Source organism: Aplidium turbinatum, chromosome 3 (assembly GCF_918807975.1).
Source record: "Aplidium turbinatum chromosome 3, kaAplTurb1.1, whole genome shotgun sequence".
Taxonomy (NCBI): domain Eukaryota; kingdom Metazoa; phylum Chordata; class Ascidiacea; order Aplousobranchia; family Polyclinidae; genus Aplidium; species Aplidium turbinatum.
In genome coordinates, this window is record NC_137474.1 from 15,162,407 (window position 1) to 15,234,495 (window position 72,089).

Below are 72,089 nucleotides of genomic sequence, written 5' to 3' on the forward strand. Positions count from 1 at the left end.
TTTGCCAAACGTCTCTGTACTTAAACCTCGCTCATCACCAAAAGTTTATTGTTGAACCTAGCTAATCCTTGGGCGAAAGAACAGCAGCAACACGGATTTATAAGCAACACTTCTCCCTTTGTGACAAAGCAAAGTAACAGCCGAGCTTCGTATATTTTCACATTTATTAGAAACAAGCCACATCAAATCGTATTGACAGATGGAGATTCATTGCACATCAGCAGCTTTTTCTTGTGTATCTTTATCATTGTGAATTCCTGCGAATGAAACAAAAATATTTAAATCAAGAGGGCTGTTTGGCAACAGTGTAGGAATCATAGGCGTAACCAGGGGGGCAAAAGGGGCCATGCCCCCCCAAATTTTCAAACTTTGGATTCCGAAGTTGAGCCCTTTGTTGAAAATGCAATAAAGTTTGTAGAAGTTTATATCGTTTTCCAAGAGATCTGGCTATTAACACCCCCAAGGACTTGTTTTAGACACACAGAAAGACACCAATAAATTTTCCAAATCGTAAATCGCCCAAAATTTACGCGATTTACATTTCTTTGAACTAATTTGTGGAAGCAATTTCAGAATGGCTTACTCTGTTGGGCTTTTGTGTAGTTATTGAGTTTTTGTTTAGCTGTGTTTTTGGTGTTCTCTAATTTAGCCGCAGTTTTTGCCAGTTCGTGTGTAAGAGCTATCTTTAATAAGTTAATAGCTGTTTATCTGCTAATAAATTTCATACAAATATTACCCTAAAAGTGTTTTCAGAAAGCGCTATAATCCATTATTTGAGTGTAATTTTTCAAAAATTTTCCGGGGGAACATGCCCCCGGACCCCCTTAGAATACGCGTGCCTTGGGCACGCTCTAACCCCGCTACCAGTTTTATTGCTTCAACCCACCAGGATACGCCACTGCACATCAAGTGGCGATGGCTTTAAATCAAACACTTTGTTGTTCTCTTCAATTCATCAAATATTTGGCCCCCCCAAAACATTTTTCTGGCTACGCCACTGTGTAGGATTTTGATCAGTTGTCGTTCAGGATACTACGAAGTTAATTGACAATCTGCAATATCAATGTAATATCCCTCTCTCCAACGTGCGTGACAAAGAACTTATCATTCGATTCTGCGCCACGCAGAGCAATAATCAAGTTCCAATACATTCTAATTGCGTGTACAGTAGTTATTCAACAACTAAAGCAACACACGCGCTGTTGTCTTTCAAACATATAACAAGCTCACCAAAAGTTAGTTTTTGCCGTTTTCAGCCACCTTGCCTGTCCTTCCAATTTCGAAATCACTCTGAAACTCTTCATCAATTTGCTGCACGGCAGCAGCTTTTTCGTGCGCCATCACCATGTCTAATCATGAAAGTAAAAAAAGAAGTGTTAAATCAGTATATAAATGCCGACATAGCCTACTAACCACCATGTTCGTTGTTCACATCACTGCGAATACACCACTAAAACATTTTCATACATTACTCAATACTCTTCACAATTACATCATACATTAATCAAAAGAACAAAATGGCATAGTTATGACATAATCATTTAGTCGTAGTAAAAACATTTATCCGTACTCACCAAGAACAATCTTATTCAGATTCTTTTTTAAACAATCAAACGAGTGCTTAGACTTCACGACGTTTTTTTTTTCCTTTCTTTTTTCTCGACATGCTTTGAACTGTGTTGTGTTCGATAATAATAATTGGTAATAAGTCCACTGATACAATCGCTTGCATTTTTGCCAACAGCTTGACTTAAATTTGCTACCTGCAAAATGTAAATCGAATGTAATGACAGGGGTTTCATCCATCATATTAAAAAGCTTCAGCACTTGTTACAGACATTTTCGACTGTTACAAATGACAGCCAACGTTTAAAGTTTATTTTGGGATTCCAGTCGTCTGTTTTGTTGCGTATGTAGGTCGCAGTGTAGGCTACTGTAGGCTATGTTGTCGCAATGGGCGCAAAATAAAACATGTTATTATTATTATTATTCAGTTGACGGCAATGAAAGCTACATTTGCAAATACTCTACAACCATCACAGACCTATCCACACGACATAAAAATACAAACACATTCAAGCAGTCAGGCAAACACTGCCGGAGCAGCAAAATCAAAGATTGAGCAGAACCCTACACATGTTGTGGGACATCACAAGCTCTGCTACTTTGCTGATATCTTCTTAGCACTCATCTAGAAGCACTGGCACTAAATTTGTCACGAGAATATTTCATATGAAAGTTTTCCATTGGTCATTGAGTTTTATAACTTTCTCTAAATTGAGTTTTATAACTTTCTTTAAATTGTGTAAACGTAGCCTAGTGACAAAAACGACTTTACACAATTATTTCAGGTTCAATGAATAAAAGACATTCACTTACCAGGTTTTCATAAACATTGTCGTAAGTCATTCTTATAGTTTCATTTTGATCATTTCTAAAACTTCTTTCGGCCGTAATAGGCCTATCTCAATTGAATTCGATTTTTTATATTTTCGATGCAAGAAGCGAAAATTCCTCTTAGCGCTGTTCACATAAGCATTGTGCTTTCGGCTCTCCACGTAATTGTGTATTGAGCACAACCGCCATGCTTGAACAGTCGAAGTGAATCGAGTGACGTCATAATCCCTTTAGCAAAGGATTAAGTCATGGCCTCTGTCTTCCTTCATCAAAACAAACCAAGTTCTTCTGCTAAATTGCATCTCCTCACGTTGATATAACACATCGCCGCATTCTAAAGCTTTGTTGCCTCTTTCACTTCAACGCGTCATATTGCCCAGTCAAAGTTTAAGTAGTGACGTCATAATGGAGTTTTCACAACAATTATTGTGCCTGCAGTGTTGTTCTATGCACCGCGGGAGTAGAAAAAACGATTTGCCGGATCGTTGAAAGTAAAAGTAGCAATCGTTTTGTGAAATCTCGCTTCAAGAAATTGAGGAGAGATTTCGACGCAACATGACTGCTCCTGAAGCTGGCCTATTGTGCAAGCTTTGCTACATTTAAAGTAAAGACGCCCCTTTGTTGGCGACACGAGAATCTCACCCACGTGGTCAAAATCAGACAGTGAGCGACTGCTCTCAGAACAAAATCAACAAGTGATACTGCATCAATCGATTTTTTTTTACATTGATTCAGCGTCTGCAGACAGGTCAGCAGCGCGGCGGCAGTGCAGCCGCAACTCAATGATTACATGATCACCACAATCATGCTGCTGTGTCGAGCGCTACTAAACATCAACAAGTGAATTCGATTAAGCTTACAAGTTGTTTTAAATTTTCTTGAACTGCACGCAAATTTTGAGGTTAGTCCTGAAAAAATGTTTTCAAAAATATTACAAAACATTTTAGTATAGTTAAACTTGAAAATTAAAAAAGCTTTTGTTGAACATAAGAAAAAAATGAAGACCTGGCAACTTGAATTATATCAACCACGTTTTTAAGTTTATCGCTTGTTAGTTACCTTACCAACGTCTGCAGACGTTGAATCAATGTAAACAGAACGGATTATGCTAGTTGGGTATTGGAGGCACCAAAGCCTAAACTTTCTGGAAGTGTTCTCTGAATCACAAGACATTTATTGCACTAAATTATCTGAAGCAATTGAATATGAACAAACGATTTTTATCATGGCGTTGTTGGTACAAGAATACGGTATGCGAAAGAAACTGTGTTTTTCCACTAAACCACATGAGTCATTTAGTTAAAGAGTCATTTTATTGTTGGCTATTAATATTTTCAAAGAATAAATCCAGTGAAGCTGAAATAAAGTAGCCAACGTTGCAATTGTTTATTTTGTAGAAACGCGTAGGGCGAATGGAAACTTTAAACTGGTTCGGTATCAAGCACGTTATCGCGTTCGCGTTTTGTTGCTCCTACCTTTTTCTAGACCTCTGCTCCGTTTGGCATAAACAAACTTGGCAAACTGTTGGCTACACTTCTGACCAACTCTGGTCTTAAGTATTCATAGTATACTTGTACGGTATCAAAAAATAATAACAGCATTGATAGCCTATTATAAAAATGTAAAATTGTAGCAAAATCATGGTATACATTTGCATAATTTTAAAGAAAACACCGAAATTGTTATGAATTGGCACAACGCTGGCAATGCTTCTGACCGATGTTAGCCAACCACACAACTGTGTTTTGAAGCAATACCACATGAAAAGAGGTTTGTGTTAGTAATTTTAAAGATTAAAACAAATAAACCTGAAATAAAATCTTTGAGACCTTTTTGAACGCATGATAAGAAATAAGTTATTGAAATTGATGGCGTATTGTTGGCAACATGTTGGACATAATTGCCAATCTTGTGCCCTCACCAGTAGCGCACCCAGCATGGGGCTAAGGGGGCTCAAGCCCCCCCCAAACCCGAAACAAAAATGAAGTGTTTGTATATTCCCCATTTATACCTTTTGCTTACAGGTTAAATATGAATAAAACACAACAATACAACAGGGCAGAGAATTTGATCAAATATATTTTACATATTTACAAATAGTTTTAACAGTCGAACGTTTTCAGCTTAACTTTAAGCCCTCAGGAATATGAAAATACTTAAAAAATGCAATTAATTTCAACTTCTTAAAGGTAAATTTACATTAGAAAAAGGCAACTACATACAGTAGCGTATTTAGGGGGGAGGATACAGGGCGATGACCCCCCCCTAATCAGGTAAAAAATACAAATTTTGCAAAAATATAAGTTGTAGCGCAAGACATAATTGCTTGTAGGATTCATCCTATAGCGCGCGGGGGAGAGGGGTGTACTTTTTGCTATGCACCTAGACAACAACATCGACCTAACATTCAAGCTGAAATTCTGAAATTGCGGAGATCGATCTATTTCAAACGAACAGTTTTTCTTCCTTTTCTTGACAATTGCATGGCACAAATTCACGAGAGATTCAATGAGCACTGCTCGCTAGCTTTTAAAGTCAGCACATTTCTGCCTTCATTGATTAATGAAGATGAGGACTGCCCGATCGACGAGGTTTTCGACTTCTACCATAAAATGCTGGATGTTGAAGCAAGCAATTGCTTTGCAGCTACTATTGAATTGCGAAGATTGAGAGCAAATTGGCTTGCAGTTTCTGTGGATAAACGACCTGCGACTCTTGTGGATGCGTGTCAAGCTGCTGAACAACTCGGCACTTATCCGATGCGATTATAAATTACTTCAAATCTTTGCTACCCTTCCAGTTACAACTGCCTCATTGATTGGAACAGTAACTTACTTCTGCAGATTAGCTCTTGATTTTGGACCCCCCTATCTGACGGTATTAGCTAACCCCCTCCCCCCGTACTGACGCATCATATGACATTTTGGTAACCCCTCCCTATTTAAAAGGTCAAACAAGGCTAATTTTAACCCAAGTAGAAAAATTTGAACCAATTAACAGCCATTTTCACCAAATTTGAGCTTTCTGTGTAGGCTACTACCGCTCCAGCAAATAATTGTTTGTTTAAATTTGCGTTGTAGCGTTAACACAGCTTCCTGAATTTTGGTGTCAAATTGGGATTTGCCTTTGCGTAAAAGTTTAAATGAGTCAGCAGAGAATTTTGGATCTGTGCAAAAAGAACACTTCATGATATGGTCTTTGATGGCACCTTTCTTTAACTCCCTGAAGTTCAGATGCTCCCGTAGCCTACTCTTGGGTCAAATGTCTGGTGGATATACCGATGTACTATATACGTCAATGCGAATCACACATTAGTGTTTTGTTTCAAACTGTTTTCGTGCTAGTTGTTGTTTTTGCAATTATTTGTGTTAGCAAACGGAAAGCTAATTCTATTTTGTCATAGATGACGAAAAAGTGGAGATCTATAGAAGATTGCGAGAGTGGACGTAGGGATGGGAGTGCTGATGGTTCTAATAGCATGGGGTTCACTAGGCCAACTTCTAATCTGATTGAAAGAACGAATCCTGATGTATCGGCACCTGTGGGTTGTGGGCCGTGAGTGCCTTTAAATATTAATTAAAGGAATGGGCATTGGCCTACTGTCACTATTGTCGCAAATCACTCGGCCGACATTTCTGAATTAGCCCCCCCCTAAATTTTTTTCTGGGTGCGCTACTGGCCCTCACATCCAGCATATAGCCGACATTGCAATTGTTTATTTTGTGGAAACGTGTAGGGCAAATGGAAACTTAAACTGTTTCAGTATCAAGCACGGAATCACGTTCGCGTTTCTGTTGCTCCTACCTTTTTCTAGACCTCTGCTCCGTTTGGCATAAACAAACTTGGCAAACTGTTGGCTACACTTCTGACCAACGCTGGTCTTAAATATTCATAGTATACTTGTACGGTATCAGAAAATAATAACAGCATTGATAGCCTATTATTAAAATGTAAAATTGTAGCAAAATCATGGTATACATTTGCATAATTTTAAAGAAAACACCGAAATTGTTATAAATTGGCACAACGCTGGCAACGCTTCTGACCGATGTTAGCCAACCACACAACTGTGTTTTGAAGCAATACCACATGAAAAGAAGTTTGTGTTAGTAATTTTAAAGATTAAAACAAATAAACCTGAAATAAAATCTTTGAGACCTTTTTGAACGCATGATAAGAAATAAGTTATTGAAATTGATGGCGTATTGTTGGCAAAATGTTGGACATAATTGCCAATCTTGTGCCCTCACATCCAGCATATAGCCGACATTGCAATTGTTTATTTTGTGGAAACGTGTAGGGCTAATGGAAAGTTTAAACTGTTTGGGTATCAAGCACGTTATCGCGTTCGCGTTTTGTTGCTCCAGCCTTTTTCTAGACCTCTGCTCAGTTTGACATAAACAAACTAAAATGAAACTACTTTGTTGGCAAACTGTTGGCTACCCTTCTGACCAACGCTGGTCTTAAGTATTCATAGTATACTTGTACGGTATCAGAAAATAATAACAGCATTGATAGCCTATTATTAAAATGTAAAATTGTAGCAAAATGATGGTATTACATTTGCATAATTTTGAAGAAAACACCGAAATTGTTATGAATTGGCACAACACTGGCAATGCTTCTGACCGATGTCAGCCAATCACACAACTGTGTTTTGAAGCAATACCACATGAAAAGAGGTTTGTGTTAGTATTTTTACAGTTTAAAACAAATAAACCTGAAACAAAATCTTTAAGACCTTTTTGAACGCATAATAAGAAGTATTGAAATTGTTGGCGTAATGTTGGCAATGTTGGCAAAATGTTGGACAAAATTGCCAGCCTTGTGCCAACATACCCAGCATATAGCCGACGCTGGCCCAGCAATCAATGTTTGCTGGGTAGCGATACCAAAAACACTCCATCCCTCATTGACGCTATAAAAGATGATTCAACTCTTATTAGAAATACCAAAAACACGCTACTATATCATCATGCTTCTTATGCTCTTACATGCGCAGGAAATTAATTTAAAAAAACAAAGCTTTTTTAACTATTTTATCTTGATAATGAGCTGCCATATTATGTATTTGTTCTACAATCTATAGGCTACTTAATATCGTTGCTGCGAACACTTTATTTCTGTATGAAATCTGTAAATTGTCCTTGTTTTGATAGTCCGTTACGTAATTTCAATATGTGTGTGTAACTGTGTATATTAGTTTGTTTTTGTGATGTTGGGTTCAGTCGTTTTCTCATTGCTTTAAGAATTGGCGCTCCAGTTGTTCCAGGAACGAGGAGGCGACTGATTCTTAACTAATTCATCAACTTCTTTTAAAGTATCAGGTTTGGTGGCCGTGCTTAACTATATTTATTGATGCATACCGCAATATTAGATCCATTCGTGCACGTCTTAAACCATTAAGGTTTTGCCACCTTTTCCTTTTGTTGGTTTTGTTACTGTATTTCTTTTTCACAATATCATTTCTTTTGCATTCTGACAAAGAAAAATAAATTGAATTGAATTGAATTTTCATGTTCATTCCGGAAAACGGAAGGACTGACTGGCGAGTGGCGTAAGCGGACTTGCACTTGTATCGAATATCGGAAATTATAGTTATGATCTTGGTTTGGAAATATAATTTTTTATGCTTTTATTGGTGTCTAAGCACCACCGTCATTCTGGCAGAATAATTTTGCGCGATCCGCCTAATAAAATGATCCGTAAAAAATTGCGCGGTAAACAATGCGATGAAAGCAGCAACATTCAGAAGCTGATAAAATCACTTCTCCTTACCACATCAAAGCAAATGTTATATTTTTTCCATAGCCAAATGAACAGTGAACACAGAAATTTAAATAAAAAACTCGACTTGTCAGAGATAAAGCAACTGCAATTGCGAAAAGGTAGACATAAAATCGTATCTATTAAGACTGCTATATGTGATATGGCAAGAAAAGTAAGCATCACAAAAACGTCTATAAAAATACTTTCCCGAAATGTTTTTCGGAATTTTATTTTTGAATTGTGTTCAGAATTAAATTTCCTTTTCAGGGGTGTCAATTTCGTGGTGGGGCAGACAAAGGAAACGCAAGCAGAATGGTTTAAAAATGGGATAAATATCAAACGCATTTAAAAATAAATAGAGATTTTAACGTTTACAGACGCCTTCAATTAAGCGTCTATAAAAATATTTTCCCGAAATAATTTTCGGAATTTTATTTTTAAATCGTGTTCAGAATTAAATTTCCTTTCCAGGGATGGCAAGCTCGTGGTGGGGCAGACGAAGGAAACGCGAGCAGAATGATTTAAAAATGGGGTAAATATCTTACGATTTTAAAATTAAATAAGGATTTTGACGTTTTGACACGCCTTCAATTAAGCGTCTATAAAAATATTTTCCCGAAATAAATTTCGGAATTTATGTTGTATTAAGTGCTATGTGCAATGAGACAAGGTTAGATTATTACAACAGATGCTGGAGAGTAGTTACAGACGAGGCAATAACGTACGACTTAGAAAAAACGTTCGTTCACAATTGTTTGAGTCATGCCATGCGTGCAGCTAAAGTTATGGCAAAAAAACATTACAAACATAAACAACACATATTGACTGCAATGCATTGGATTTCGTTGTTATTTGCATGTACAACCCTGCGTGAACTGGACGAAATGATGGAAAGCATTATTTGGGAAACCAATTGCGAAAGAACGTCTTTTCAAGTGGACTATTATTTTAACAGACTGCATCAAGGCGTTAAACCTTACGAAACTAAATCAAAAGTAACAAATGAAATTGAAGAAACCGATGTAAACGACCTGACTGACCATTTTCATACCAGCATGCGTTAGGATCAAAAACAAGAATTGAAATTTCCATTTTACTTACGCTACCATAACCGACTTGTCGCTTTTTTAGATTCTAATAACTTTTCGTATCACCTTAACCATTGCAATTCAAAGCTAAAGCACGAAAATGTTTATATGGACAAAAACTTTTGTTCCCAACTCATTCGAATTGTTTTAAGTCGAATTAGTACAACTTCGCAGCTAATTCTAGGAGACTTATTCCGGCATTCGTCTCATCATCAACGCCCAAATGATCAAGTCTACTTTCGGTATTCCTCTTGGTTTAAAAATGTTATTTCTTCCGAATTAAGAAATCTTTCTCGGGATAACTTAACTCAAGGAATCATTGAGCAGCATTTTTGGGATTTGAAACAAATTTATTTAAAAAGAAAGCGAGTTGTAAGTATCGATAATTTTGTGGAACAATATGAAAATGAAATCAGAACTAGTGAAAAAATATACTCTGCACATTATATCCACCAAGGTTACAGAAAACCTCACATTTCTTCCAAAAACAAAAGCGACCAAACATTGAAAGATCAGTCAAACCATTGCACTAGTCTGGTAGTTTCTAAATTTAGAAAACCAAAAAAACGTCGTTCAACTGGGATTTACACTAACAATGAATCAAAAAAGCATATTCGATACGGCAATGTCATAAGTGACTCCATGTCCACATCGGCTGTTTATAAAAACACTGCTTTTGCAACCTCTATGTGTGATGACAAACGGATAAATGACTTTTGGACTGCTATAAAAAAAGATTTCGGGTACATGAAGGAATTTTCAACAAAGGTGTGGCACGGTTTGGCAATAAATCGTAACTGTTTATCTGATACCGCTCTCGTAATAGACAAAAACCACGAAGTGTCTTGGCTAGATTTACTTACGGCGTGTAATAACCCCTGTAGGAAAATCAAGAGCGAATTGGAAAAGCACTATACAAATCCATCGGCCGTTGGTTGGCTAAGCAAACGTCTGGTAGACGCTTACATTTTGCTAAAAGTCAATGAACCGAGCAACATTAATGCCATAGGGGATTTAGACTGCGATTGCACAAGCAAGCTTCTTCAAGGGACACCCGTAAAGTCAATAAAATTTTTCAAAACGGCCATGATAGAAAACGAGGACAAACTGCGACCCGTCGTTCTTCTTCCTTTCTTGTGCAATGGTCATTTTTGTTTGTTACATTTTTCCATCCAAAAGAGTTGTTACATTGCTATGATTCATTAAACAATGGCATGTCCAGTGAGGTTTCAAAGTTCTTTCGTGACGGCGTAGATTGTTTATTAAATGTCTTGGTTGATTACGGGCTATGTAAGGACGATTATGCCGTAGACACTAAACACATCTTGATGCAAACAGACAACAATAGGCCTACTTGTGGAGTGGCCGTTTGCATGACAGCGGATATTCTTTGCAACAACAGCAATGAAAAGCTTAACCAAAGAAACTTGGATGTTGATTTTTTCACAACCTATATCGACATTGGATGATATATTACATCGTTACAAACGCTATCAAAGCTCATCCCGATTTAATGATTCTATCTGGAACTCCTAATAGCAATCTTCCTCCTGGCTTAGTAAATGTAAGTAACTCCTGTTGGTTGAACGTTGTATTGCAAGCGCTTAAATTTGTAATTATAACATGTGATGTGCCAATATCGTAGCTGGAAAACGACAAAGGTATTGCAAAACTGGGCAGGAATTTATTTCTTATAATGCATAATCTTATTGTTAACAGAAACGTAGAAGAAAAACTACTTAAAAACACGCTGAATGATATAAGAAGTAAATTTCCACTGGATTTGCAACATGACCCTGCCGAGTTTTTTAGCGAATCGTCATTGCCATTGTTATTAGAGCGGTCTGATATAACATTGGCACTGGAATACGTCACGTATCACCAGTGTATTGAATGCGGTTCAAAAAGTGAGCTTCATAGAAATAACGAAAAAGTATTATTTCTACCAATGTACCACTGGATTTCAGAAAATAATCTTTTATCCTTATATCTAAAGAACTTGCTCGTTGACAACGAAATGTCACCATGTTGTAAATGTACAAGTGTGAACTGCACTACGAGTAAACAAATATTTAGTTTCCCCAAAGTTTTGGTTCTGTCTTTAGGTAGAAATACTGATGTAATCAAATCCAAAAGATGTGTCACAGCAGATGAAACTTTTACTCTTGAGGATGCAAATGGCGTTGAATGTAAATACAAATTCGTAAGTGCTATTGCACATTTTGGTAAAGGGAAGGAAAACGGCCATTACATTTGTTATTGTCTAGAAGGAGCCAATGTAGTTTGGGAATTTAATGACAAAAAAGTTCGATGTATTTCGTTCTGCGAAATGACAAAGGTAATACAGGATCGCGGATACTTGTATTTCTACGTAAAAGCTAAAGACTGAATATAGCAAAAGAATCCGCAGCATCCTACTCGATTTGTTGAACAAATGTTTAGAAGTTTCTGTTATAGCCGAGTGGTGAGGTCGGCTGCATAGCCGAGTGGTGAGAACTTGGAACGGCAATCGAAAGGGCACCGGGTTCGACACCGCTCAAAAGCATGCGGTTGTGTCTTTGGCAGGACACTTAAAGGCATGCCTGAAAGTGGACACGAAGATTGGCTTCATTGCCTTTGTGTCTACTTAATCCAAATCTTCAACCACCAGGTGTAAGCCTGGATACGACAAACAAACCTAGTGATTTCTAAATCAAATCATTGTAGATGCAGTAATCTATTAAAACTTAAAATAATACCCATTCGAAATGTATAGCCTATAATCGCTTTCTAGAGAAATTTAAGTTAAGATCTCTTCAATTTACACATCATTTTGTCAAACTCTGAAAAGTTCAGTATTGATAAGGCATTAACTATTCTGTACAGTTTTTTTGCATTAGCCTACTCAAGATGTGCTGTATAGGCAGGTGTAATATGGCTACTGGCGACAGGTCCTGCGTTAACAAAAAACCTAACGACCGCATAAGGTTGCCTCAAAGGTGCGGTGGGAAAACCTTACAACAATACAGAACTTAATAAACAAATGTAACACAAGGAATTTATTTTTGTACAGGTCTTTTCTATTATTTTCTGTAATTTCCAATTTTTCAACTATCTTTTATAAACGCTTAATTGAATGCATGTCAAAACGTCAAAATCCTTATTTAATTTTAAATACGTAAGATATTTACACGATCTTTAAATCATTCTGCCTGCGTTTCCTTCGTCTGCCCCACCACGAGCTTGCCAACCCTGGAAAGGAAATTCAATTCTGAACACGATTCAAAAATAAAATTCCGAAAACTATTTCGGGAAAATATTTTTATAGACACTTAATTAAATGCGTGTCAAAACGTCAAAATCCTTATTAAATTTTAAATACGTAAGATATTTACCCCATTTTTAAACCATTCTTCTCGCGTTTCCTTCGTCTGCCCCACCACGAGCTTGACACCCCTGGAAAGGAAATTCAATTCTGAACACGATTCAAAAATAAAATTCCAAAAATTATTTCGGAAAAGTATTTTTATAGACGTTTTTGTGATGCTTACGTTTCCTGCCAAATCACATATAGCAGTATGAATATACGATTTTATGTCTCACTTTTCGTAACTGCACTTGCTTTATCTTTGACAAGTTCAATCAATCAATCAATCAATGTTTTATTTGTCAGTAACAGGAACATAGGTACATGTTTGAAATATGCAATATACACAGTACAAAAGTTACACAATTTTGAAAGCTGAATTTCTTATTTAAATTTCTGTGTTGACTGTTTATTTGGCTATGGAAAAAATATAACATTTGCTTTGATGTGGTAAGGAGAAGTGATTTTATCAGCTTCCGAATGTTGCTGCTTTCATCGCATTGTTTACCGCGCAATTTTTTACGGATCATTTTTTGAGGCGGATCGCGCAAAATTATTCTGCCTGATAAATTAAAGTGGGAAAAAGTCAGTGGAGAAATTTACTAAATGTAAACTGGTCTTTCTTGTATGATAAAAAAAAGCAATGAAAGATTGTTGTACTTTTTGTACCAAGGTGTACGAGTTTAGAAATGCTCAGGAGAGTATAAATTTAGAGAGGTTGCTCCATTGGCACTAACAACGTACCCTATAGCATGCCAATCAGCAATGCATTAGTTGAGCGAGTTTTTTTTAAGATTTTCTGCAATCAAAACCAAACTGCAAAATCGTATGGGACTTCAACTTCTGTCAACGATTTTGAGGATCAGAACTTTGCTGCAACAAGTGGAAAAATGCTGTTGGTCATAATCTGGGGGTTTTTTTCGGTCATTTATCGGTCACTGACCAATTTTTTAGCAAAATGTTCGAAAAAAATATAGTCAATTCGGTCAAAATGGCGGAAAAAAAATATAGTCAATTGACTATATATGACCAAAAATGACTAAAAATGACCGAAGTAAATAAAATTGACCAAATTTTTTCAAGTCATTTTGGACAAATGACCGAAAAGTCTCGGCGAACAAAAAAAAACCAGGACTCATAATAATGATCCTTGTCATCAATGCTGAAGTATGACAGCTGTCATCAATGCTACAGTATAGCCAGAGATGGGCAAGATCACCAGTATTGGTGATCTTGAAGATCAAGATCAAGATCACCAACAATAGGTGATCTTGAAGATCAAGATCACCAAACTAAGTGATCTTGAAGATCAAGATCGTGATCTTGAACATCAAGATCACTTTCAAGATCACTTTTTGTGTACTTGAAAAAAAATGAAGTTTTTGGTCAATGATGTTGCAAAAAATAGTTGCTATACTGTATATAAGCAACCCGGGTAAAGGTATATAGTTGGTATTGCTAACTTTTACTTTTAACTACTCGATCGCTGGCCTAAGAATTGTAATGAGTTAGTGACTGTTGCTATTAGGCCTATCAATTGTTGACGTAGTTTGCGTAGAATCGCAACGTCACCCCAAGGCCGAGGTTAATTACAATAGTAGCCTACTGAAAAAGCAATTAGTTTTATGTATTTTATTTATATAAATAATAATAAAGTTTAACTGCATCATTTTTTACCAAATTTTTGTCTGGTTTATGTTGGAGTTTTTATTCGTGTTACTAAGTTGTTTTAACTTTCACTGTGTTATGTCAATGTTTATTGCACCATTTACCCATCTGGCAACCTTGATACTGTTGTCTGCTATCAAAAAAGTTCCAGAGGTTTGCGGTCAAACAAACCGCTCCATACTCAGACCGTAAACAAGTCTTGGTCTGGTTGATTTGCTGCAATAAACCACTTTACATGACCAAAGTCGGCTAGAGTCCAGATTTTTTAACACCGCCATTCTACACTTTTGAAACATCTAAAATTGGGTCAAAGAAAGCAAACATTTCTTTAAAATTCACACATGGAAATTGTGAACAAAGTTAAATCATTTTTTTATTATACGTCAACATAAAGTACACGGAAGTTGACTTCTTTATTATGACCAACACCAAAAACTTTTTCAATTTTGAAATGGCAACACTGACCAGATTAGATGGAGATTTTAAATCGTCTTTTGTTCGACACATACCAGATTAGCAGTGGCTTAATGTTAGTAGTCGCCACTAACTACTTTGTACAGTAAAAGTTTTAAAAAAATGCCTCTATCTAGGAAGTAAACTTTAGTTTTAAAGTGATCTTGATCTTATTGTTCTTCAAGATCAAGATCACACAAAAAAAAGTGATCTTAGATCAAGATCAAGATCACCAAAAAAAAAGTGATCTTGAAGATCAAGATCACTTGTGATCTTCAAGATCAAGATCACGCCCATCTCTGAGTATAGCCTATGATATGAAAATGAAGCTACAGCAGTTGATAGAATTTTATTGGGTCTTGGTTCTTCGTAGTTCAGCTGAGTTGACAGGCATATGCTATGTATTAGCAACTGCTATGGAACCAATTGTATCTTGAATTTGAAAATAGGTATTTATATGAAGTCTGTACAGCATTGTCCCATCTAATTTTTTTCTTATTGAACAATGCTTGATTCCATATTAAACATTCTACTTCTTGTATGTTGTAATAGTGTATGCATTTTGTACTGTATCTACAGTCTACACAATCGGCATGATGGACAAAGATGTTGCTTTGTCTATGCCCCTTGGGGGAGCATCCCCCCAGACCCCTACTCTGTTACAGCATTACAGTATTTAACAAAGTTTCACTATTTATTTAAGCTAAACATACTCTGGGAAAGATGCAACCTAGTTCGTACCCTGAACAGTTCGTACCCTCAGTTCGTACCCTGAAAAGATCGAGAAAAAAAATTAAAAAAAGCGGAAGTCGCTGATCACAGTTTCCGCAAACATTTTAAAATTTTCCCCCTAAAAAGATCGAGAGAAAGATAGCACAAAATCGAAGTCGCTGATCGCAGTTTCCGCTTACCCTAACCGTAACCCTCACCCTAACACTAAACTTTGCTGATCGCAGTTTCCGCAAACATTTTTCTGCATATTCCGCTAACTCTAACTCTAACCATAGACTAATCTATGCTCTAACCCTAACCCTCGCTGATCGCAGTTTTCGCAAACATTTTTCTGTAGTTTCCGCTAACCCATACCCTAACCTTAGAGTAATCTATGCTCTAACCCTCGCTGATCGCAGTTTCCGCAAACATTTTTCCGCAGTTTCCGCTAACCTTTACCCTAACTCTAACCATAAAGTAATCTATGCTCTAACCCTAACCCTCGCTGATCGCAGTTTCCGCTAACTGCAGTTTCCGCTTATCCTAACTCTAACCATTGAGTAATCTATGCTCTCTAACCCTAACCCCATCCATGCCTAACCCTCGCTGATCACAGTTTCCGAAAATATTTTTCCGCAGTTTTCGCTATCCGCAGTTTCCTCTATCCGCAGTTTCCGCTAACCCAAACCCTTGACTTGTTTGCGGAAACACCTGTCAGCGACTTCGGCTTTGTGCTATTAAACTGCAATCAGCGACTTCGGCTTTTTTGAATTTTTTCTCTCGATCTTTTCAGGGTACGAACTGAGGGTACGAACTGTTCAGGGTACGAACTAGGTTGCACCCCTCTGGGAATGCCTAATTTTAAGGGTTTTTTCACCCCTCCCTATGGGTGCTCTACCTTGGTATTTCGCTCGTTGCCGGGTTCGCTTACATGTGCAAAAATACTCATTTGACCACCCTCTGATTTTTTTGCTGGTTACGCCCCTAAACAGACTTGACCAATACAGTGATTCACACTCAATTGTAATCTATTGAACTCTATTTTATTACTTATATCGCATATAAATATTGTTTTTGCTGTTGTTTAAATAGGTCCATTCCGTTAGCTCAGTGGTTACATATACCCATATATCAATTAAAATATGGAATCATCGCAACACATGAGTAGACTTTTTTTTAAATTTCGAAAAAAGAAGAGAAAAAATGTTATGCCCACCTGCAATGTATTTTCTTCAATGTTCATAGCCTATGCCTTATGTTCATAGCTTTCAATGTTCAGAACATGTCTCATTACTTTCTTTGTTGTGTGTTTCACAGACAATTTCATTTTCGTAATAGGTATACAAACATTTAAATGGAGGGAGTTATGATTAAAATCCTGTGGTTTCACATGGCATGTTTGAGGCTGATGCTTTGTTTTTCTCCCCAGTATGGGTATATTTATCCTGATGAGTTTTTTCAATCAAGTGAGATAATGGCAGGTATGTTTATGCATGAATTTGATGGGTTAAAACAAGATAAAAGGCTTCTTTGATTGCTAATATTTATTTGTCATCATTATTGAAATGTTAGAATAATGAATGTAGGTAAATATCATCCAGAAAGTCCAGTTTTATAAAAAGCCACTACTTTTTACTTTTAAAGGCTTAAAAAAGAATATGTATAGTCGAAAACGTTCGTTTTATTTGATTTTTGTGTTATAATGTTAAATGTTGTATTGTTGCTGAGCTATGCCTGTTATGCACATCAATATCATTGGACAATCAGATATTCTGGTTATGCGTCAATTCAAAGCCGATAATTCAAAGCGGTCAATTCAAAGCCGATAATTTATTTATGATAAATACACTAACCCTAACCTTAACCCAGGGATCTCTGAAGAAAAGAGGTTTTTTTCTTCAGATACCCCTGCCTTAAATTTTGTTGTTGAGTGATTGGCTTTGAATTGTCGTGATACCAGATATTATAACTATATCATACAGTAGAACTCGGTTAATCCGGATTCGATTTGACCGGCGATTCCATCCGGATTAGGCGAAGATCCGGATTAACCGATGACGGTTCTATCAAGCCTGACTCATTTGTACTTCCAGTTTCATCCGGTTTAGGCGAAGATCCGGATTAACCGAATCCGGATTAACCGAGTTCTACTGTACATACAAGCTGTAACCACAATCAAGTGATGACATAAATACAAAGATTTGCAGTCTTGCGTGAACCACCACTCATAAGCTTGCGAACTGTTCGAGCCATCTTCGTGGGTTCCTCGCACCTGTGAGCTTTAAAATGTTTATTCTATGAAAATGTTCACCTTACCAAACCCACGCTTTGCGTTTGTTTGAGCTGTTAAAAATGCTGCAGAGACATCATTCGGCATGCAGGCTGCTGAAGCTTGTCCCATAGGCCACTATAACTTTGAATTGATTGTAAAGACTTTGTATTGTTTCGCCTAAAATGAACTAAAACGTTTGAGCGCTCCCAGGCATGAGAAACCCACGAAGATGGCTCGAACAGTTCGCAAGCTTACGACTGGTGGTTCACACAGGACTGCGAATATTTGAATTTATGTCATCACTTGATTGTGGTTACAAAATTTTGTAGTTATAATATTTAATTGTCCAATAATATTGATGTGCATTACTTTTGTTTTGTGTACAACTGTACATGCTCGTCAAGTAAATGCACAATATGGCAATACAGTAGTAGTTTTTTTTGTCCGTTCTTCATGTAAACTTTTTGTGTAATAGGCAATAAACTTATGAAATATTAATACTTTTGTCAAAAACATAACAAATACCACTTTTTGAAACAATCAAGTGAAAACAGCCAGTGCAAAACAAACATTCTCGTACAGTAACACGGCATTGTTCAAATGTTCAATACAATGTAGACAGCATAGTTAGCCCTTCAGTTGGACGGGCAGATTCCGCGTTTCGCATCCTGTAGTGTAAAGATATCCCTGGCAAAAGTCTACCACCTATGCTTCTACCTTGGAAATTCTTCATATGCACCCCCTGTTTTGGAATCACTGTTATAGAAGGCAACAATTCTAATTATATATATATATACATTGGAAAATTTTGTGCTTAGTTGGAAGTGATGACTAAAATGTTTTATGCTTTTTCATGTTTTATGCATGTGGCAAAAAATTAAGTGGAATAAAAAAGTACAACTAATTTTTTACGACTATATATTTACATACCTAGGTATTGTTTACATTATTTTGTTGAGCAATTATCCAAGACTGATTGGCTTTTGTAGGCCTATGCATTATGGACTCTACAGAGTGAACATACTACCGTATCTTTAAACTTATTGCTGATACTGTATAAGCAAACATTATGTTTTGGCATGTAGCCTATCTTTGCTGTAACAGTCAGTGATCTTGCTTTATGCCTCTTAACAAACAACATTGGCTTACATAGAATATCAGCGAGGCAATGAGCGAATGATGCTATTGGCAAAATCAGCCCAAAATGTAATTGGATTATGGAAACTTAGGAAAGCATTCAGAAAAAACGCGAAATTTCTCTAGTTCGGCATTTATAACTCCAATATGGTTTTTTATAGTTCGGCATTTATAACTCCCTAATTGTCAGTTGTTAATGACTGGTGCTGCAACCGATGCACTTAGATCTTTTTTTTTTCTAGATAAATTACTTAGTGATTGGCAATAACATTCAATTCTCCTTTATGTACTGTACTATTATACTGTATTATATATATATATATATATCATAAAATTTAAACTACCAACATATGCTGTTGTAAGGTAAGAAGACAGTGCATAGTATAGAAAATCATGTTTATGTTATTATCTACCACGTAAAGAAAGTGTGTGGAGTGTAAAAAATAAACGCTATCATTAGACTTTTTTATTTCTTGTTTGATTCCAGGTGATGTTTTCAATTACTCTCACCATCGCACATGGGAATGGAACCCTAGTCATCCCACAAGAAGCATTGTTTTTCCAATTATTTCGTCTGGCATCCCTTTTATGATTCTCAAACAAATTGCTTGCTATGCCGATTTTACTGTAACATCACATCTTCTACTAGTTATTCCACGCTTATGGATGACACTTCAAAGCTTTGTTGTCGATTATATGATATACAAAGTGACTGATAAACTTTTTTTTAATAAAGACATTGCCAACACAGCTGCAATCATATTTGCGAGCTCTTATACATGCTGGGTTTATGCGACCAGAACATTTTCGAACTCTACAGAATTGCTACTTCTTGCCATTCTTTTACATTTAGTAACATCATATTATAAATCTGCCATTACTGAAAAGGGAAATAACCAAGATCAAAATTTAGAAGAGGAAACTTCTACGAATGAACATGTCGATGATGATCTGGTTTCTCAAAATGATATTGTGCTGCCTCAATCTAAAGACACTTCAAATGCATATCTGATTTCTGTTGTGCTAGTTGCTGGATTTTTCATTCGAGTTTCATTTTTAGGTTTTGCATTTGCCCCAGTTATTTATTGGTGTTTTAAAGATGTACAGTCTAGTGGATGGTACAATTTAATGCATCAATCATTACGCAGGTCGTTAACTTTATTACCAGGAGCTTGTGTCACTGCTATACTATTGATAATGCTTGACTGTGCATACTTTACCCCTGAAAAGCTTCTTCAACTTCTACCAATGGTTCAAGATATGAATTATAATAAGGTTTTCGAATGCATTAAAACTATACCACTGACTCCATTAAATAGCATGCGTTACAATCTAGATTCCTCAAACCTGAAAAACCATGGTATTCACCCCTGGTATGTGCATATGACAGTAAATATGCCATTACTATTTGGGCCTTTACTATATCCGTTTTTAGCAGTTGTGCGAGGAAGATGCAATTATCTAAACAGTCCTTGTTATAAAGGTAATAGAAGCATTTTTAACCTTCTGACTTGCACATACGCATTCGGTTTAATTTCATTGTCTGTTATTCCACATCAAGAACCAAGGTTTATTCTTCCTATTGTAATACCTCTGGTAGTTTTAAGCTCAAAGCATATATGTCCCATGTCTTCACATAAATTTCTTGTTACTGTGTGGGTAATATTCAACTTTTTTGGGCTATCTATTTTTGGAATTTTTCATCAAGGGGGTGTTGTGCCATCCATGGAGTATGTTAGTTCTCTTGCAAGAATACACAGTGAACAGCGGTTCGGCTCCGATAGCATCACAAAAGTTTTTTTTTATAAAACGTATATGCCACCTCTGCATCTAGCTGCCTTGCGTAAAGACAAATCCGATAATTTCGAAATCATAGATTTAGCTGAAAGTTCACATGAAAAACTCGAAAGTAATCTTTACTCTTCCCTCCAAAACTCTCGTGCTCAAGTTTATCTTGTCCTTCCGGCGTCACTGCCATGCATACAATACAAAAAGCTTCATCAAAATTTCCAACTTCACCTGCAGTTTCAAATCTTTCCTCATTTGAGCATGGAAAATCCCCCATGGGCTGACAAACTTTGTATGACCTCACGCAAAGTAGACTGGAACGTGTTTCTTGAACTTACAGACAAAATGGTGGTGGCCATTTATAAACTGGATGCATTGCCTATTCTAAAGGACAATTCTGTCAAATACGCCGTATATACTTCAAAAGTTGAAACTAGTGCACTGTAACAAAACTTTAATATACTCGAGATGTAGGCTATCAGTTATGTATGTCGTAATAAAACCAGAGCTTTGGAGCCGGAGCTTTGCATTTTCCAAAGGAGTCGGAGCTGTATGTTAAATTCAGATTGGAGCCAGTTGTTAGATAGACAGCTCCAATTAATTTCATGAGATGCTATGGACTGATTTCACATTTATAATCTAACAGCAATCCATTACAAAATTGATACTTGTTGACTGGTATTGTTAATCGTTGTGCGTCATTTCGTAAGACTTTGAATTTGGGGTGATAACTGATTGAGGGTGACTATTAGTGAAGTCGTGTATTATTTGAGAAAATACGGTAATGGAGCTGGACTGCTGGAGCTATGCTCCGATAAAAGAGAGAGCTGGAGCAGTTTCATTTTTATGCAGGCTCCAAAGCCCTGACTAAAACTATAGCAAGATTGGTTTAAAAGATGTGAGACAAACGACCATCAGATTATGGAGTTGTCTCCATCACGACAATCATGCATTATTATTAGTATCAATTTTTTTCTATATTTATTGTAAGATGAGTTTGAATGCTTTTGCCTCATCACATCAAGACTTTAATAAAAATGCAGTAAAATGTCATTCTTGCGTTGTATCCAGGCTTACGCCTGATGGTAGAAGATTTACATTAAGTGGATGAGAAGGCTAGTAAGCCAATCTTCTTGTACACCTTCATGTATGCCTTTAAGTGTCCTACTAAAGCCGCGTGCTCTTGAGCGGTGTCGAACCAGCGCCATTTGAGTCCACCCCGTTAGCTCAGTGGTTGCGCTCCCGGCTCAACCTCGGGGGTGTACGCTTGAGCAACGCATTTCAAGACTGCTCTCCATTCAGCGGCACCTAGTGAATGGAATAATTCCCCGGCAACAACACTTCAACAATCGGAAAACTTCACTCTGCAAATCTCGGTAACCGGACCTGCGTCAAGAGCCTCTACAAGTATGCGAAAGCCGAAACTACCAGGAATAACCTAATCAAGGCTTTGTCAGTCCAAGGATAAGGATTCAAACCGAATGACGTCCCAGGGCTCTCACCACTCGGCTACGCAGCTTGCGTTTCTCTAGTAGTTTTATTAAATCTCGAATGTAATTTGTTTCTTTTTCGATGTTTTCCCGCACTGACCTTTTTCATAATCCTGACTGTGACGTACTAATGATGGCCGCCCTTCATTAAGTATTTAAAGATTTGTAATGTGTTGGCTAATGTCTAAAAATTTCAGGTATAGTAGGCTATTGTTTTTTTCAAGAAATATTCTGTCAAGGCGTAAGTTACAGATGTTTTGTGGAATTAATACTATAATTGGTGCTACCGGTAGTTACATACAGTAGTAGTTTGGTAGTTAGGGGAAGGTTTGGTTAGTTGAGCCGGGTAACGGTTGATCCATCCGGTTTTATCGCAACGTCGTGCATGATTAGTCAACCGTTTCATAACGAAAATATGGAAAAACTTGAAGTCCATCAGCACATGTAGTTTTAGGGATTTTCTACAAGCAGAAAAATTGTGAAGCAGTTAAATGTAAAATGGTAGGTAAAAGTAGTTTTGAGAAAAATAAGAAATGTGTTATTTTTTCCTACGATGTTTCATCGTTGTCTTAATGGAAATACTGGGATAGGTGAGGGTAAACTTACTCTTTGTTTTAGTAGTTCTCGTTGCTTGATTAGCCAGTTGGTTCTTGGCAATTTTTCATGAATTTTGAAAATGGCGGCGATGTTAACAGTTGAGCCACTTGCAATGTTCGCGGTTGAGCCATGCCTTTATCATAAGAAATGTAGTTTATGAGCCGATGGTCCTTACGTACTGCCCTAATTTTGTTGTACCGTACTGTAATTGATGCGTAGAACTGGTGTCCTAGCCGGGGGCGGTCCACTGCCCCCCTTAAACTTCCATAAGAGTAGTTTTTTTCTGTAATGCGCCAGTTTGAGGGTAATTTTTTTAGCACTCCCCCCTTATATTTACTCGATAGCAACGCCACTGGTTGCTAATGTTCGTTTTCTTCACAAACCTCGCGAAATCGTTTCAGAAAGGTAAAAGCACCTTCATGCAAAGTTTCCTATTCAATGATTCTCAGTGTTTTCAGTAGTATAAATTTCTGTTCATTCAATGTTCACTGTTATTTCATTTTAAGACACTAGACACAACACACAGTTTAAACTTTTTTTGATTGTTTATTTGCAAGATGTTCAAGAGAAGAGTTTATTGTGTTTGATGCAGATTGAGCTCTGTTTTGGGATATCTTTTGGAAGTGAAATAATGGTGGATCAACCGTGAACAACGCGGGTGGCTCAACCGTGAAATTTAGGGTATCATTTGAGCCGGCTAAATTTCAATTTTAAAATGCCGATAAATGATATAAATCGGGGTCAGTCGCAAACACAAACATGTTCACAATAACCGCATAAGACTGAAATTTATCATGATGGATTCGGATTTTTGGTAAAGTTTGTCGTTAAATTTTTATTGCAGAAAAATCGATTTCTGGCTCAACTAACTAGACCTTCCCCTATATGCGGGCAAGCATGGCAATGTACGTTTTCACATTTAAGCTTTATCAGCTGTCAGGCCATGACACAGATGTGTTTTCTAGATGATGGAAGTTCTGTTTGTCATCACTTTGAAGTTCTATTGATCAAAGCAATGTCTGAAGTTATTAATTTTTTCGATAACTTTTTATATATTATTATTCACTGTATTTTGTGGGCCCCTTCGACCCTGAGTGTCAGGCAAACACCTTCACCACTTGGCTATACACTTATACACAGAGATGTACGTATACGCCGCAAATTCTACGCCGTAGACTTGCGGCGTTGACTTTTTGTTTACGCTAACGCTTACGGCCACATTTTTTGGATAGTTGTCGCTTGAGGCTACGCCGTAAAGTTTTTCGCGTTTTTTTAGCGTATAGCGTCAACGTATACTTTTTAATGTCTTTTTTTGCTACAACACGCCAATACCTTCCAGCGCTGCAGTTGAAAGAATGTTTTCAATGGACAAAACCATGTTGAAACCAAAACGCAGCAAAGTGTCAGATGAACACTTTCAGATGCTTGTGTTTCTTCGTGGAAATTCAAAATAAAACTTGTTTGTTTCGAGTGGTTTGTACCGTGTGAATGTTTGGCACCGAGCTAACAAAATGAGTTTACGCTAGTGTATAGCCTACGCTGACGACGCCAGCTTTTTTTACAAGTTACTTTGACGCATACGGCGTATGATTTTTTCGAACGTTTACGCTGACGGCGTCAATATTTTCTGTATACGCGTACATCACTGCTTTTACAGCTGACGTAAGTTACATGGCCGCTTGCGCTCCAGGGATGCAGACCCCTTGGTCTATATGTTCATTTGTAAGCTTGATCAGTTGTTTGTTGACATAAAAGCAAAAAAAGGATTCTCAAATTAAAAAACATCGACAGATTTTATCGAAGCAACACCGTGTTTTACTGTTTATAGATTGTGGAGAATCGTTATCCTTCCATTTCTGGCAGTTTGGCATACTTGCATGGACTTTGAGCCGCTGACGCATGTACAGTAACCGAGATCAACATAGTGAATTTTCCACTTGTTAAATAGTTGTATAAATTATTCTATCCACAAGGTGTCGCTACATTGAGTCCTGTCCACAAAATGTGTTGCTTTAGCGCACTCCCCGATAACTCTGGCAGGTATTTTTTCAACTTTAAAATTTTTTTCTCACAAAAAAACATGCAATTATAGCTATTTTTAGGGTGCTGATTTCTGGTCTGTCATCCTTTTCTTTCCATCACATCAGGTTTCTGAGATAAATGCTACACGCATGATATATCGCTTTTGGTGAATTTATCCAAAATGGCAACGATTGCGTGCCAGATTACGTTTAGCATTTGCTTTGCAAACCGAATTTATGGAAACGCATTTATAGGGGAAGGCGGGGCCAAACGGACATGTTTATTTTAAAGTTCTTTAATTTAATTTCTGTTTGCAATATTTTGCCTTTAATGCGTTAAGTACATTGAGGCACCAAACAAGAACACATTTGCAATGTTTAAAACATGATTATTTATTCAGATCAATAATTATTTGCAATTCTTTTTTTTTTGCTTTGGTGACCGTTTTGCTCCAGCCATGGGGCAAAACGGTCATGGTGTGACAGTTTTGCCCCATTATGTTTTTAGTATAAAAGGCTGGTTCTTAGCAAATGAATCTTACTCTTAGCATGCTTTTCTGACTAAAATTTGTTTTTACCTGTAAAGAAGAAATGCGAATGACGGCTAATTTTTATGAACCATTTTTACCAAACAATAAAATTGTCAATAAGAAAAAAAGCAAGGTCACCATGATGGCATGTGCATTACATGTGCAAATTTTCGGGCTTTATTGATAAATTATGCAATCAAACATGAGATATCATGTGTTTTAAACCGGCATTCTAAAAACCAAGAACTTGCTGAGTGTGTCCGTTTTGCCCCAAACAGCACATGTCCGTTTTGCCCCAATGAAGTCAGCAAGATAAAAATGGTTCTTCTGACATTACTAATAAACTTAAAGCAAAATTTTTTTGCTACACACACGCAGAATTAATGCTAGTTTGACCAAATTAAAAAAAATCCAAACGGTATACAAATCTCCTCAAAACGCCTACTCAACCTAACGTACTTCTTTTTGAAAAACCAATGCAAAACGAACTTCGGACTATCAGTTGCTTAAAACTGGCAGCACTGTTGCTAAACATTTACACACGATTTATTGGACTTAATTCCAGCTGTTGAGCAAAACAAAATGGAACCATCAGTCCTTTCAGTATAAAAATAACGGGGTGTCCGTTTTGCCCCGCTTTCCCCTACAAGCTAGCATTTTTGTGCGATGCAATTGCGTGGTCGGGGAGCAGGCTACTCAAACCGTGACACACCTGTTTCAGGCATACTATGGTTTTTTACAGTAACTTTAAAATCTGATGTAATAGGCAAAAAAGGGTGACGTTTTTGAGATCGCCCCAAAGTTAGCTTGAAAACCTTGACCTCATAAAGAAAAAAATTCCATGTAAACCAGTGCAATTGAACCAGCGCTGGTTAAAAATCAGGCGCTTGACGAACTGAGTTATCGAGTCGGATGATGTATTCGAATAACAAACTATCACAGTAGGGGAAGGTATGAACCTATGACCATACCTGACCCATGAACCACCCCCTTCTAAATTCGAATAAAACCTTATAGTAGATTTTTTATCAACTAAATAAGTTGCATTTAGTTCAATGGTATTTCTTGGAAAGTTCTGGATGGAATCTTAAAATTTTGCAAGTTAGAGGGTTGGGTGTGATTTTGAGGTGTTTTAGTAAAATTTATCATTTGCGTTTGGAACTTTACAGAAACTTAAATACAGCTAGCATCGAGATATAAAATTCAGAAATTGTAATGGGCTGTATAGTGCAGGATTTAGTACAGTTCATTTAGACTTTACTTCATTCTAATTAAGCAAAGCTAAGATGGAACTTTGTCGCCAACAGTTCTGACCGATGATCCACCAAAAGTGTTGTCCCTTGGACCACATAGTTCATAGGTTAGCACAATGCCTAATTGAGGGACAATAAACATGTTTCATTTATTTTTTATTCTAGAAATTATTGTGTATTGTAAGTGGAGTGTAAAGTATTGTAAAATGACTAGCGAAGTTGGTGATGCCTTATCAATTGTTTTTGTCCTCCCCCCACCACTTGCAGGAACGACAAAACAAACAGTTGACATTAAAAAGTTTTGAACCGACTTTTCGCAGTTTAATATTGCTTGTTTGTTTGTTTATCTTTATCCTGCATTGCGGGAAAGCGGACTTGAGCGCTATGCATCGGTGTACGCCTTCCGACATACACCTGACCCACGCTGCAGCCGACGGCAATGTCTGTTTCCGGTTGTCTACTTTACGTATGACTTAAATTTGGTACTACCCATTACTCGAAATCGATCACTGGGTAGAGGCAATTATCGTAAAGTTTCTTGCCCAGAGAAACAACAGCAAGTGCGGGTGGCTGGAGTCGAACATGCAGGCTCTCGACTGCGAGCCCAACGCGCTAACCACTCGGCCATGGCTGCCGACATTTTCTATTTCTGAAAACTGTTAGCAGTATGCGCATTTGACAGTGTATTTATTGTATCATAAAAGTTTGCTCTAAACATCTTTAAGGTCAAACTTTATCAGAGTGGTTCAAGGGTCCATACCCGGTGGTTCAAGGGCCCAAACGCGTTTGCACCCTTGAACCACTTTGATCACCGTCAATGTGGTGAAATATTTTTGTTGGTCCTATAATTATATGTGGTTGAATTTTTTACACAATATACTGAAGTGATCACACTATGTTGTGTGGAAGTTTCGTCATCATAGAGTGATTAGTTAACCAACTATAGCTTTTAATGTGAAAAAGTGGCTCATCAGTCCATACCTTCCCCTACAACTTCCGAGTTACAACGCAAAGAAAGGTGGTCTAACTTTCAGCTTTGAATTGTTTGTCCGGACACAGCAGTTCACCGAAGTTAAAACCTATTCATCGCACAGCAGCAATTAGGCCTGGTGGTTGATAGCGCTTGCGAGTACTGCTAGGGACATTGTTGCTTCCCTCTGAGCTCTGACAACGTTTTCTAAAATCTGCATTGTGTTTTTTTTTATCAAACAATTCTAGATATAGACAGACAATTAATAGCAACTTGATGGGATTCCATTGCATAATTCAAAAACAATACATAAAATAAAAGATAACTACATAAATTCAAACGTTTTCGGCAAACTTTCTGCCCTCATCAGGAAATGTTCTGTATTGTTTTTAAATTAGTAGGCCTATGCAATTCAATCCCATCAAACTGCTATCAATTATCTGTCTATGGTACCTATGTTGTCATTTGCAACTGCTTTTACACGGTATTTGCTACTATATTATCACCTGCAAACAAATTAACAATAGCACACACGTTTATTAGTTTCTTGGCATACAACAACCACTTTTCCCGGCGTATGAGCATTGGCTGTGGTGGACACGACACTGCGCTTTGCAGTATTTTGATTTTTGACCAACCAGTTTCTATGTTTTAAAAAACGAGTAGCCTACATAAATTTGCGTTTTCAGATTTTTTGTGTCACAAAAGTTGAGATTTTGTGACACATGCTTAAACATTCTCTCTGTATTGTCTCACTTCCGCTGCTGACTTGTCTACTATTTATCGATACCTTGATAATTTTTTAAACCAGGACGATGCACCTGTAAAAATACTTAGGAGCCAAGGAGGTGTTGGCCGGTCACTCTGTTCACAGCCTATGCTTACTTTTGTAATTGTGCAGGTCATTGTAACGTACTTTCATGTATTTTTTTGCATTGATCTGACGTGAATGCTTGTGCAAATACAGACCCCGGGTCTCAACAGCTGAATGTCTTGTGTCATGCAGTAGCCTGTAGGCGTACAAGCACGAGGGACTGCCAAAACGTCACAAATTTGAGCAAACTTACCAAAATATTTCATCATGAATTATGAAATACTCATAATTTAATACAATCGTTATCTAATGAAGAAATTTATTTAGCGATAGGCTACCATCTCTTATTTTTGCAGAGAATATTCGTAGACCACTACGGTATTAGGACACAAAGAGTTAAAGCAACAAAGTCCTCATAAAGTTTGTCAGTGAACATTGAGTCATTTCCCGCTTTCCAAAATTCTAAAGGTTAGATTTATTCTCGGTAATTTGACATTTTTCCTAACCGGCAAACTGTGGTACCAGAAAGTGTTCGTAGGAGGCTTCATTACTAAAAGACTTCCTGGTTGCAGCGGAACAGAAACAGAATCTAAATCCGAACGCGTTTTAAACTTTCCGCGAGCGTCTTTGTGTTTAAAAACAAAGTCTCTGGATTGACCAAAGGAAACCGACGCAATTGGAGCATCTGGAACCAGTTCTTTTTCATTGTCTCTGTGCTCTCCCATGTAATCTTCTCCGTCTTTGTACCGGTTTATCAAGACGAAGTTGAAGGAGAATTGATTGTCCATAGATTTTTCAACGGCTTCCTTGATGTCAAGCAAAATTGGTAGTTCCGACCAAGGCTTGGCAGGAAGAGTATTTCCAGAAAAACGATAAAACGTGCCTTCGTTCCCATACGCCACCTGCTGGCGTGGTATTTTGTGCCATTTTCCAAATAGCTATGAGAAAAAGATACCATTAACAAATGTGGACCATACCCTTTGCCTACTAGTTAACAATCAAAACAAATTACAAAAGGTGACCATTGGGCTAACGCCATTGACAAACTATCCACCATGCTAGCGTCTTTTCACTGAAAGTAGCTTGAACGTTGAACTTATACTAATACGTTTAAAAATTTTCTCGTAAAGTAGGCTATCTATTGTAAGTTTACTTAGGGTAGGATGGACCAATACTGGATTAGGCTAATCATCAATAAAGCTACTTACTTCGCTGACTAATTTTTTTTGCATGTGCCCACTGTAATCCGTTGATTAGTGATAAATTTTCCTTAAACTGATTCTCACTAATGAAATGGTTCGCTTAATGGGCCTCTCGAAAATCTGTTGTTAGTGCATCCAACAAGGAAAATAACTACATGGCAATTGAGCTACAAAGCAATCAGCAAAAATAAGGCAAGTGCATCCGAACTGTAGCCAGTAGCCTAGGTCACTCATTGAATTAATGCAAGAAGGACATTTAACGGCTGCAATCGCCTATACGCTACGCTGTTTAATTTAACACAAGAGGTTAAGTGAAAATTTTTAAGTTCAGCCTACGATTTTAGTCAATGGTTTTGAATAGTTTCGAAGTGTGAAAGAGACATGGGAGGTTAATTTTCGGGCTCAGTTTTGCCCTGCAATTAATCCATCTTCTGGGTGCCGCTGTATGGAGGGCAGTCCTGAAATGCGTTGCTCAAGTGCACACCTCGAGAGCCGAACCAGCGACGCTTGATCTTCAGTCGGGCGCTTAACTACTGAGCTAACGGGACGGACAGTCAAAAGAAAGTCTTCTCTTATTGTTTTCCTGCAAGATAGGCCTATCTGCTAGGTGCCGTTGAACAAAATTACCAACAGTGTCCAACCTTTTCAGCTGCTCAGGTAGGCTAAGCTAGGGATTGTAAACCATAGAGACGCGAAACTACATCCACTTCTAGCTTATCCGCAACACTAGAAGGGTTACGTTAATGTACTGTACCTAGCTGAGCATGGGGGTTTTAAACTAGCCTACAATATCAGAGCTCACAAAAGATGCATTTTCACAAGACTAAAGTGAGATAAATTACAACACCTGAACTCGTGCCAGCTCGTCCTTATAGTATACGACATCCTTCTCCAGCAGTTGAAATATTTGGTCAGCTTTCATGCGAGAAAATAATAGTCTGTAATCAACGTTTAAATTCTCATTTGAAATATGCTTCACAGAAGACGGTTGGTTAGTTTTTCTTTGCTTGCATTGCGGGTCTCTGTCAAAAAACAAGATTGATAAGGGACACGAGACGAGTGCAAAAGCTCATAGAATTTTATAGAATTAAAAATAGTTTTATCAGAAAAATTTCGACAAAGTACAAGTGAAGGAACAGAGAAAAAGAAAATATCGGCTGGTTAATTTTTTCAGAAAATATCTAGGAGCGGATTAGCAAAGTGATTCAACCCCGAAATTTACATTTAAACGAGCCCCACTTAAACCGAGTTAAACTGAGGTACATTTTAGCGACTCCATTATAAATAGTCTGACAGGGATATCTCTGGGTCCTAAACAACTAAAGTTTTATAAAGTCTCGTCTGTGTCAAGTAGGCCTACGTTTAAGGACCGTTAGCCTACTCAATCATGACGCCATTTCTCGCACTCTCTTACAATGCCAGTGTAACACTTTTAGCCAAGACATGTATAACATAATATGACAGTTCTGACAAAGCCTCTCATATGGTATTTAAATAGTCTTTGTCTTGAACATGAGGCCAAGTTATGCAAAAACGCTTAGCTTCCCTTCCAGATTATACAAACGTCAAGCTTCTGGTACCACAGTTCGCAGCAAACATTGCAAAGTGTAGGCTGACCTCAAAAACTTTTGAAACTCTCTTTCTTCCAAAAAAAACAATTTCATAGACGTCATCATCAAGCAAATACGAACGTAACTCAACTGTTCATTCTTTCCATTGCCTTTCACATCAAAATATCTTGCCAGTGCAGATCGTTTCATTCCTAAAGGCTACATTTTCTTAACAAACACGTGTTCTATGCTGGAATTAAGAATTCCTACAATGAAATTCATTAGTGAAAATCAGGAAACTCATCCAAAACATTACGGTAGTGATAATGAGGACAGTGCAATGTTACACTGCGCATTGCAATATTCATAAGGATATTACAACACAACTGCGGCGAACACAAGACACATGTGCATCATGATTAGATAGCCTACAACTACTTGTCATATGTCATAAACGCAGTAGCCTTTACAGAAATTTCACAACCACTGTGAGATTTTATTGAAGCTTCTAAATTCCCAAAAATATTAATTTCAGTGTCAATGACAAAAATCTGTTGGATTAACAATTTTCAATAAAAAAGGCTTTTAGAACATCTATGAAATTGACTGGTGTCACAGGAGGAATGCTATTGATTATTAAGACAATCCATTAAAGTGTTATTTATGTAGCTAAAAGTCTTATTATCACTGAAAGCATGTCACCTTATGAAGCTGAAAACTCTCTAAACTGTTGATTCATTAGTATCAAACCACCACCATTTCTGCGATGTAAAATAGCCTAGGCTACATGTTTTAAATAAACATCTTTGTGCTTTTTATTTCGTATGTACAAGCACAAAGATTTTACATCGTTCGCAAATTACTTCTTAAATTGTTCATCTTGTAAAAAATCGACTTGGTAAAGTAATTGCAGCAATAAAATAAATACAAAATATACATCATTGATTGGCAGTGAACAACTATAACTGACGTTGTGGAGTAGCTGGAGGTTCTCAACCTTTAACCCTCGCTGACTGAAGACAAATTTACCGCAGTACCAACAACTATAAAGCAATTGAGCATTTATTGTGTGAATTTACCCCCTTAACAGAACACATTTATCTCAGGCTGAAACCTTAGGCTTAAGCAATGGCTTTTCGGAGATGCAGTCACATTGTTTACATTTTGCTATATTTGCTTTCCGTACTTTTGATACCAGTCTGACTAAATACGTCTAAAAGTCAGGGGTGATCATCGGTTACTGTCTGGGAGAGGCAGTTCAAATAGAAAAAAAATAAAAAATTTGTTTTTCAAAAATCAAATTTCTTTTAATAATTAGTCTGGTAATACGACAACCCACCGTGTTACGGTACTTAAGGCAGTTATTGAAGAATGACAGGCTATGATTTTTAAGTAAATTTGAATAAAAATGTTAGAAACAGTAAGCAAAATATGAAAAAAAGTCTGTGAAATGTGACAAATCAGGCTACATTTTCAAATAGCCATGGTTAAGCTTGTTGTATTGTGAACAAGAGTTAAATTTACACAAGTATTACATTACATGCAGTGGATCTTTATCTGTTGTTGAAACAGTAACTTGAATTGTTGCATTTTGCAATTGTTCTTGAAGCAAAAGTTTAAATTTGTGCAAAAAACCTCTTTCAGTATTGCTGTGTTCACACAAAATCACTGATACACCATTAGCAACAGCATCAAGGACATCATGATGCGACATTTCACCCGTCAAGTATACATTTGCTTTAACCCCATTTAAAACAGTGGACCCGGATCCAGCACATAAAGCTACAGTTTTAACATCATTGTCAATAGTAGCACCTTTGCCCAGAGCGACACGGACATATCTAATTGCTAGATGTTGTTTTAATTTATCAACTATGTCTTTGATGCTGGTGGCATTGACTAAACTGCACATTCGTCCCATTCCTGTATGTAGCAATGGTACAGGAGATAAATCCAGTATTTGCAGATCACTCATTTGCTGAGAATCCCACTCGTTTAAAATGGACGGTATATCCGAAGCATGGCAAACCATTTGAACCTCAACGCCATCTTTCACGGTTTCGTTTGTTTGAACTTTGCTAAACAAAACGCCCATTTTTTCTACAAACTTTGAAGCAGCCACAGCATCTTGAATATGAAGCTTAACTATTTTTCCAGGTGATGCAGAAGAAGAAATGCTAATAGGCTTGATCATGCTCACTTCTCCAAGTCCTTCTGCAAGCCAATCATTAACACCATTCTGAGCAGCGTCACAGGCGGTGTGAGGAGAATAAACTGCGATGCGGTTTTCAAGAGCCTTGATAACAATCCTTTGTTTCCAATGGTTTTCTGTTAACCTTTTTAATGAAGCAAAAATTGGTGGATGATAGGAGATGATCATGTCAGTATTCGTTTGTATGCTTTCATCTATTACAGATTCAGTGAGATCATTAGTCAGCAAGATATTCTTTACAGTGTGAGGCGACGAAGGTTGAACAAGTAATCCTACATTATCCCAACTAGCAGCAAGTCTTAGAGGGGCCAGTTTTTCAAGTGCTTGCAAAACCACGTTAAGATTCATATTTTGATGGTTACAAAACTTTCTGCGTTCTGTATTAGTATTTAAATAAAAGTGACGACACAACCTGTTAAGGTATTCTCCTGTATTCACTCCAAACCTAAGTGACAAAAACAAACAGTGAGATAATCAGATAACACAATGATGAAATACATATAAAACAGACCTTTTTTAACAATGAAACCAAAGAAGCGTTGACACATAAAAAAATAAACTGGGCCAAAGCGACATACTATTTACAGTTATACAAAAATGCAACGTCAGTTGTAGAAAGATCTTGCAAAGTAGGAATGATATATACCATCGGTAACGTTTTGTTTTTGGACAACTAAACTATGAATCAGATACGAGGTTGCAATGTTTATAGAGATATCACTGGCAGTGCTAGTGTAGCAAAACTCAATACTGAACTCTTACCAAAGCTCCATTAATCTGTTTTATGGATTATATTTTGCAATCTCTGTTTTATAATGAATAACATATATGACACATGAACAGATGTCACAAATTAACCTGCAACAAAGTGACAAACAGAAACGAAACAGTTGTCAAGAATTAAATATCTCGCCTTATGTACAGATGTCTCAAATGAAATCCCAATAATAACATAAAATCAAAACAGTCTGGCATAGGTTAATTGCAAGTCTGGCTTCCCGTATTTAATCCCATTGCCGCTACTTTATGGACAAAAAAACGGAGGCAGTTGCACTCTCCAGAGACAAACTAAACACAAAAAGGTTGGTTTTCTTTAAAAAAAATTAACAAAAAAGGCAAGGTTATATTATATTGGAGATTGAATTTTGCTATACTAGCACTGCCGGCTGGCACCGTCAGCAATAGGTCTGTGCAGTCCAACCTTTACGTCAAACACGTAAGTTACCCAAGACTTACATCATTCAACTTCAAGTCATAAATAACACCACCGAGCTATTCGAGTAGGAAGTTACTACGATCCTAAATCATTCAAGCATTGTGCCATAGCCGAATAGTGTCATTTGGGTTGAAGTCATTCGGACTGTGTAATATAGTCCTGTACAGTTTCTGTTACTAGTAAATGATATACAATGATGGAAATGGATCTAACAAGCCACCACATTTAAACTGTAACTGTAACAATAATGAAACCTCACTTGATAAACGACAAGTTTTAAAAACAATTTTGGCTTAAAAGTTTGAACACAGAGAATTTTTGTAATTATTGAGATCAATTTACAAGTAGCGTACCAACATTTTTCTGTAAATCCTTCAATCAGACAACTGGAGTGATCTAGTTGCTTGAATGTACATTGTACAAGCTACAAAATGTGATCTTGTCAACCGCTTATATTCCATGCAAAATGTGGAATAGCAACGCAGGAATTATCAAGCACATCTATGGAAACAACACTTGTTGTAAGATACATTTGAGTATACAACAAGTAACCAATACAACTTACATGACTGCTCAAGATAAAACAATTCTATTGAATATAAACCTTAGAAAATTACTTCAGTTTAAGCTTACATGAGTTGCATTTTTTAAAAATGTGATAACCGCAAACAAATAGTTCAAAAACCTAGATGCAGAAACTAACTGCATCTTCTGCAAAAGCTTCAAACACAATATCGTATCCATTTATAGTGCTAAAATTAAATTTTGATTTATTATTAGCACAGATGGAAATAATACTGTTTTGGAAATATTTGCTGAACAAAAAGTTTAGTTTCTGCATCTTTAACTCTAAACATTTATTTTTAGGATCAAAGATTCCTAACATAGCCTAGCCTACTCTGCTCATGCTATTCAAAAAACATTTTTTACTTCTTCTATACTACAACCGGTATATCAGACATAACTCATAAATACACTTTCGAAAAGTGTTCTTTAATCAGACTTAAAATTGCCAAACTCAGAAAATATGCACGGTAATGTAAAAAAGAGCAGCTCTTGCTTTCCATTCATAAGCATTTTATGGTGCAAGTGCATAACTCAGCATACAGGATATTCAATATAATTCAAAGGAAAATTTCAATATGATATAAAAACTTCCTAGTTATGAAATGAAAGAAATGTACTGTATAAAACACTGGTATTTCAACAAGTTGCAACTTCTTAAGAGACATGTTTTGAGACTTATAACTGAAAAGAATGCATGCATGAAAAGAAATATTACATACAATGAAAATTCTACAGGGTATGTTTTTTTGGAGTATCTACTTTTTTTCTATTCCATGACCCGACTTGCAAGCAAAAGTCTCACCAAGAGTTTTTGGTGGGCTAAAAGTGACACAGCCCAACAAAAAAATCTGATGCTGGAGATTAGAGTGCATCAGTTGCCCCTTTATTTTAAAAAAATTGGAAATTCAACTCGGCCCTTGGTAGTTTTGTTCCTATTCACCAAAAAACGTCATAGCCAAAATTTTATTGAATTTGAACTACATTAAAGGGGTCAACAGTGAACTCGAAATTTTGGAAAATTAACGCATCCGTTATCACAGTATGTACAGCAAGGTAAGGAAAGAAAAGTGGAATAAATACAGTTACACTGTAACTTCCATATTATGGTTATGTGTAAGAGCAGCTTCTCAGGCTGTTTAAATCGTAAATCAGTGTGTACATAAAACAAAATATAAGAGGTGGAAATGTTGAAGTGATGTCATTAAAATTAGAGAATTGGACGTCAGTGAAGCACTTGACTACTGACTATGCTCCAGGCCTGTGAACGCGTTACATAGACCAAATTAAGTTTTAGTAAAGTCGTTAACTAAGCTCAGACATGCACATATTTCAAAGCAAACTTAAAAGTTCACACCAACGTAGTTATATACCAAATTCATCATTTATACAATGATTCAACATTGTCAAACGTTGAATTTGTGCAACTATGGTCACTTCTCTCAACGGAATCGATGTAAAAGTTAATTTACGTTGCTGTTATCTATCCTCAAGCTTCTAGCTTCTATCTATCTTCTATCTAGCTAGCTTCGACAAACCATTAAGCAAGCATAACTCTAACTAAACAGCAAACGAATCAAATTATCAAACAACGTTTATTTCAACTGCATACTATACAACGACTAGTTTGTTGATTGTTCAAAGACAATAAACCATTGTGACGTACAATGGCCAGATTGCAGGGAAACTCCACAACGTGACCGACGGATATTCACAAAATAGCTTTAAACATCAAACTTTAACTTGGATGTTGACCCCCTTAACCAACTCCAATTGACAAAATATTTCACATCCTGTGTTTTTTCATTATTTGGAACAAAATTACCAAGGGCCGATCAAAAATTCCAACATCGGGGCAACTGATGCACTCTACTGGAGATGTTTCAACGGATTTGGGGTCTTTTTGGGGCACTGAATCCAAATATGGCATTAATTTGTTCGAATTGGCTCTATGTTTTGAATTATTTATGTTTCAATTTTACAAATACCAGATGACCGCATAGGCATCTCAAGAAGTATGGTAAAGTCATAATAATATGATGAGTGGGTAAACAACTATTTCTGGAGGAGAACAAACCTTATTGTGATAAAGACTATATATATGTATGTATACTATCGATAAAGACTGCAAACTTAGTCTTTACCTCACTTATCAGCTGCCCAAGCGCTGTTGGGAGTAAAGAAGTTGTAATAACAAACAATTTTCTAACTGATAGTCAAACATCTTAACAGTACAACATTTTTAACAGAGTTAATTTTTTGTTTAAGTGAATATATACATATATACTACTATAAAGTACTATATATATATAGGCTATACTACTTATATTTAATTCATTTGCTATTAACATGGCATCATCTAGACCAGGGATGTCCAACCTGCGGGCCACAGTGCGGCCCGCCAGTCATTTTCACTCCAAGTAGTATTTTGAACTTTGAATCTTAGCGTAATTAAATTGTACCAGTCAGCTTTTAGGGGCGCAGCAGTAATAGTATAGTATGGGAGCATCAGGATTATATAAGATATATATAACTATAAGACTAGAAGAGTTAAAGCACATGTTTAGTACTTGGGTAGCCTAGTGTTATTTGTTCCTATTTTCAAAGATGAAATTAATGCTTTTCAATTGTTTCTTTATGTACCGATTTTTCTTGAAATTTAATAGGTTCTGCGGCCCACTGAATTATTTCAAGTGACAATGCGGCTCACCATGATAAAAGGTTGGACATCCCTGATTTAGACTGTGTCAGTGCAACAATTTGAATTACCACCACCATTTGTCACTGGATTTCAATTTTGGCAGTTTTTCTGTGACGATATCCATAACTTTCATAGTTTGGAAGTAATAGTGCAAAAATGAAACAAACAGTTTTGTAGCAAATGGCTTTTTGAGCTTGCACATCATGCTAAAAAATTAATACATATTTACAAAATAGTGATTTTTAAACCTAAAACTTGAAAATATCACAAAACTAGAGCCGATTCGATAAAAAACAACATCCTTTTAGGATTCAGCACCTTAAATATACCTCAAAATCGAAATCAATGAAGCATCTCTGGCATAGAAAATTGTGTTGACCAGTGTTATGCACCATTTCACAGTGCATCACAGTTTCACCACCTTTTGAAAAATAGTACCAAGAATGTAAACTTCAATATAGCAAGGAATGTTATCTTAAGCAGAGCCAAATTCCTTCATCCATTTTTCATACTTTTCTAAATCTTGAGAAGAAACAGTTTTGGAGACTTTGGTACCAGCATCAACAAAGTCCTGTCCAGTTGTTGGAAGATGAAGCTCCTCTTTGGATAAATTCCTAATTTCTTCCGGTTTCAAACCAGCTATTCGTCTTCTCATAGACATCAAAGCAGCATCACGACACACATTGGTGATATCAGCACCAGAATATCCTTGCAATTTCTCAGCTATTAACTTCAGGTTTACATCATCTGCTAACTCAACATCTTTAAGGTTAATTTTCAACAATGCTTCACGGCCTTCAGCCTCTGGCAAGGGTATGTAAATCCGTTTTTCCAGTCGACGTTTAAGCGCTTCATCAATATCCCATGGAAAATTTGTTGCTGCCAATACCATTACCATCTTGCTGGCATCATCACCACCCGTTGCTCCTTCGACACCATCCATTTGAATCAATAACTCAGCCTTGACTCTTCTGCTGGTCTCATGCTCATCTCCAGTCCCACGTTTGCTTCCAATAGAATCAATTTCATCAATAAAAATAGTGCTCGGAGCATAAAAACGAGCCATTTCAAACAACAAACGAACAAGCTTTTCAGATTCTCCTCTGTATTTGGAGCTTAAAGTAGAAGAAGACACATTAAAAAATGTAGTTTTGCATTCTGTAGCTACAGCTTTCGCAAGTAATGTCTTTCCTGTACCAGGAGGTCCAACCATTAATATACCTTTCCAAGGTCGGCGGATTCCTTTAAAGAAATCAGGCATTAACAGTGGAAGAATCACTGCTTCTTCTAATAATTTCTTTGCATCATCCAAGCCCGCAATATCACTCCAGTGAATGTTAGGATTCCGTTGCACTATATCTCTTTCAATAGATTCAACAAGATCTTTATCATAACCAGTTGGATCAAAGCGCTTTTCTTCTTGTTTGGGAAAATTTGATTGCCCTGCCTTTTCAGCCTTCTTCACTTTATCGCCTTGGCGTTTCACTTGACGATCGTCTTGCTTTGAAGCGGCTGGAGGATTATAACCTCTACCCCCAACTGGTCTTCGATCGGCTTGTCGAGGAGCTGCTCTGGCAGCAGCTTGGGGATTATTTCTTCCCCGATTGTAGTTTGGAGATGGTCGATGTTGATCAACTGGAGTAGGAGGAGGCCAAACATCCGGATCACGTGTTGGTTCTTCAAATGCACTCCCTCGACCTGGTCTCGAGGGTGCAGTGTAGCTTCCTTCTATCTTAAAACTGGCTAAAGTTGCTGTTATATCTTTGATATATTCATATTCTTGACCAAGATCTTGTCGTAACTTTTGCCATGCAATACGAACTTCTGGTTCTTTTGATGGCAGGTAGTTAACTTGCTTTTGAATTTGTTGCAAAACACCTTGATAATATACCATTGCAGTGTCATAGTTTCCTAGAAGAGCGTATTCTCTTCCCATTTTAACATTTTCACAAATTTCATCAAGTGAGCTCATTATGACAACACTTTATAAAATAGCTAAAAATAAAACAAATGGCTGAGAATTGAAAGAAAATTTGTGACAAAGTTACTATACCAATTTATCGGGTCTGCTACTATTTGGTGAGTCCGATTCGGTGAGTCTGATTCGGTGAGTTCCTAACTTCTAACCCCTAACCCTAAAACGGCAATGATAATTAGGCTACGGTACCCAATAATTTAAAAAAAAATTTAAAAATCCCCCGTTAAGAGATCGGACTCACCGAAACGAGCCATTCCTGCATTGCAGCATTTGCAAAACATTTCAGAACCTACAGATATATATATTTTTTGTCTGCAAATAAAAGATCGTTTTGATGTTTTGTTTCATACTATATGTCTGCTACTATTCGGCTAGTCTGATTGGGCTAGCCCGATTCGGCTATTACCCTATTCGGCTACAGCCCGATTCGGCTAGTCCGATTTGGCTAGTCCGATTGGGCTAGTTCAATGTTTGGCTACAGTCTTTATCAGTTAGTTCCCTATTCGGCAATTTTTTGAAAATCCAACGATAATCCTTCTGTAATCCGACAAAATCCTTCTGTAAATCCGCCTTCTGTTTACTTAGAGAATTTTGTATTTTGCTCCACAATAGGCTATCGTTTCTTTTGCATTCTTGCATTTTATCCAGTGTTTACCTTTGAGTGCCTTCCCAGACGACAAAATCAGTCATTTTTACATTGATTCAACGTCTGCAGACGTTAAATCAATGTAAAAATGGCGGATTTTACTGTCTGGGTGAGCCATGTGATAAATTAAAGCCTTCGGTTGCGTCATAATGAATTGTGTGTAATTACCACCCCTTGACGAAGGAGCAAGACTACGCGCGCCGGTATTTAAAAGAGAATAGCTGAGAAAAAAGTGGGAAGCGAGGTAAAGTTGTTTACGATAGAAATGCTTGTCACAAAGCAATATTAACGAAATTCTGGAAAACCTTTTTGAATGCGCTGATTAATGATTTTAATTGGGAAAGAAAGCCAGAAGTAGACATTTTTTTATTCAAGTTAAAGTGAAACCACTCTACGTTGGACTAAAGTTCAAAGTAACTATCAAGTTGCCTTGCAAAGCGGAAGATCAAAGTTCGCAAAACCGGTTGTAAAGTTAATTTTGCCCAAAGATTAGGTCGTTGAAATCAATACTTAATTACTCGTAACTTTCACGTTTTGTCGTATCCAGGCTTTCACCCGGTGGTTGAAGATTTAGATTAAGTGGACGGGAAGGCTAGGAAGCCAATCTTCGTGTCCACCTTCAGGCATGCCTTTTAAGTGTTTTGCCACAGACACAGCTGCATGCTCTTGAGCGGTGTCGAACCGGCGCCCTCTCGATTGCCGTTTCAGTGTTCTTACCACTCGGCTATGCAGCCGACTTTCACGTGATATAGCTTATAGGCCCAATTTTTTTTTGTAGTCAGAGTGTAAAGATGGAGGTTTGATATTATCGAATTGAATCGCCGGTTAAGACTTACCGCAGGTTAATTCTCTAAATTGATGGACCGTGCATTATCGTAAAAACTGTCCATCCGCACATTTGCCACTTTGACTATATATAATATATGACTTTGTTTTAGAGCAGGGGTCACCAACCTTTTTTGCATGCGGGCCACTTTGGCAATAAGGAGAGCTGTGGCGGGCCACACTAATAAAATTTTAGGTAGGGTGACTGTTATGCTAGAAAAGAACGCATTTCGTACCCAGTATCCAGCGTTGCATGTTGTTCATATTTATGTTAGAATACCGCAGCAACAGAATTAATCGAACAACGCTACTGCCAGACCAAGCTCCTTTTACAACACTTTTGACTTTTTTAACAATGCCTAATAAACGAGGCCACTTGTTTTACGCACTTATAGCGAGGCGAGCGGTTTCATCATAATATTCATCGCCAAGCAAGAGTGGTGTTGTCACTTCGCTTCACATAAGATATCTTGCAATTAACAATTTCAGTAAACAAGGAAATGTTTGACACATCGCAATACAGGCAACAATAGTGACCTGTAAACATATCAGCGAAAAATAGGCTCTAACAACATGGAAAATAACCAGGCACTATGAAACAAACGCTTGTGGAAATCACCGAAAAATTGTAATTCATGAAAAGTCTTCCCTCTAAAAAAGCAATGAGTTGGTTTTTCATCTTTTTGTGACAGTCAATAAAACCGTTTTTCCTCTATTATAGACAACTGTCACTTGCGGTGTGTTTCTCGGCAGCCAATTTGTAGCAAGAATTGACAGCGATAAAGACATGTTTCGCCCATGAAGCTGAGCTCATCAGTATCGCACCGTATTCTTGCCACAAATTTATTCGACCGCCGCTTGAAGAAAGGGGGCGTTCTTCCGGCTATCAGCACAAGGCTGAGCACTCACTAGTACAGCCAGCAGTTACGATTCGCTAACCATATTCAGTGTAGCTTCGATTAACAACATTTTGCAGTACTTGCTTCGGCAGTACATATACTAAAATTGGAGCTATACAGAGAAGATTAGCATGGCCCCTGCGCAAGGACGACATGCAAAATCGTGAAGAGTCCCATATTTCTTCTAAAAAAAAATAAAAACATTTTGCTGTACTAAGCTAAATATTTTCATGATGCAATCAGAAAAAGTCTGCCAATTTATTATAAATTGAGTTGGCACACCGACCAATTTTGCCAAAAAAAACTTGCACAAAGAGAACACTGCTCATGACTCATGAGACACAATAATAATGAAACGCACACTACTGTTTACATGACATTTGCAAACTTAAAATAAGCAACCCTGTCCCTATGCTCACAGCGGAATGGCCCGTTTCGACTAATCCGATTCGGCGAGTTCCCTATTTGGCGAGAGCCTTTTTTGGCAAGTGCCCTATTCGGCAAGTTTTTGAAATTTTATTTTTGAAAGGGAATTATCGGGTATCGTAGCCTAACTGTTTTCACATCGTTTTAACATCGCTGAACTTGCACAAGGGGATAAAAATAAAATGTTTAAACTATTAAATTAAAATTCGTCATGTCAGTTCAGTTGTTTTTATTTCTGACCATCATATCAAAAACAATACACGTCAACATAGCAAAGGTAGAAGCGACAAAACGCGAACGCTAAAACGTGCTTGAATTCGTCATGTCCGTTCAGTTGTTTTTAAGGTAGAAGCGACAAAACGCGAACGTTAAAACGTGCTTGTGACCGAAGTAAGTTATTGAGTTGAAAGAAATTTGGCACGGTCGCAACACCTTCAAAAAAATTTAAGATGTAAAGAAAAAAGAAAATGTTACAAAAAAAAATCATGTTTAATGTCTATAAGTTAGTACTTTTGAATAGTTAAAATGATTAGTTTGGATCAACAAATGTGTTGCCTACAGCTTGGATTGAAAGGAAATTATCGGGTACAGTAGCCTAGTTATCCCTACCAGCAAAAATTTGTTCCAAGAACCCAGTTAGCCTAACAGTTCATTTAGTAACAGAATGAAAAGGCTAACCAAATGTGTGGCCTATCGTTTTAACGTCGCTAAACGTTGAAATCGTGTAAAAAAGAGAACTTTGATGACTAGGATACGTTGCAAGCAGTGGCGTATCCTGGTTGGTTGAGCAAGGGAAGCAATGAAACTCGTGGGGGAATAGAGCGTGCCGAAGGCACGTGTTTTCTAGGGGGGTCCGGGGGCATGCTCCCCCAGAAAATTTTTGAAAAATTACACTCAAATAATGAATTATACTGCTTTCTGGAAACACTTTTAGGGTAATTTTTGTATGAAATTTATTAGCAGATAAACAGCTATTAACTTATTAAAGGTAGCTCTTACACACGAACGGGCAAAGGGCAAAAAAATGCGACTATAATTAGAGAACACCAAAAACTCAGCTACAAAGTCAAGTCTAGCTTAGACCTCACATATCATGTCTTATTCCAAAGTCTATCCAGCCAGGATAACAGTGTAAAGCCAACATTTGGCTCAAACTTTTGCTTACAAGGCCGATATTATAACCATAACAGTGCCCTAGATTTTCTCATTACATAGCTCACTGGCACAACATCCAACAGAGCAGAGTTGCCAGACTATGAAAAAGTCTTAAAGTCAAAATAATACAAAGAAAAGGCCAAAACAAAGAAAATATTAGACAAAAAAGGTCAAATGGATATATTTACCAGTTTCTATCAAAAATAATAAAATTTACATATATATTTTATAACTTGTAGTGGATTTTAATAAATTGTAGCAAAAATAATTCTGAAAGTAGCCCAAAAAATAGCAAGTTAGCCTATAAAAGTAGCGGATGAGTTTTGATCCGCCACATTACGAGTATTAAACAAGTATAGAACATGTATTGAACAATGTTGAATATGGTTTCATCTGGTAAGGTTACAATATTAGAGACATATTGATTATTATGCATTTTGAAGAGTTATTTGAAAAAAAAACTAATTCGCGGAATTTGGCTAATCTGGCAACCCCGCGACTGGAAGCAATTTTTAAATCGCTTCCAGCGATTAGTTAAAAGAAACCTAAATTGCGAAAACTTTGCGCTGCTTTTTTCCTTTCTTTCAAACTTGTTTCTTCTTATTGCAAAAACGAGAGCAACGGATGCAATACGAATCTTCGCTTCCGTTGGCTTCCAACTTTTTTAAAATTAAAACCGAGTTAAAATCATACGGGGGGCATGAGTTAAAAACCGTTCTAAATCGCATTTAGGTAAAGAAATTACGAAATCGTTTTACTGAAAAATATCAGCTTCTCTTTTTTCAATTTTGACAGGGGAAGCAATGCTTCCCTTGCTTCCATTGAGGATACGCCCCTGGTTGCAAGCCTTAAAGCAGCCGGCGGGCATGGCCGCCAAGTAGTGCTTGAATGACCGCCTGTGCTACCTCCTCCGTCGGCCAAGTTTGGTCGCCGGTTTCTTCTAGCCAACTATTTAATTTCGCAATAGAATGATTGTGGATTAAATGTCGAAAATATGTAGTATCAAAGAGTGACGCAGAATTAGGTCAGCGCATCATAGTCACTACTGTTGCATTGAATATATCCAGCTGCAATCACCAGCGCTGTAAGTCTTGTTTGCAATTCCCGATGTTGATTTTAACAAAGTGTTAATCCGAAGTGCTAATTTACATCAGCTGGCAATATTGTCGTTATTATATCGATTCAATGTTGTCGGACATTGAATCGTTGTTAAAAGGGAGAACTTTGTTATTTGACATTCGTGGGTAAAACACGTGTCTTCATAGTTGAGAACGCTGTGGGTTAGTGACTTCACACTCTCAATGGTGACATCATAACGGAATAAATGGTCAGGTTTTATGAAAGGCGGCATGCAGTTGAAACAATTTACTGAGCTGCGAGCAGTTAAAACAATTTAGGGTCGTTAGATGGTCCCGCAATACCGGATTACAATCCCGATAAAGCATTTAATGCGTGGTACAACGATTCTATTGCAGGACGTCGCCCAGACTTCAACAACGCTAAGTGATCATTTTAACATTGTTGCAATTTAATGCTATTTACTTGTGCTATCGTTATTGTATTTTGGCCTCCAAGCACGCAGATTTGGCCGACGAGAAGGAGCTCTCGGTAGGCGATGGCTGCCGAAAAAAAAAACACGAGTTTTAAGGCCTGTGTTGAAACTGAGAAACATTCACAGAAGCCCTTCGATAGGTTGCATTTTTAAGATTATGCATTTTTAAGATAATGTATTCAGACGTTGAATCAATGTACAAATGAACTGTTAGGCTAAATAGGTTCTTGGAACAAATCGAAGGGCTTCTGTGAATGTTTCCCAGTTTCAATGTATCCTAGTCAGCAAAATTCTCTTGTCTACACGATTTCAATGTTTAGCAACGTTAAAACGATGTAAACATGGCAATTTTTGCTGGTCGGGATAACTAGGCTACTGTACCCGATAATTTCCTTTCAATCCAAGCTGTAGGCCACACACCTGTTGATCCAAACTAATCATTTTAACTATTCAAAAGTACTAACTTATAGACATTAAACATGATATTTTTTGTAACATTTTATTTTTTTTATTTTTCCTTCATTTTGTAAATTTTTCTGAAGGTGTTGCGACCGTGCCAAATTTCTTTCAACTCAATAACTTACTTCGGTCACAAGCACGTTTTAACGTTTGCGTTTTGTCGCTTCTATCTTTTTGTACACCTTCGCTATGTTGACGTGTATTGTTTTTGATAACATGATCAAAATGAAAAACAACTGAAATGACATGACGAATTCAAGCACGTTTTAACGTTCGCGTTTTGTAGCTTCTACCTTTGCTATGTTGACGTGTATTGTTTTTCATATGATGGTCAAAAATAAAAATAACTCAACTGAACTGACATAACAAATTTTAATTTAATAGTTCAAACATTTTATTTTTATTCCTTTCTGCACGATTTCAACGTTTAACGATGTAAAAATGGCAATTATAATTCGGCTACGTTACCCGACAATTCCCTTTCAAAAATAAAATTTCAAAAACTCGCTGAATAGGGCACTTGCCGAAAAAGGCTCTCGCCGAATAGTAGCAGACCCTGCTCACAGACAGACGTTTTAATCAACCACTGGGACAGTGTGGCTGGACATCGCATTGTAACAACTTTAAGCAACCCCCACCTAGAACTAGGCTATAATCTGATTGGTCGGTCGGTGGAATCGTAGGCTATGCAATGCGAAAATATGCTTCCCGGAAAGTATTTTTTGCCTTTGTGCTCTTTAACTCAAGAGAAATATTTTTGGTTATACTTGTACGCTGATACCTTCCGCGGGCCGCAGTTAGGCTAGTCGGGCTAGTCACCAACTGGCGGGCAGCAGATGGCCCGCCAGTTGGTGACCCCTGTTTTAGAGCATCAAATTTATGCTATCTCCGTAATTAAGTCGTATGTAAGTTTTTACATGTATTTTGAACATAGGCGCCTAAGCCGTGGGGGCCAGGCCCCCACGCATATTTCTGCGTGGGGGCAACTTTTTATGCTGTATTGATACATAAAACAATAGATGAACTAGCGATCGGCAGCATGAAAACATTGTTTGAATGCAAACCGCAACAGCTTCGCAACAAATAATCAATAGAACAAGTAGCGATGCTACAATCCCACAAATGATTTAACGTCTGCAGACGTTGAATCAATGTAAATATGATTGATTTTGCTGCCTGGGACATAGCAAAAATCTACCATTTTGTGTTGATTCAATGTCATCAGATGTTGAATGCACCCAAAAGAAAAACATAATTTGCTACGTAGACGGACCGTGCGTTTAGCTTTATGAGCTTGCAAACAGACTTGATGTCACTTTCGAAAGTCAAAACCTCTGCACTGCAGTGAATTGCGCGGTGCCCAGTGAATCGCTCGCTGTGAAAATGAACTTGAAGTCTCGGCCCGAGGTAACCACTAACCAACGCAACAAGAGCTGATTCAAACCGCATTGCGCACACGCCGCATAACACCATGTAACAAAAAATTAGTTGTGTCAAGTTTTTAGTATTTTTTGAAAGATATAGTTAATTAAAACATGCTTCTAGCAATTTTTTTCCACAAGTGTCGTTTAAAAAATATTTATTTAAGGTTTTTGAACTTCTAGTACCCTGTTTCTCAAGCTCTTACTCTAAATTCCTTATAAGGTCGGTAAACTATGACATCATAGTGGCTATCATTTTAGCTTCATCACTGTAGCTTGTATCATAACAATGATCTTTGTTTGGTCATAGTCGCGGAATAGAGCAAGTAGGCTACAAAATTTCAAGATGTTTTTATTCACTATCAATGTAATCAGAAAATATAGAACTTAAAACGTTTCAATCATTCATTGTTTCTTACTGTGTTCTGTAAAAAGCTCCAGCCTAAATTGCAGATAAGTTGGGAATTGAATCATCTCGTGAATGCAAACTTTTTGCTATGTTTGTGGTCTATCTACAGGCCTCGAAATTCCGGCGGTCATGGCGGACATGACCTCCGGAATGACCTTGAATGTCTGCCGAAGCCGACTCATTGGTCGGTCATAAATGACCGCCGCAAAATTCTTGACAAAAATAGAGCTAATGCAGCAAAAATATATTTTAAATTTGAATTGTTACAATTGTTTGTTTTACGCGAACAAATACGGAGCTGAAACAATAATAGTACAGGCAATTGCTTTAAAGATCACATTAGAGTGGCGTGGTTAACGAGCTGATGGCAAAAGTAGCCATTTTTACATCATTTCAACGCCTTGCAATGTTGCCTTGAAATAAAGTTGTCTGAACTTTTCGGCAGGATATGTATTCTAATTTTAACAATGAGGATTATTGCATTACATTGATCGTTTGTTAAAAAGAAACGTCACAGAGAAGCAAGTCTCAGCTGGGTTCCGCACGTGCTTAGGCGAATGTGGCGACCTTATTCACGCTGATACTGATAGAAACAGAATTTCTGCACAGAAGGGAGGGTGTTAGACTAGCACTATTGTGTTAGTTAGTTAACACTATTGAGTCACTAATGCGCATTTGCCTGGACGGTCCTGACATGGAGATTTACAACCCTGCGCCGGCAGTAATCGCTTGGCAGTGGCACAAGCACAACGATTCTATAACGCGAAAACCACGGAATAAGTGATCATAGTTGCTTTTGTAATAAGGAAATTTGGATTGTTGTTTTCAATTGTGTTTATTGCGTGGTTACACGACTGTCATTAACGCACTGATTTATTTGCAAGCAATTCTGCTCCAGTATACTTCAGGGTCGGTTAATTAAGCCATCAACCATTGCAGAGTTATTCTGTTGTAGAAAATCTTATTCTATAAACACGACTACACATTACTGTAGTGTGATTTTGTGCAAAATCTACATGTAAAAAATATGTCCGGTTGAGATATTAAATGTCCGCTGAAAGGGCCAGTCCGGTAGGACATGCTTGACCGCCGGAAAAAAGTACAAATTTCGAGGCCTGTATCTATATCAGTAACCATATCAGACCAACAAGAGAAATGTGCAATGAAACAAAGCTAGAAGCAAAGCTTTTATACTTATGAAATGTATTTTGGTATGGAAATTAGTGACCAAATTGACCAAGTTAAAAGCTGTGCACCTTATGTGATCTGCAGAACACATCGGTCCAATTTAGATGGCTGACCAAGGGAAAACGACATTTGATGCTACAGTATTTGCTAATTCAAGAGTTTGGAGAGAACCCCGAAACCATACAGAAGACCGTTGTTGCTATATGGTTGACAGCTCACGGTTTAGAAAAACAAAAAAACGATATGACATTGCATATTCTTCCATATTATGTTCTATTGCACCTGTTTCGCATAGCAGTCAGCAGCTGAGTTGCCGATTCTCAAACCCTAGAGCAAAAAAAGCTGCATAAGACATGGTAGTGTCTCAAGATATAGAAAAAGTCTCTCATGACGAATTCAACATACCTAATACAGACATAAATTCAGAATTTTGGTAATAGGCTCAACGAAACAATAATTATTATCACTTTTTGGAAACAATGTGATAAAAGAATATGAAAAATGGTGTGTTTCATGTCCATAAAAATGCATTTCCTGCACTCCCATCTTGATTGTGTTGATCCCTATGGGTGATTGATGGAAGCGGAAAAGATGGTGAAAGATTTCATCTTATATGGAAAGAAAATATCTAGGGCGGTGGATTTGCAACATAAAATGGGGGGGGGGGGGGTGTATGGTCCGCAATACGAGAAGATTTCTCAGTGTATAGACTCAAGTCACACAAATGTGACCACTTTTGAAGTGTTTTCATCTTTGCATGATGCATATATGGCTTATATCTGCATTTTATTTCTTTGTGTTTGCATGTTTACACGTTTAATAGAAAACTATGCTGGTTAATACAGAAAATCTCTGAGTAAAACTAACAATCAGAAAAAGTGACATTTTATCAAAAGTAAGGACACTTCAGAATTTTTTTTGCTATTTTGGTGATTGGTTTGAAGTAACAGAACGCAATACATAAAAATTTTTCCGCAACTAAAAATTTTCCGAAATTTTGTTACATGGTGTAATCAATGCAGTAACAAACTCACGAAAACTGAATGGCGCACACATGACTGTTGTCATAGAAACCCGATCAAAGGCGGAGTATGCGCATCTTTTGTTTCATCTGCAACGCGAAAACGCGCGTTTTACAGCGGTCAGTCATAAGTTGCGATATTGTAGTGAAAAGGGAGAAATGTCAAGTCGAAAACTTAATCAAACATCTCTCCGTAACTATTTTTCAAGGGCTGCTTACGGATGTCAGCAACTTTTAAATTTATTCAAGGTGACATGCTGCTGAATTGATGTAAACATGATTGATTTTACTTTCCACAGGTATATTTTCAAGCGTATGATCAAGTTAGTATTAGCATTCCATTTTCAAAACATTGTCATTCCATTTACAGTGTACTTTTCAGTAAACCTTTTCGTCTCTTGTTTCATGCTAATAAATCTAGTTCTTTGCTAAACTTTATATTGTGCTTAGCTTAAAGAGTCACAGTCCATCAACCGCTAGCTAACGCAGACGCATGTCATGTGTTTGCTTAACCAAAGTGATCGAGTTTTGTTTATAATAGTTAACGGTAGGTCGAACATAGCGATAACTTTGAGTGTGGCAATAAAAGCAATCCTAGTGTGACGGCATAATTACATCATCCATCTGCGTGACATTTGCTGAATTTACGTTGTTGCTGATGAAACACGCTTTCGCCCCCACGGCCAAAAAAATAGTTAGGCGCGTACATACGCGCCGACTTCCGGGGGGGCCGGCGCCCCCCGTAAATTTATAGTTGGGGGGCAACAAAAATGGCTATTAGAAGTGGTGTTTCAAAGATAAAATACTTCGCGAAAGAGATTTAGATCATTTAAACGGACAGAATGCCGAAAGCAAAAAACAGCCTAGCCTGCGTTGCTCTTGCCCACAAAACAGCAGCTGATCGCATGGCTTTCTCTGGAACGTAAATTACTACTGAGATGCGCACGACACGCACGCTGACAGTCGCACACTGCTTGTCTTCCGCGCGTGAGGAGCAGCTTCAAAGTCAAAACGCGTGATAGCGAAAAAGCGAATGATTGAATGTTTATTCTCATTTCACGAGTTATCCAAACGTTTGTTAGATTTTTAAATCGATTTTAGCAAACTTTATCGAGTTGAAACTACGACACAACAAACAATTACGTGAATACAGCTTAAAAAAAAATGCATTTTTCAAAACTGTCACTCAGTGTTTTGCTTCAATAAGCACTGTATATATAATATATGTATTGTGAAAATATTTACATCTCATACACTCATCAATATACAACACTCATCTATATACACTCCTGCACTACCGTTTATACTCGTGGATAGATCGATCTCATGTATAAGTTGTTTGACCATCTTATTCCCGACACTACCATTCAATGGTTCATTCTAAGTATTGGCATTGACATACCATGATCGTTGAAGGTAAGGAAATTTCAAAGTTGAGTGTAGAGTAACTTACGCTGCTGGAATAGTCACGTAACCATTCACAGCAATATTAAGTAAACCAGCTAAATTAGAGGCACTATTTTCAACGAGGTCTTCCCGTTTTGAGGTCAATTATGATTGAACAGAACACATTGTTTTGTTCACAATGTGTGAGAATTAAATCGAAAACCGACAAAAGAAAAGGTGTTTAATGGTCTTTGTCGCAGATATTGCCTGCATTAACGACGTCTCTTACCGCTATTATCACCTAGCCAACCTGACATCATTGTTTTATGCGGCCGCTAAGATTTGACATCGACTTCAACAATCATGGAATGTTACGTAATAAGAACGATTATATCCTACACGCAAAAATAAAAGAATTGATCTCTTAAAACAGCTCTTTCTGCTGTTTTGTCTCGTGAGCTTTGCATATTGCTCAACAAGTGTATAAAATTTAAAATTGACAAGAAATCATTAAATTTGAAAATTAAGTTTGAATCACTGCAAATAAACGTATTCAAAACTTTTGCTTCGCGGCCGATGCCATTTTACACTCCGTAATCTACGTCGGCAATGATTTTGCCACAGTAAAAATGCCAAATGCGTTCATTATTAAAACTACCGAGCTGGAGACAACGGCTTGTCCCGTGAGTAAGTTGAACCTGTGTTTTTGAGGTGAAAATCACTTGCGAACATCTCGACCTATACTCGAGTATATACAATATTCGATAAAAGACTATAAAGGCTTTCGATAATAAACAGAGGAGAAAACACTTCACCGTTGTTAACGCTTTGAAGGTAAGTAATTAGCAAAACGAGGTTAATAAAACTGATAGCGGGTTTCCACTCTGCTTGAGATCATGATTTTTTTGCGTTTTATTTCGATAACTTCACTGTCTTGATCGTTGTTATTCACTCGCACGAAAATGAAATGAATCGACTTGTTTTCCAACTGTTCCAATTATGAGCTAACAATATCAAAATTTTTACGACTGGGCGTATGCGTTTGCGTAAGTAAAACTTATCGTCTCAAGCAGCGATTCTACAAATTTGGAGTGCGACCTCGGTGTCAATATAAACAAGACAGTAAGCTTAATCAAATACTATTTTAATTAAGTAAAATAGCGTTATGGTTATGACGTCATAACCTTTCTCGCCCCCCAAGGTTTTTGGAAAAGTCGGCGCCTATGGGCGCGTATGATTTTGAACAATAACACACTCGATCAACTAACAAAACACTTCTGTTTATCTCATTAACCTGTATTGTTAATCATAAAAAATGTTGTTTTGATGTAAAACACATATTTTGAACGAACCCAGACAACAAAAATGACGGATTTTGCCGTCTGGGAAGGCACTCAAAAGTAAACACTGGATGAAATGCAAGAATGCAAAAGTTACGATAGCCTATTGTGCAATAAAATACAAAATTCTCTAAATAAACAGAAAGCGTCGTTGGATTTACAGAAGGATTTTGTTGGATTACAGAAGGATTATCATTGGATTTTCAAAAAATTGCCGAATAGGGAACTAACTGATAAAAACTGTAGCCAAATAGGGAACTAGCCCAATCGGACTAGCCGAATAGGGCTGTAGCCGAATAGGGTAATAGCTGAATCGGACTAGCCGAAACGGGCCATTCCGTGTTTCATAACCCTAATTTGGTCAACTTTTTGTCAACTAATTTGGTCAACTTTTAACCCTAATTTGAACTGATAGCATTAGTAACTTTGACATGACTTTTGTAAGCATAAATCTATGTTTCAACACTAGGCTGTAATTACTCCACAGACTGATTGGCTGTGAGTTACGACAAAACCATACTAAGGGTATACGACATTCTGATTAAGCCAACCTGACGAGAGACACCTCACCGCAGGGAAAATATCACTGCAACACTACTTTACACAAATTCTAGTTTATTCTTGACTTGTGCATTATATTGCATGTTACAAGGTCTGGACTTTAATGTTGAGATTACCAATCCAATTAATGCTTTTGAATCACAGCATGCCCTTGCTTTGACTTACTTTACACATCTGTTGACTTATTTTAGAAAATAGCAACAAAGTACCGTTAATTTTAAAACTTCCAAATCCAATAAGCTACCGTATGGTTGCTTATTAGGCTGTTGCAGATGCCTCAACCTTCTCAAGTATCGCTTGACTTTTTTGGTTCTGTCTATGCAGAGATTAGATGAAACCAAGAAAATGAAATATCTTCTGACAAGTGTCAAACCCACAACAATGCTTGATATGAACGACTCGGCTACATGTCTTGTAATGCAAAGGAGTTTATTTTTACACAAGTCAGTTCAATCATACATAGCTAAAAATCGATTTCGATCAGCTAGCAGCTAGAATGCTAAATTATCTTCAGTTAAGCTTGTCCAAATAGAAGGTACTGGTAACCTTGTGATTTTTTTTGCTTTTATGTCTATCCTACTAATGAGGAACAGACCATAGACCACATCATCAACGATTGTATCATGTTCAAGCTGCCTGACGGAGTGAAAGGTCTGCGCATTTGGGATGATGTTAACATAGGCGCCGGGTTTTGAAAATTGCCGGGGGGGCAAACTTTCTAGCCGACTGATTGTTTACATCAAAATGCTGATGTTTGTTTGTCAGCATTGATGTTTGTTTGCGTCTATCTGCCATTGTATATCGCCAAGCTTTATAATGTAGGCTCAGGCCTCGAAATTCACGGCGGACATGTCCGCCGTCACAGCATGTGGTGTCCGCGGGAAGTACCATCTAGATCGGTCATATTTGTCTGCCGAGAAACAACACAGGAACTAGCGATACAAATCGTCATTGCATAGCACGAACAATTATTGCAATAATATATTTTCCAGCGCATTCTAGCGCGCATCTACAAAATGTGAATACTGTATCCCTTAGCTTCCATTCAAGGAGGAAAACTTTCGATTTTTACGTTGCTTCAAGGATTGATGACATTGAATCAGCGTAACAAAGGTGAATTCTTCGCTAAGAATCGATAGGAGTACAGGTACTTCTACGCTAATCACGCAGATGCAACAAAATTTGTTAAGTTTTGGTATTACAGTAAGAAAGAAAAGACCCAAGGAAAATTCACTTTCGCTCACATGACACGCAAAAATAAACTTAAAGAAAAAAGCCTGTGAAACTTTGCACAGCAGAAAATAGTAGCGTCATTGTAGAAATTTTCCGACTCCTGCCCAGAGTATTGTGACGCAATAAGCCACACGACCTCGTTCGGGGGAAGTTAATCAGTTATGTGACGTATTGACCAGTTACATGGCGCTTTGACTCTTCAAGCGCAAGTCGTTGGTCTGATGAAAGCCTTTCAGAGTGACTTTACTGATTTTTTAAAAAGCCTTTTAAAACCGTAGTTATAGTTCTGAAATAGCGAAGAATTATTATCAAGATAAAGATATTAAGCATGACGATCGACAGCTAAAACTGGTGTGTCCGCCGTGAGACTTGATTTGTCGGCCGAGATAGCTGCTCAGACCGGACACGTTTGTCCGCCGTCAACAAAAACGAATCTCGAGGCCTGTAGGCTACTTCGAATTATATGCTAGTCACTTTGAACTTTAGCTCTTAATACGCGAAGATACTAAGCTGAGCAAACTGCACCTCGTTATTGACACTCCCAAGAAAAAACAAAGCAGAAGAAATCAAGAAAAACGTTTTTCAATCATTGTTACAATGCTTCAACGGCACCATGCTGGCGTTTATCAGCTACCGTACTTCTGTTTCTTTTGTTATCTTAGGAGCAGCGCTCTTGTTGCAACAAGTAGACCTTTTAATCATAGGCGCCGACTTTTCAAAAAACCTTGGGGGGCGAGAAAGGTGATGACGTCATAAACATACCGATGTTTTACTCCATTAAAATAGTCTTGATTAAGCTTACTGTCTTGTTTATTGACACCTAGGTCGCCAACCGAATTTATTAAAACCGCTGCTTGAAACGATTAGTTTTACGCATGTAGTACGCGTTCAAAAATGGGAAAAACCAACTGAAAAAGGTGATCTGGTACTATGACACGGTTCTGCTGTTATCAGGTGGAATAAACATTAAATTCAATAAAACCTCAAACCCCGGCAATCAACAATAAAACCTGCAGGGGTTCTAGGTTTTATTGTTGATTGCCGGGTAGAGTGGTTCAAAAAAATACTATTTTCTCAGAATCTTTCTCCACAAGGCTTAAAATGTGCCATTTCCCCATAGAAGTGCCCTTGCAAAAAATTAGACTGATTGGAAGTCGTTTAAAGGTCAATCAGATTTTCACTTTTTTACAACATTCTGCCTATGTCAAACCCTATCGCACACAGGCCGATATTGTGTGCAAGACTTACAGAGAGGGAAATGCCCCCTATTGTTTTGAAAACCACAGCAGAGAATGAGCTAGACTTCTATATGATGCAGAATTAAACTTCGTGTGTATGTAAACAGATTTATTAACTTAACACCCAACAAAGCAAAAATCTTATTTTCATACTAAACTATCGGCATCTACCATTTTTATTGAAAAACACTCGAAACCGGCAGTAGTCTCATCAGTCATCACTTCAATTATTTTGATAGGTTAAATAAGTTTAAACATAATACAATTTTCCTTTTATCACAAAGAGACATCCATATCACGATAAATGAATTAAAATACAATGTTAGCATGAAGGACTGTGGTGTTAAATAAGATATGACATTCGGCCACTGTTTTCGTCACAGTCTCATTTCAGGCTTTGTTGAGATTAAGGGTTGCTTTGGTTGGCACCGGAAGCCTTTTCCTGTGGATGCTTACTAACTGCAGTAGGTACTGGTACTGTTTCTGAGTCTCATGAAAATGATTGAAGTGATGACTGATGAGACTACTGCCGGTTTCGAGTGTTTTTCAATAATAATGGTAGATGCTGAATTGCCGATACTTTAGTATGGAAATAAGATTTTTGCTTTGTTGGGTGTTAAGTTAATAAATCTGCTTACGTACACACTAAGTTTAATTCTGCATCATATAGAAGTCTGGCTCATTCTCTGCTGTGGTTTTCAAGGTGATAGCGGGCATTTCCCTCTCTGTGATTCTTGTACACAATATCGGCCTGTGTGCGATAGGGTTTGACATAGGCAGAATGTGGTAAAAAAGTGAAAATCTGATTGACCTTTAAACGACTTCCAATCAGTCTAATTTTTTGCAAGGGCACTTCTATGGGGAAATGGCACATTTTAAGCCTTGTGGAGGAAGATTCCGAGAAAATAGTATTTTTTTGAACCACTCTATTGCCGGGGTTTGAGGTTTTTTTGAATTTAATGTTTATTCCACCTGATAACAGCAGAACCGCTGCTGGCGTAACAAAGCTTCGATGGCGTAGAGATAACACAATGAGTCTCAAGTTCTTTTATTCGTGAGTTCGAGTTCTCTGTTAATTTTCAGTAATATTATGAGTCTCTGTTAAAATTGAATTTTATGAGTAAATCTTATATTATGAGTCAAAATTGTTTTGTGCAGAGGTATATAAAGCACTTTCATTTTTGTAAGCATTTATTTCTGTAGTACGCGTTGTCGTAAAATTTTTGATATTGTTAGCTCATAATTGGAACAGTTGGAAAACAAGCCGATTCATTTCCTTTTAGTGCGATTGAATAACAACGATCAAAGACAGTGAAGTTATCCAAATAAAACGCAAAAATTCATGATCTCAAGCAGAGTGGAAACCCACTATCAGTTTTCTTAACCTCGTTTCGCTCATTTTGCTAATTACTTACCTTCAAAGCGCTATCAACGGCGAAGTGTTTTCTTTTCTTTTTTTCATCGAAAGTCTTTACAGTCTTTTATATACTCGAGTATAGGTCGAGAAGTTCGCAAGTGACTGTCACCTCAAAAACACAGGTTGAACTCATACACGGGACAAGCTATTGTCTCCAGCTTGGCAGTTTTCAAAATAAACGCATTTTTACTGTGGCAAAATCATTGCCGACGTAGATTACGGAGTTTGAAATGGCGTCGTCCTAAGTAAAAGTTTTGAATACGCTTATTTGCAGTGATTCAAACTTAATTTTCAAATTTAATGATATCTTGTCAATTCTAAACTTTATGCACTTGTTGAGCAATATGCTAAGCTCACCAGACAAAACAGAAAGAGCTGTTTTAAGAGATCGATTTTTTTTATTTTTGCGTGTAGGATATAATTGCTCTTATTACGTAACATGCGATGATCGTTGAAGTCGATGTCAAACCTTAGCGGCCGCATAAAACAATGATGTCAAGTTAGTTCGGTGACAATAGTGGTAAGAGACGTCGTTAATGCAGGCAATATCTGCGACCAAGACCATTAAACACCTTTTCTTTTATCGGTTTTCGATTTAATTACACATTGCGAACTAAACAATGCGTTCTGTTGAAGCATAATTGATCTCACAGCGGGAAGACCTCGTTGAAAATAGCGCCTCTAATTTAGCTGGTTTACTTAATATTGCAGTGAATAGTTATGTGACTATTCCAGCAGCGTAAGTTACTCTACCATCTACTTTGAAATTTTCATACCGTATGAGAAAGCCATGCGATCAGCTGCTGTTTTGCGGTCAAGAGCAACGCAGGCTGTTTTTCGCTTTCGGCATTCTTGAAGTCTGTTTAAATGATCTAAATCTCTTTTGCAAAGTGTTTTATCTTTGAAACACCACTTGTAATAACAATTTTTGTTGCCCTTCAACCATAAGTTTACGGGGGGCGCCCCCCCCCCCGGAAGTCGGCGCGTATGCTTTTAATTGAGATCGATCCGCAATGAAGGTCAAACTGATGCAAATTTGAATTTAGAAACATTTGCTTTAAGATTTTTTTTAAAATAATTTTGCGGGGGAACAGCCCCCGAGCTTAATTCACGGGGGGGGGGGGGGGCGCTGCCCCTCTGCCCCCCCGGAGTCGGCGCCTATGGATGTTAATGTCATTTTTATCCGGGGTTTTGCTAAGTTCTCTTTCTATGAAAAACAGTGCTAGTGCTAACAATCTCTCTGTGCTTAGTTTTTGTCTAGTAAATGCTGAAGTTAAATTTTAAGTTAAGTAGTAAAATTTTGTCTAGTACAGTGGTTCTCAACCTTTTTTCTTTCGTGGCCCGCTTTTGTTTGCATAAAAGTTCTGTGGCCCATTCAGTTTTTATGTAAGAAAAAAATTACAAAAAAGGTTTATAAACAAAAAGCAGCAGAACATTGCCTTTGGAATGTTGCTGGAATCCCCTTATTAAATCCAGGCGCTGACGCTTCACAGTATCTTTTTTTCGTTAAAAAAAATTCACATCTTCATCCTTCTTGTAATTTGGTTGACTAAGAACTATACAACATAATACGCATTGTCCTTTTTCTTTTCTGTTATCAAAAATTGATGTAGGCTGCAGGGGCACCGGAACGATTTGACTGGGGGGGCAGGATTGTAAAAAAAGGGCACTTTTGTGGCTGAAAGGCCATTTTTTTAAAGTTTTAGGCAAAGAACAATAGCACGGAAGGGCATCATGTTATGTTATAATGATGTAACATACTGTGATACAGAATTTTGTGTGGTGAATATTATTTTGAGGCAACAATGAAAGATTATAATTCAAAGGCTAAAAGCGAACAGCAGAAATTGTTATATTGCAAAATGTGCAGTAGCTTACATGACCTCAACAGAGCATCATTGCCCCCTGCCCCCCCCATCTGCAGAAAAATTAAAGGCAGGGGAAATTTCGCCCCCCCCCTGCCCCTCGCTTCCGGTGCCCCTGGTAGGCTGCATACTGAATGTAATTTTTATCAAACTTAAAGATTCAAGTACTGTATTGTCAATTCCTCCCAAAAATAATCCACAAAATAAAATGCTGCACGTAGCCTACTAAAAAGCGGATCTGCAGAAGTTCAACAATTAAGGCTACCGCTTATAAAGATGGCTTAATTGTAACCACAAACCAGTAGTCTATTACATCATAAAGTGTTGTAAAAACTGGGTTGATGTAAAACCATAGATATTTTACATTTATAGTTTCGGGAGAGAGTTTGCTTTTTTATACCAAAGACAGGCAAGACACAACAATAACACAGGGTTGAGCATTACAACAGTATATTACATATTTACAAATAGTTCAACATATCAAACGTTTTCGACTTAACTTAAGTCCTCATCAGGAATCTGTAAATAATTATAAACTACAATAAATTTCACTTCTTGACAGTGACTACCGTAACTAACTAAAAGCATCGAGAAACACGCACGATTGAAAGCACTGGAGTGGAAAACATACAGACAGACGAAAAATTACATTAAGAAAAGGCAACTGCATGATTAAGTTACAAACGAATTTGCACCACGGAGTACGTGATACAACTAGGCTAATAAATATTAAGGAGAATGGAGGCGCCACTGGCAAATAATTGTTTGTTTAGATTTGGATTGTAGCGTTTGATTAACAACGCTTCCTGAATTTTTGTGTCAAATTGGGATTTGCCTTTGCGTAAAATTTTAAATGAGTCAGCAGAGAATTTTTGATCTGTGCAAAAAGAACAATCCATGATATGGTCCTTGATGGCACTTTTCTTTAAGTCTCTAAAGTTCAGATGCTCCCGTACTCTCGTGGTCAAATGTCTGGTGGACATACCGATGTACGTCAATGCCGAATCACACGGACATGTAAAACAATATACGACATTTGAGCAGAGAGACGAAGGCGTCTGGGACTTTAGTTGAAAATACGAACTAATTTTAAATGTTTTATAAACAGGAAAAACGTCCACATCAAATTTATTTTTCATAAACTGTCCGATTTTACGAGCAAACGTTTTGGATTCTTTTCCCACAAACGGAATGGACAAGCAATGCTTCACATTTAACTCATTTTCAGCCTTTTCTTTTTGGTTGGAATTCTCAGAGATAAAACGATTCAATATTTTCTCAAAGTACAATTTTGGATAACCATTATTATAAAACATTTGTTTCAATTTCTCTATTTCAATATTAAAAAGAGCATCATTGCAGCAAATCATTTTAGCCCGAGCTAATAGGCACAAGATCAAACCAGACTTCCATTTCAATGGGCATAATGCATCAAAGTTCAAAAACAAACCAGTATGAGTTGGTTTGCGCCAAACCCAAGTATCAAATCCAGTGGCATTAATTTTAATTTCAACGTCCAAAAAAGGAAGGGTTTCACGTGCTTTTTCGATTGTAAATTTAATGTTTTTATGTTGAGAGTTCAGCATATCTAAAAAGGTTTCACATGAGGTTTCTTTATTGAATACCGCAAAAATGTCATCAATGTAACGTAAGAACAACTTCGGGTGAAATGCTAGATGTTTTTCAAATAATTTTGTTTCCAAATGTGCCAGAAAAAAATTAGCAATAGTAGGGCCCAATGGAGATCCCATGGCCACACCGTCAATTTGTTTAAACAATTGGTTTTTATACATAAATATGCCTTCGGTAGCTAAATTCATTAACTTGACAAATACGTCACGCTTGAAAGGTAATTGAGTTGGTTTTGTTTCCGAATAAATGTAGTCAGCAATGATGTTAACAGTCTCTTTCAAAGGTACGTTCGTAAACAGAGATTTAACATCAAAACTGACCATCATCTGTCCAGAAGACGGAGAATAATCTTTTAGTTTTTCTAAAAAATGACTTGTGGAGTTAAGCATATACGAATTTGGAATGTACGGTTTAATCATGCTATCTAAGAATTTTGCCAGTTCATATTCTGGAGAGCCTATCATAGAAACAACAGGCCGAAGAGGGTTACCTTCCTTGTGCACTTTTACCAAGCCGTATAATTTACCGGGGTTACTGCCCGATGGAATCAGTTTTGTTATCAATTGTTTGTCGAAGTCTTTAAAGTACTTACGGATGTAGTACGCAATAGACTTTTCTTTTGAAATGATGGGATGTGATTTGCCGCTGTCCGAAATACGTTCAAACTTCGATTATCATTGACTATAGAGTCCAGTTTCAGATAGTAATCCGAGGTGTTTAAAATTGCTGTCCCTTTTCCTTTATCAAATTTACAGATCTTGATGTCTTTGTTTTTTGATAGAGTGTTCAGAGTTCGGTGTATTATTTGATTTCGTTTTGACGAGCAAGCACGTTTTGCATCAGACATGAATCGTTTAACCATAAACTTAATTTCATCCTTAGATTCATCGTCAAGCGTGATTTCTTTTTCTTTCCTTGCCGAGTAAATTAATTGTTCCATGTTCGTTTTTATGCTGTCAATTTGAACTTTTTTAGGCAAAATGTGATGGTCTAATCCAAACCGCAAAGCGTCTTCTTCCAATAGACTGAGTTTCTTGCTACTCAAATTTATAATACAATTAGGAGATTTGTTTCGCTGTCGTCGCCAGAGGTTGGTGAGCTTTTTTTGGTGAACATCAAGAGTTTGTTTTGCAAAGACTTTAAATTGTTCTGACAACAAAGATATTAAACATGTTTTCTGAAAGAAACTGAGTGCTGCTAGCGTCTGTCTCTTGTTTTCCTCATATTTGCTTTCCACAATGCGCAATTCCCGGCTAATTTCTTTTAACTTTCTGGTTACAATGATTTGATAGAGTTCATCCGGCTTTTTATAAACACTTAATCGTGGCGGTTTAAATTTCAAAAATTCTGGGCATATTTTTAAATTTAAGCATGTTTCAAAATATCGTTTGTCCAATCTCAATTTGACTAATTTTCTTCCGCAGCGCTCTATGCTTCTGAGCTGGTTTACAGGAATACCTCTCTTGTTGCTGATATGATAATATAGTTTCGGGAGAGAGTTTGCTTTTTTATACCAAAGACAGGCAAGACACAACAATAACACAGGGTTGAGCATTACAACAGTATATTACATATTTACAAATAGTTCAACATATCAAACGTTTTCGACTTAACTTAAGTCCTCATCAGGAATCTGTAAATAATTATAAACTACAATAAATTTCACTTCTTGACAGTGACTACCGTAACTAACTAAAAGCATCGAGAAACACGCACGATTGAAAGAATTACATTTAGATATGCAACTCAGTGGTGCGTAACAATGTTTGAAGACTAACAGCGTAGCTATGGCTGTATGCATTGACTTCAAACTTGGCAAAGCAAAACAACTTTATTTTTAATATATTTTTTTGGTTTTTGTCATGGTTTTTGTTTAAATAAAACTTTCTTCGTTTTCAAGTTGACGTATGGATTGCTTGTGAAGACGTCACATTCTCGTTCCGCATGGACTGCTTTATGGAGATTCTGGCGATTGAAAACAAATCACAGTCACAGAGGGTACCTTTAAATACCCATTGTCAGGCATTGTAGGCATTGTCAGCTTTTTGGGGGGTTGTGGAGCATTTTCAGGGGTTGTCGAACATTTTCAGGGGTTTCAGGTATTGTAGAGTAGGCTAACTACTTTCAGGCATTGTTGGGAATTTCTAGGCATTGTGTAGGATTTTCAGGCATTGTCGATCATTATCAGTGGTTGACAGGCTTGTGAGGCATTGTCGAACATTTTCAGGCATTATCGAACATATTCAGGGGTTGTCGAGCATTTTCAGGGGTTGTCAGGCATTGTAGAGTAGCTACTTTCAGGCATTGTTGGGAATTTCCAGGCATTGTCTAGGATTTCCAGGCATTGTCGATTAATATCAGTGTTTGACAGGTTTGGTAGTCATTATGGAACATTTTCAAGCATTTTCGAACATTTTCAGGGATTGTCGAGGATTTTCAGGGGTTGTCAGGCATTGTAGAGTAGCTACTTTCAGGCATTGTCTAGAATTTCCAGGCATTGTCGATCGATATCAGTGTTTGACAGGTTTGGTAGTCATTATGGAACATTTTCAGGGGTTTTCAGGCATTGTAGAGTAACTACTTTCAAGCATTGTTGGGAATTTCCAGGCATTGTCTAGGATTTCCAGGCATTGTTGATCATTATTAGTGGTTGACGGGTTTGCCAGGCATTGTCGAACATTTTCAGGGGTTGTCTAGCATTTTCAGGGGTAGTCAGGCATTCTAGATTAAGCTACTTTCAGGCATTGTTGGGCATTTCCTAGCATTGTCTAGGATTTCCAGGCATTGTCGTTGTCGATCATTATTGGTTTTTGACACGTTTGTCAGGCATTGTCGAACATTTTCGTGCATTTTTATTCTCAGCTCTGCATGCGCAGCAGAATGATCCCTTTCTATTTTGCGTAGGTTGTAAACGTATTTACGGTATACACATTACACAAACACAGCAGCGTTTAAATGACCTGGCTATCATAAGTATCGACAATGCCTGACAAACCTGTCAAAACCTGGTAATGATCGACAACCCAAGAAAACGTTCGACAATGCCTAACAAACCTATCAACCACTGAATATGTTCGACAATGCCTGGAAATCCTCATCAATCCAGCACTGCACAGCATTTTGCAGAAACCACAAAAGCTAAAAGAAAAAAAAAATCACATTTTTTTTTACGTAGGGGGGCCCTTTAAAAATTGGAGGGTCCGGGGTACCTGCACCCTCTGCCCCCCCCTAAATCCGGGACTGTTTTCACATGCTTTTTCTTGAAGGGGCGGCAAAATTTGAATCCACCCCGGGCAGCACATTCCCTAGCTACGCCACTGCCGACAATGCCTGCCAGAAAGAATCTAAAGTACTTTACAATGCCTGAGAACCCCTGACACCTAAAAATGTTCGACAATGCTTGAAAATTTCCGACAATGCCTAACAACAAGCCTGTCAACCATTGATAATGATCGACAATGCCTGGAAATCTTAGACAATGCCTTGAAATTACCGACAATGCCTGAAAGTAGCTACTCTACAATGCCTGACAACCCCTGAAAATGCTCGACAACTCCTGAAAATGCTCGACAATCCCTGAAAATGTTCGACAAAGCCTGAAAATGTTCCATAATGACTACCAAACCTGTCAAACACTGATATTGATCGACAATGCCTGGAAATTCCCAACAATGCCTGAAAGTAGCTACTCTACAATGCCTGACAACCCCTGAAAATGCTCGACAACCCCTGAATATGTTCGATAATGCCTGAAAATGTTCTATAATGCCTAACAAGCCAGTCAACCACTGATAATGATCGACAATGCCTGGAAATCCTAGACAATGCCTGAAAGTAGCTAATCTACAATGCCTGACAACCCCTGAAAATGCTTGAAAATTTCCGACAATGCCTAACAACAAGCCTATCAACCATTGATAAGTAGGTAAAGACCTTTTTTGGAGCTGTAGTTCCAGGACAAGCTGAAGTTTTATTCAATTAATCTACTGAGTGTTACCAAAATGAAAGTTTACTGCTGGCTACCGAAAGCTGTGCTATAGCATGTGGTAGCCTAGATATGGTGTGTACCAAACATTAAAATTGTCTTGGTTTGGCGGTTTGATCCGTGATGCTAATGAAGCTGTCTCAGCAGGGGGGAAGATGCCCCCTGCCCTCAAATTTTTTCTGGATGGGGGGCAATGGTGCCCTTTTAAGGTCATGTAAGCTACTGCAAATTTTGCAATATAGGCTAACAACTTCTGCTACTTGCTTTTAGCCAAATTATAGGGCCTATAGCCTAGAGTAGGCCCACACAAATTATTCCGTGGACACATTTTATACTTTGCAGCAGATTGTGATGCTATGAATGTGAAATTTACCTTTCGTTTCTTGTTCAAGCTATTGCAATTATTCATCTGTCTCACATTTCGACTTTCATGGCTATAATAGCGGGAAAACGAACGAATTGCCCAGCATTATCGCTACCGTATATCTCACCCTAAAATCGTTCCGGCGCCCCTCTATCTCAGGTTTGTAAACTGCCTACAACAAGCTTTAATGAGTTACTGGAAATAAGCTTAAATGATATACATAGTTCCAACAATCATGAAACAGAAGTTGCATAACCTACGTGAAGAAAGATTATTGTCTTAATTTTTCATAGTAGGCTATTCTGTGAAAACTTGAAATATATGCCAAACAAAATATTCCAAAGGAGCTCAAAAGCCACCACTCGCCAAGCCCAAACCGTACAATAATAGCCTACCATAGATACGCTAGCCAAGCTGGCAACCTTGATTGTTGATTGTGTCCATAAAGTCAGTCGAGCGTGACGATAATTCCACGATTGTTGAGTTGCATATCTATATGTAAGATATCTATGGTAAAACTGTAGCCTACTGTATGTTGCAATACTTAGGTAGAATGATGATTGCCACTTTGTAGCTAAAAACAGCAGCATCATTCATTGTAACTAAACAAACACACAAGTGTAAAATTGGCTATAGCCTAGTGACAAAAATGAAACAAAATGTTTCAATAAATTTTTCAGTTTTTAAAATATGTCTGTGGCCCACTCAAAATGCTTCTATGGCCCACCAGTGAGCCATGGCCCACTGGTTGAGAACCGCTGGTCTAGTAAGTTAAATTCAATAATTCTCAAATAAAACTAAAAATTGTATTAGTTTCGGCCTAATAATTTTTGTAAATATATCCTCCATCTTTGAACCATTCTTCTGGGAGTACCTCATCAATGTGCAACTTGCACGGCACATCCCTGCAAAGGACACTTATTATGGGTCTGCTACTATTGGGAGAATCCGATTTGAAGAAATCTCTATTCAGAGACAGCCTTTTTCAGAGAAAGCCTTTATCGGAGAATTGTGAAATCACAGCGGCATATGTATTGTATATATATTGAAAAAAATTAGCTTAAAAAGGAAGTGTCTTCAAAAGTTCAAATTGTGTTTTAGGCAGCCCAGCCACGTGTTTGTTCAAGTATCAGTTATATATATATATACCTTTTTATTCGGCGAAGTCTTCTGTGACATCAAAATTCATTTTTAAAAATGCCTTTGAAGACTCTCAAAATAAGAAGTTTAGGAAACTTGTTATATACGGTATGTTTTTAATTTTTTTTTTTCAATTTTATTTTTTATTGCTGGCGCAAACATGTAGTGAACAGCAAAAAAACAAAAGGGAAACTGGAAGAATAACTTCAAGTTTGATAAATTCTATCCAGGGGTGGGCGGATGCAACCTAGTTTGTACCCTGAACAGTTCGTACCCTGAAAAGATTGAGAGAAAAAATTAAAAAAAACCGAAGTCGCTGATTGCAGTTTCCGCAAACATTTTAAAATTGTCCCCTGAAAAGATTAAAAGATAGCACAAAGCCGAAGTCGCTGATCGCAGTTTCCGCTAACCCTCACCCTAACGCTAACCCTCGCTGATCGCAGTTTCCGCAAACATTTTTCTGCACTTTCCGCTAACCCTAACCATAGACTAATCTATGCTCTAACCCTAACCTTCGCTGATCCAAGTTTCCGCAAACATTTTTCCGTAGTTTCCGCTTACCCTTAGAGTGATCTATGCTCTAACCCTCGCTGATCGCAGTTTCCGCAAACATTTTTCCGCAGTTTCCGCTAACCTTTACCCTAACTCTAACCATAGAGTAATCTATGCTCTAATCATTTCCCTAGTTTTAACCCTAACCTCGCTGATCGCAGTTTCCGCAAACATTTTTTCGCAGTTTTAGCTTACCCTAACCATTGAGTAATCTATGCTCTCTAGCCCTAACCCTCATTGATCACAGCTTCCGCAAATATTTTTCCGCAGTTTCTGCTAACCCTAACCCTCGAGTTGTTTGCGGAAACTCCGATCAGCGACTTCGGCTTTGTGCTATTAAACTGCGATCAGCGACTTTGGCTTTTTTAATTTTTTCTCTTGATCTTTTCAAGGTACAAACTGAGGGTACGAACTAGGTTGCACCAGGGTCCAGGGGTGGGCAAGCTTGTTCAATAAAAGAGTCACCTGCTGAAAATTACAACCACCAACGAGCCGCAAAATGTGTAGTGTCAGTAAAATAGATAAATAATGCAAGCTTTACATAAAATAACTTAACAGAAACAACAAACACAGTATTCGGTTTTTGTTTGATTTGCTAATCTCTGAAAGTTTGAACTATATGTGTTATTAAAGTGGTACAAATTAATTCTTGCAAGCATTTATTTGTTAGGATTGCATGATGTCTTGATTTTACAAACTTCATTTCAGAAAATAAATATTCACAATAACATATCCTGCTCAATACAGAAGTGTCTTTTATACTCTGGAAGCTTTTTTCCAAACTCAATTGTAGTGTGGCAATGTCTTGCATTTCATTCAGTTTCATTTCTAAAGCACACGTGCCTGTAACAAACAGTTGGCAAACTGGACAGCCATAGCCATAACATAACAGTAGCACTGATTACATTAACTACAAGTATATCAAAGCATAGTTTTAACTCCTGCAATATTTGCAATTTAATTCGCCTCGATAACTCAGTTGGTTAGCGCTTGACTTCGCGAAGGAAGAAGCTTCAAGATCAAGCGGCGCTAGTTCGACTCCCGGGGTGTGCGCTTGAGCAATGCATTCTAAGGACTGCTCTCCATTAAGTGGTACCGAGTGGATGGAAAAAACTTCAATAATCGAAAATTTCACTCTGGCAATCTCGGTAGCCGGCCCTGCGTCAAAAGCCTCTACAATAGGGTGGTCCTTATTTTTTGACTTTTGAAATTTTAAGGTCTCACCCTCCAAAAAGGTTCCATTTTGGATAAAAACACCCTGTGTGAAATATTTTTGAAAAATATTAATGTTTAGAGGTTCCTCAAGGCCTTTGAAATTTCCCCATACACTATAATATGTATAGGGGGTGTGATGCAGTAATGCGCTATGAAATAAACTTTTTGAAACCCCTCTAAACAACTTTGTGCAGACATGAAAACACCTGAAAGCAATGAATATGATTACCATGGAGGAAGACAAACAGTTCCTTATGGCACAACGAGAAAAGGGCCGACATGGATGTATGGACAAGATTGATGGGTTTTTATTGAGAAAGTAGAAAAACGTAAAAGAGAAGTTTAAAAAACAAAGAAAACGACACTTATTAGTAGAAAAAGCAGCAGTAGAACCAAAATCGATGGCAGTTCTAGAAGATAGTCCTAGTTCTACAAACAATGATTCTGCAACTGACTCTGAGGATGCCACATGTTTATCCAGATCTCCACATCCAAAAAACGGGGGCGAAAGGAGATCATGTCAGCTGATCTTGCAATAAATTTCGACCGTACTAATGTCTCTGATCGTGCAGCTATGTTTATCATCTCTTCAACACCTAAAAGCCTTGGTCATAATATTAGAGACCTTGTTTTGAATCGATGAACAATCAGGCAAAGCCGCCGGCAGCACAGAAAACAGTTAGCTAAAGAGATATTACAAAATTTTTTCTCTTACAGCATCTTTGACTGTGCTCTGGGACGAAAAACTTCTTCCAGATTTAACTGGCGACAAAAGTGTCGACCGCCTTGCTGCACTAGTTTCTTATCATGGACAAACACAGTTTCAATCCATACCTAAATTGCCATCTGGGACAGGTGACGGAATGGCCCGTTTCGGCGAGTCCGATTCGGCGAGTCCGATTCGACTAGTCCGATTCGGCGAGTTCCCTATTCGGCGAGAGCCCTTTTCGGCGAGTGCCCTATTCGGCGAGTTTTTGAAATTTTTAAAAGGAAATTATCGGGTACCGTAGCCTAATTGCAATTGCCGTTTTTACATCGTTTTAACGTCGCTAAACGTTGAAATCGTGCAGAAAGGAATAAAAATAAAATGTTTGAACTATTAATTAAATTAAAATTCGTCATGTCAGTTCAGTTGTTTTTGTTTCTGACCATCATATGAAAAACAATACACGTCAACATAGCAATTACATTTTTTAAACTTTGGGTTAACTTTAAAACATAAAAGCAAAGGTAGAAGCGACAATTCACGTCAACATAGCAAAGGTGTAGAAAAAGGTAGAAGCGACAAAACGCGAACGTTAAAACGTGCTTGTGACCGAAGTAAGTTATTGAGTTGAAAGAAATTTGGCAAGGTTGCATCACCTTCAAAAAAATTTAAGATATGAAGGAAAAATAAAACAAAGAAAATGTTACAAAAAAAATAATGTTTATGTTTATAAGTTAGTACTTTTGAATAGTTAAAATCATAGGCGCCTAACTATTTTTTTGGCCGTGGGGGCGAAAACGTGTTTCATCAGCAGCAACGTAAATTCAGCGAAATGTCACGCAGATGGATGACGTAATTATGTCGTCACACTAGGATTGCTTTTATTGCCACACTCGGAGTTATCGCTACGTTCGACCTACCGTTAATTATTATAAACAAAGCTCGACCAAAACACATGCTATGCGTCTGCGTTGGCTAGCGGTTGATGGACTGCGACTCTTTAAGCTAAGCGCAACATAAAGTTTAGCAACGAACTAGATTTATTAGCATGAAACAAGAGACGAAAAGGTTTACTAAAAGGTATACTGTAAATGGAATGAAAATACTAACTTGATCATATGCTTGAAAATATACCTGTTGAAAGCAAAATCATTCATGTTTACATCAATTCAACAGCACGTCACCTTTAATAAATTTAAAAGTTGCTGACATCCGTAAACAGCCCTTGAAAAATAGTTACAGAGAGACGTTTGATTAAGTTTTCGACTTGACATTGCTCCCTTTCCACTACAATATCGCAACTTATGGCTGACCAGCTTTCAAGTTTCAATTCGCTGTTAAACGCCTGTTTTCGTGTTCAACAGATGAAACAAAAGGTGCGCATATTCCCCGCCTTTGATCGGGTTTCTATGGCAACGGACGTGTGTGCGCCATGCAGTTTGCGCGAGTCCGTTGTTGTGTTGATTATGCCGCTTGTGCGACTGTGGGGAGTGCGGTTTGTACCAGCCCTTGTTACGTTGGTTAGTGGTAACCTCCGGCCGAGACTTCAAGTTCATTTTCACAGCAACCGATTCACTGCCGCGACAATTCTCTGCAGAGGTTTCGACTTTCGAAAGCGACAGGAGGCTGTTTGCAAGCGCATTAAGTTAAACGCACGCTGCGTCAACGTAGCAAATTATGTTGTTTTTGGGTGCATTCAACATCTGATGACATTGAATCGACGCAAAATGGTAGATGTTTGCTATGTCACAGGCAGCAAAATCAGTCATTTTTACATTGATTCAACGTCTGCAGACCTTAAATCAACGTAAAAATGACAGATTTTTTTGTTTGGGGTTGGATTGTAGCATCGCTACTCGTTCTAGTGATTATTTACCGCAAAGCTGTTGCGGTTTGTATTTAAAAATGTTTTCCTGCTGCCGATCGCTAGTTCATCTATTGTTTTATGTATCAATGCCGCATAAAAAGTTGCTCCCACGCGGAAATATGCGTGGGGGCCTGGCCCCCACGGCTTAGGCGCCTATGGTTAAAATGATTAGTTTGGATCAACAAATGTGTGACCTACACTCCTACAGCTTAGATTGAAAGGAAATTATCGGGTAGGCTACCGTAGCCTAGTTATACCAACCAGCAAAAATTTGTTCCAAGAACCCAGTTAGCCTAACAGTTCATCTTTACATTGTAGCAACAGAATGAAAAGGCTAACCAAATGTGTGGCCTATCGTTTTAGCGTCGCTAAACGTTGAAATCGTGTAGAAAAGGGTGCTTTTGCTGACTAGGATACGTTGAAACTGAGAAACATTCACAGAAGCCCTACGATACGTTGCATTTTTAAGATAATGTATTCAGACGTTGAATCAATGTACAAGTGAAATGTTATGCTAAATGGGTTCTTGGAACAAATCGTAGGGCTTCTGTGAATGTTTCTCAGTTTCAAAGTATCCTAGTCAGCAAAAGCTCCCTTTTGTACACGATTTCAACGTTTAGCGACGTTAACACGATAGGCCACACATTTGTTTAGCCTTTTCATTCTGTTACTACAATGTAAAATTGAACTGTGTTCTTGGAACAATTTTTTGCTGGTCGGGATAACTAGGCTCTACGATACCCGATAATTTCCTTTCAATCCAAGCTGTAGGCCACACATTTGTTGTTCCAAACTAATCATTTTAACTATTCAAAAGTACTAACTTATAGACATAAACATGATCTATTTTATTTTTTTTTGTAACATTTTCTTTGTTTTATTTGAAAGTGTTGCGACCGTGCCAAATTTCTTTCAACTCAATAACTTACTTCGGTCACAAGCACGTTTTAACGTTCGCGTTTTGTCGCTTCTACCTTTTTCTACACCTTTGCTATGTTGACGTATTGTTTTTGATATCATGATCAGAAAGAAACACAACTGAACTGACATGACGAATTCAAGCACGTTTTAACGTTCGCGTTTTGTCGCTTCTACCTTTGCTATGTTGACGTGTATTGTTTTTCATATGATGGTCAGAAATAAAAACAACCGAACTGACACGACGAATTTTAATTTAATAGTTCAAACATTTTCTTTTTATTCCTTTCTGCACGATTTCAACGTTTAGCGACGTTAAAACGATGTAAAAACGGCAATTATAATTAGGCTACGATACCCGATAATTTCCTTTCAAAAATTCCAAAACCTCGCCGAATAGGGCACTCGCCGAAAAGGGCTCTCGCCGAATAGGGAACTCGCCGAATCGGACTAGTCGAATCGGACTCGCCGAATCGGACTCGCCGAATAGTAGCAGACCCGACAGGTGAAGCCCAGGCTTTAGCAGTTTACCATGCAATTAAGCACTGGGGTCTGGAGGAAAACGTACAAGCAATGTGCTTTGACACAACTAGCTCAAATATCGGCCGTATAAATGGAGCCTGTGTTATTGTTGAGCAGACTCTTGGTCGAGATCTACTGTATTATATTTGGCATGTCACCATCATATTATGGAGATTATCGCTGGAGCTACCTTTAAAAAGGCAATGTCAACAACTTCTGCACCAGCTGTTCTGCTCTTTAAACGGTTCAAGGAGCAGTTGGAGTACATAGCTCAAGAGAATTATGAAGATTCTTCCACTGATGAAGAAACTGCAGCTGGTCTTGAAGATATCAAGGATGACCTTATTCAGTTCATGCATGTAGTATTGGCCAAGGAAAAGCAACCTCGTGATGATTATCGTGAACTAATGGCCAAATCTT

The 72,089-nt window shown here is 37.6% G+C and overlaps 4 protein-coding genes and 1 non-coding gene across 6 annotated transcripts; 2 read left to right on the forward strand and 3 right to left on the reverse strand.

The window, feature by feature from the left end:
- Positions 1–16,786: 16,786 nt before the first annotated feature.
- On the forward strand, positions 16,787–21,676 carry LOC145767203 (GPI alpha-1,2-mannosyltransferase 4-like). Its single transcript, XM_082578979.1, has 2 exons — positions 16,787–16,913; positions 19,329–21,676. The coding sequence occupies exons 1-2, from the start codon at positions 16,787–16,789 to the stop codon at positions 21,074–21,076; spliced, it is 1,875 nt and encodes a 624-aa protein (XP_082435105.1). The 3' UTR covers positions 21,077–21,676.
- A 6,389-nt stretch (positions 21,677–28,065) lies between these two features.
- On the reverse strand, positions 28,066–31,324 carry LOC145767648 (DNA oxidative demethylase ALKBH2-like). 2 transcript variants are annotated; one of them, XM_082579514.1, is made up of 3 exons: positions 31,208–31,324; positions 30,354–30,528; positions 28,066–29,242 (listed from the first exon to the last, which is right to left on the reverse strand). In XM_082579514.1, the coding sequence occupies exons 1-3, from the start codon at positions 31,264–31,266 to the stop codon at positions 28,745–28,747; spliced, it is 732 nt and encodes a 243-aa protein (XP_082435640.1). In that variant the 5' UTR covers positions 31,267–31,324; the 3' UTR covers positions 28,066–28,744. The 2 variants fall into 2 exon arrangements, with proteins under 2 accessions (XP_082435640.1, XP_082435639.1); XM_082579513.1 differs by having other exon boundaries at positions 31,124–31,282.
- Positions 31,325–32,584: 1,260 nt separating this feature from the next.
- LOC145767647 (NIF3-like protein 1) lies at positions 32,585–33,676 on the reverse strand. The gene has a single exon (XM_082579512.1). It carries the CDS (start codon positions 33,614–33,616, stop codon positions 32,588–32,590), a length of 1,029 nt encoding a protein of 342 aa, XP_082435638.1. The 5' UTR covers positions 33,617–33,676; the 3' UTR covers positions 32,585–32,587.
- A 37-nt stretch (positions 33,677–33,713) lies between these two features.
- Positions 33,714–39,728, reverse strand: LOC145767646 (katanin p60 ATPase-containing subunit A1-like). The gene has a single exon (XM_082579511.1). It carries the CDS (start codon positions 39,719–39,721, stop codon positions 38,225–38,227), a length of 1,497 nt encoding a protein of 498 aa, XP_082435637.1. The 5' UTR covers positions 39,722–39,728; the 3' UTR covers positions 33,714–38,224.
- A 2,445-nt stretch (positions 39,729–42,173) lies between these two features.
- On the forward strand, positions 42,174–42,280 carry LOC145767725 (U6 spliceosomal RNA). Its single transcript, XR_014288876.1, has one exon. It is a non-coding gene; the product is annotated as a U6 spliceosomal RNA (small nuclear RNA).
- The last annotated feature ends 29,809 nt before the right edge of the window (positions 42,281–72,089 follow it).

What these genes read in the sequence shown, in the direction of transcription:
- LOC145767646 (XM_082579511.1), bottom strand. Translation starts at nt 39,721, where the DNA reads ATGAGCTCACTTGATGAAATTTGTGAAAATGTTAAAATGGGAAGAGAA.
- LOC145767203 (XM_082578979.1), top strand. Translation starts at nt 16,787, where the DNA reads ATGGAGGGAGTTATGATTAAAATCCTGTGGTTTCACATGGCATGTTTG. An exon ending in ATCAAGTGAGATAATGGCAG is followed by an intron (nt 16,914 to 19,328) that starts GTATGTTTATGC and finishes GTTTGATTCCAG; the next exon opens with GTGATGTTTTCAATTACTCT.
- LOC145767647 (XM_082579512.1), bottom strand. Translation starts at nt 33,616, where the DNA reads ATGAATCTTAACGTGGTTTTGCAAGCACTTGAAAAACTGGCCCCTCTA.
- LOC145767648 (XM_082579513.1), bottom strand. Translation starts at nt 31,266, where the DNA reads ATGAAACGATCTGCACTGGCAAGATATTTTGATGTGAAAGGCAATGGA. An exon ending in GAGTTTCAAAAGTTTTTGAG is followed by an intron (nt 30,529 to 31,123) that starts GTCAGCCTACAC and finishes GTTTTTTGACAG; the next exon opens with AGACCCGCAATGCAAGCAAA. An exon ending in ACGAGCTGGCACGAGTTCAG is followed by an intron (nt 29,243 to 30,353) that starts GTGTTGTAATTT and finishes TTTTTCTCATAG; the next exon opens with CTATTTGGAAAATGGCACAA.